This window comes from Glycine max, chromosome 20 (genome assembly GCF_000004515.6).
Source record: "Glycine max cultivar Williams 82 chromosome 20, Glycine_max_v4.0, whole genome shotgun sequence".
Classification (NCBI taxonomy): Eukaryota; Viridiplantae; Streptophyta; class Magnoliopsida; order Fabales; family Fabaceae; genus Glycine; species Glycine max.
The window spans coordinates 8626094-8698182 of NC_038256.2; the positions used below are offsets into that span (position 1 = coordinate 8626094).

The 72089-nt window shown below is 34.2% G+C and overlaps 2 protein-coding genes across 3 annotated transcripts; one reads left to right on the top strand and one right to left on the bottom strand.

The window, feature by feature from the left end:
* The first annotated feature begins 21547 nt into the window (after positions 1 to 21547).
* Positions 21548 to 26941, top strand: LOC100802602 (uncharacterized). Of its 2 annotated transcripts, XM_041013152.1 has the most exons (3): positions 21556 to 21721; positions 22940 to 23023; positions 24870 to 26941. In XM_041013152.1, the coding sequence occupies exon 3, from the start codon at positions 24892 to 24894 to the stop codon at positions 26839 to 26841; it is 1950 nt and encodes a 649-aa protein (XP_040869086.1). In that variant the 5' UTR covers positions 21556 to 21721; positions 22940 to 23023; positions 24870 to 24891; the 3' UTR covers positions 26842 to 26941. The 2 variants fall into 2 exon arrangements, with proteins under 2 accessions (XP_003556803.1, XP_040869086.1); XM_003556755.5 differs by lacking the exon at positions 22940 to 23023 and having other exon boundaries at positions 21548 to 21721.
* A 1589-nt stretch (positions 26942 to 28530) lies between these two features.
* Positions 28531 to 34812, bottom strand: LOC100812541 (4-diphosphocytidyl-2-C-methyl-D-erythritol kinase, chloroplastic-like). Its single transcript, NM_001255958.3, has 11 exons — positions 34497 to 34812; positions 34128 to 34223; positions 33970 to 34038; positions 33756 to 33860; positions 33602 to 33658; positions 33266 to 33466; positions 32687 to 32779; positions 32499 to 32598; positions 32054 to 32153; positions 29425 to 29510; positions 28531 to 28770 (listed from the first exon to the last, which is right to left on the bottom strand). The coding sequence occupies exons 1-11, from the start codon at positions 34683 to 34685 to the stop codon at positions 28679 to 28681; spliced, it is 1188 nt and encodes a 395-aa protein (NP_001242887.2). The 5' UTR covers positions 34686 to 34812; the 3' UTR covers positions 28531 to 28678.
* Between the last annotated feature and the right edge of the window lie 37277 nt (positions 34813 to 72089).

The window sequence follows — 72089 nt, forward strand, 5'->3', positions numbered from 1 at the left end:
TTCCAAAGATAAGTGTTTCTCATGTTTGATCCAAGTCAAGAATCCAGAAATTCAAGATAATTGATGAACTTAGTTCCTAGAATCTAAGGAAGAGTTTCTTTATTGATGATGCACAGGTTTGGCTAAAGGATATTTTTCAAAAGTTTTTCTGAGATTTCATAAATATGATATTTACTCTCTGGTAATCGATTACCAGAGGTTATAATCGATCACCAGTGGCCAAAATAATTTCTGAAATGCTCTTACGAAATTTAAATTTAAATTTTAAGTTTGTAATCAATTACACAAGGCTTATAATCAATTACCAGAAGTTTTAAACGTTTTATAACAGCCTTTAGAAATTTGAATTTAAATTTTGATGTCTGTAATCGATTACAAACAATCGATTACAACTTGTTTGTAATCGATTACCAAACATTAAAATTCAAATTTCAAATCTAAAGAGTCACAACTCTTTATAAACTAACTGTGTAATCGATTACAATAGTTATGTAATCAATTACCAGTAAGGAATTTTTAAAAATAACTCCCAAGAGTCACAACTGTTCAAGAAGTTTTTGAATGACCATCAAAGGTCTATATATAGGTGACTTGGAACACGAAATTCTTTAGAGAGTTTGCTTGAACAAATTGTCTTATCCTCTCAACACCAAATTGTCTTACAACTCTCAAAAAGAATTCCTTGGCCAAAACACTTGCAAATTCAATAAGGAATCTTGAGTGATCTTCAATTGTAATATCTTTCTCTTTAAGAGAGAATTCTTCTTCTTCTTCTTATTCAAAGAGATTGATTAAGGGATCGATGATCTCTTAAGTTGTAAGGTTATTTGAACAAAAGGGAAGGGTTGTCCCTGTGTGGTTCAGAGTTTTGTAAAAGGATTTTACAAGATAGTGAAAATCTTGAGCGAGTTGCTTGGGGACTGAACGTCGGCACAGGGCGTGGCCGAACCAGTATAAAAATTAAGTTTGCATTCTCTCTTCCCTTAAACTTCTTTTACTTTATTGTAGTTTATATTTCGCTTTAAAGAAATTTATTTTGAATTGTTCTTGAAATATTTCATAATTAGGGTTTCATTATTAATTAAAAAGAGAGTTAAATTTTAATTAGGGATAGTTAGGTATCTTAATTCAACCCCCTTCTTAATATACTGAGGTCACTTGTCAAACAAACTATAGAGTGAGGTAGTATAATAAAAATATCCAAAGGATGGTGTCTGCTAGGGTTTACGGAGATGATGTTAGTGAAGGGGCAACTTATGCCCAAGAAGAGGATTTGTTGGATAAAATTAAGAAAAAAATTAAAGAGAGTGAAACACTATTGAGTGAGGGTGTCGTGGGTGTGAATGAAGGTGTTGTGGGTGCAAATGAGGGTGATTCCCCGTATAGAGAGAAGCTTTTGACAGAGATTGGAGGAGATGAGATTGATTTTGTGGAGAACCATGATGAAAACGATTGTGATATGATGGAAATTCATTCGTTGGGAGTTGAGAAAAAGAAGGAGTTTGTGCATGTCAAGGATGGTGTGGAAATTCCTGTGTCTGATGAAGAGTTGGTTGCCTAGTCTAAGCCATAGGATTTTACTCTAGTGGTCAACGTACTAGCAAAAATGGTAAATTTTAAAATCATTGAGGCCAAACTAACGAAAAACTGGACTAAGAATGGTACAATCTAGATTATTGATATGCATGCGGGATTTTATCAAGTGGTTTTTACTGATAAGGAGGACTACAATTTTGTGTTATATGAGGGCCCTTGGATGGTAGTATATCACTATCGTATCACACAACATTGGAGACCCTTCTTAATGCATAAAGAAGTAACAAAAAAAGTTGTCGTGTGGATTCACATTCAAAGATTGCCTATCGAGCTTTACAACGATATTTTTCTTAAAAGGGTGGGCATGGTATTGGGAAACTTCCTTAAGATTGATAGATTAAATCATATGCATTCAAGAGGCAAATTTATGCATATTTTCATAGAACTTGATCTAGGGAAGCCCTTGCTTACACACATAGTTGTTAAGGGATTTCTATTAAATTTGGAGTATGAGGGACTACATTTGATTTGTTTCAATTGTAGTCATTTAGGCCATAAGAAGGATGGTTGCAGTGAACCTATCATGGGTATGAAGAAGGTGACTAGAAAGGTAGCTAACGTCACTAAAGACATGAAAGAGGTCAACGTTCAATAGGGGCATGTTGGCTGACATTAACGTCAGCCCTAAGGTGACAAATGAAGGTGTTAATGAGGCACAAGGAGGTGATGGGAATGTTGTGATGGAGGCTAGGTTTGGGCTTTGGATGATGGTCACCCAAGTCAATAAGAGGTTGAAACCTATATCAAATCATGCCAAAGATTTGGATAGGAAAAAAAAAAGGTAATTTGAACATGGGAGGGAATTACTCCAAAGTCAAATCAGGTATGGATTAGACAACTCCAATGATATCATGTTCGAGATATGCTCCGTTGACAAGTAATAATAGGGAATTGAAGGGGGAATCAAATCCCAATAATCACATGATCATTATTGATTGAAAGAGAGATGTTAAAAATAATGATAACGGGAACTTCAGTGCTGGTGAAGAAGACTTGTCGATGTAGTTAAACAATGCAGGAGACAAATGCAAAAATTGAGATGATTCTGAGGCAAGTGAGAATGGGGCACGTGTGATTACAATAAACTCAACTATTCATAAATCTTTCTCTTCCATGTGGAACACATTTAGTGGACCTTTTAAGGGTGAAGTCAATGGGGTAAAATTTGTTCCCCGAGAGGTGGTCAATAAGATTCATAACACATACGAAGGGAAGAATTCGCAAAGACAGGAATAAAAAAAACATGGTAACATCAAACCTCATGTTGCGAAGGCCATGAAACTGAATGCGAAGGAAAAAAAAGAAAGGAGTTGCTTCGATTAAAAAGGTTTCCCCATTGTTGAACCATATGAGAGTACACTAGGACCTTACCCTTACTAAAATGGGCTTACCTATTATTGAAGCATATACGGATATGGAAGCTGTTGAGTTTGTCCAGAAACTCAAGACAACCAAGGAGATAAACAATGGTGGGGCTAAAAAAAAGGAATCTAAGGATATAAAAAGGAAAGGGCTGAAGTAGATGCTTGAAGGAGGACTGAGGTAGTTGTCAGGTGCAACATGAGATGGTGTCAGGGCCCTCGGAGGCCATTCAACATAATTTTGTCTAATGAATGTCATGTGCTTGAATTGTAGAGGAATAAGGGGTAACAGATTTTCTAAGCTTATGAATGATCTTGTTCAGGAGTATCATCTTTCTTTATGCTTCCTTTTAGAGATGCATGCTTCTTTTGTTAAGGCGGAGGCCATTGTTAGGAGGTTTGGCTTTGACTCTCACCATATTGAAGGGTCAAATGGCCAATTAGGAGGCTTGTGGTGTCTTTGGAAGTCAAGGTTCTAAAAGATTAAGATTTTGCAGGTTAATGCATAGTTTGTTCATATGGAAGTTAGGTAGAGTGAAGGGGATGAACAGTTTTTTACGACAGTTTATGGTAGCTCGATTCCTACCAAAAGTTTGTCCTTATGGCACTTCATAAAGGAGTGTAGTGATACTATGATGGCTTCTTAGGTTATTATGAGAGGGTCGCAACCTACCCTTCGACGGGAGGGCGAGGCGAAAAGCCAAAGGTGCGTCTTCCCATGAAGAAAACGCGTGGAGTCGCCACCAACGTTTATTCGGGGAAAATGCTAGAAAAACCAAAAAGATGAAAGTCTGCAGATTTTGAAAATAAGGGTTCGAGAGTTGTTTTCACATAGGAAAGGTATTAGCACCCCACACATCCATCACAAGGGACGACAACCTTTAATCAAGTGTGAAAAACATGACTTCAAAATTGTGTATTTTTCCTTTTTATATTTTTTATTTTTTTGGAGTCGACAAGGGTGTTGCCCTTGCTCCTACGTATCCTCAGGTGCGATGAGGAATTCAGACCTACATAGTTCTTTAAGTCTAAATGTTTGTGTGTTATATTGATTTTATATTTTTTGAAAGATTGATTTTAATTACGAACAAAAGTCATTTAAAGTGTTGGACCTTCAAACGATGTTTTAAACTTTGAAAAGCGAAGAGAATTGTTAAGATGTTGGACCTTCAAACGATCTTTTAAATTTGAAAAGAGGAGAGAGTCGTTAAGGCTTTGTACCTTGAAATGATCTCAAGCAATATTTGATGAAATGAAGAAGTTTATGAGTTGGTTTTATTTTAGTTTTGCTTATTAACCTTCAATCTTTTTTAAAGATAACTTGCGGCACTAAGGGTCGGTTAAAACTTACTTTACAAGAAAAAAAATGAGATTACAGATGATAGAAGAAGGAGATGAAGATGCACAAAACAAGAAAGAGGACCCCTAAGGGTGTATAGATCACATTCAAATCCTTAAAACAAAAACTAATCGGATGACGAAAGAACGAAAGAAGAACGATGTAGAAGTCGATTATGGTCGCAATTCGGTAGCGCCTCGACCTCGTTTTTCTCTGATTTCTCTCAATTTCTCTAAATGTTGGACCTTCAAACCCTTTACTCAGCCTCCATCACGCCTATTTATAGCAAAAGATGGCATTAGGGGTCATGGCAGCTCGCCCAGGCAAGCTAATGCTTTATCCTAAAGTAAGCTGGCTCGTCCAGGCGAGCTGATTCCTTCACCCCTAAGCAATCTAGGGGCCCAGGCGAGCCAGAGGCTAGCCTGGGTGAGCCAAGGTCCATAAAACCTCCTAAAATGACCTTTTTGCCCCTCCCTTTTGGTATCTTTTACATTCTTGATCAAAACATTGAATAATCATCTTTTTCGCACTGTAACTGGAGTTCAACACCGTAAGTCGACTAGCAAGGATCAAAAGATCAACAAACAATAGTCCTCGGAAGAAATTAGGGTATGACAAGGAGACTTCAACTCAATTATGTATGAATCTAATCGGACAAGAGGGTCCTCTAAGCCTTGCACCACGGGTGTGAGGGCCTTCAGGGAGACAATAGAGTTTTATGACTTAATAGATGCGGGGTTTGAAGGGCCAAAGTATAACTGGAAGAGAGGTGATCTTCGTGTAAGACTAGATAAGGTGGTTATAAATCTATCTTAGATACTGAGGTTCCTTTAAAGCGAAGGTAACTCATCTCTTTTACTATAAGTTTAATCATCGGCCTCTACACATCAACCTAGATGTGTGAATTCCTATAAATCGCAGAAGGGGGCCCTTTCAATTTCAAGAAGCTTGGCATGCGCATAAAGGTTTCTAGTCTTTGGTGCATGAAAATTGGAGACCTCATGAGGAGTAGAACAACCATTTGGGGAGGTTTACTAAGACCCTAAATGAGTGGAACACTAAGATTCTTTGGAAGAAGAAGAAGATTCATAGGAGACTACATGGTATTGGTAGATCTCTTAGCAGATGGCATAGTAATTTCCTCTATAATCTTCAGCAGGAGTTAGGAAGAAGTTGGCAGAGATACTTTTCCAAGAGGAATTACTATGGTTCCAAAAATTGAGATGCAAATGGTTGAAGTTTAGGGATAGCAACTCTCGCTACTTCCACTGGAATACCATTGTTCATCGTCAAAAAAAAATGTTGTGGGCAGGCTGTTGGATGACATAAGTGAGTGGGTGACAGACTCTAAGCACTTGGAAGAAATAGTTAACTCCTTTTATAAAAACTTGTTTTATGGAGAAGGAGCCATTTTTAATATAGGGAGTTTTAAGGAACGTGGTTAGGATGGTTTTCAGGCTCTATTCTATCAAAGCCAATAAGGAGTGGTGGGACCTTTACTTTGTGATATAATTAATGGTTTATTTAAGAGCCCTTTAGTTGTGAAGAATGTGAATAAGACGTTGGTGTTCTTAATACCTAAGGTTGATGAAGCTTAGGCCTATAATCTTATGTAATGTGTGTGACACCCTCTACCCTCACAAATATAAATAAATAATAAAAGGAAATAAAATCATACAAAATTTATTAATAATATAAGCTTTTAAACCATATTAATAAAAGGAAAGAAAACCATGCGGAATTAGTTAATTTATTTAAAACACATTTAATTTAAATCAATTCAAAAGGGTAAAAGGTTCACATCCACTTAGTAAAATCATAGTAGAAATTGTTTGAATAAAAGATAAAGTTATCCCAGCTCCAAACAAGACCACCCATTCTTAATAAATATATATAAAAAAAACTAAAATAGATAACATAACACAATTATATCATTCACGAAATTATAACATATGAAGTAAAATCTTATGTCCCGATGTCACACTTATCATAGCATATCCCTATCACAGACTAAGTCTTTCCATCTCCAGCGTGGAACTCATTATATGTTGGCTCACCTGAAACAAAATGACAATCAGCCCAAACACAAACACACACTAGGAGTGAGTAATCACATTTATAAATAAAATACGAATAAATAAAAGCATAAGCAAAAATACATTATACAACTATTTATAACATAACTAAACTTAATTCAATCCACGTCATTTCAACACTTTATCATTTAAATTTCATATTTCAATCACCCATCACATGATCCATGAATCACACACTCAATCAAGGCATAACAACACTCATTAATTTCATAATAAACAATTCACAAGCGTTATGCAACAATTATACTAAGACTCAAGCCTATATGCAATGTGGTACCATGTCAGTGAAAAATCACATTAGGGCGCTTAGGAGTACATAATAAGACACACCACACAATAGGTATGTCAGGTCACTCTCACTAAGTAAAATCATAAGGTGACCAGTCAGGGTTACTCTGTTTTGCGAGAATGCTCCAACCACATGAGATTAACATAAGCTTCAAGGAGCACTCAAATCGAGTGTCTTTACCCCTAAGGCTTAGACTCTAAAGAATCCGTTTGGGTCTCACCTTATTGATTCAGGTTCAACTCCTAAAACAATTTTTGCACACAGACACTATTAATGAATTATATAATACTCACGATCTCACACTTATATTTCAAACACATTTAACAAGTTGCACTACAATTTAACCTTTCAGGATACTAACAGGAATCCTACACTTTTCCTTCAACACCGTGCATAAAAACTTTTTTCAAGGTAAACATTGGTCGGATTGTTGTATAACCCATAGCTCACAAGATAAGTAATATTACTTTAAGTATTAATCACACACTCATTCGCAATCATATCTCTGTCTACAATTAGATAAAAAATGTATAATAATAATAACATAACACATCTAACTTCAAGACTTATAAACAAATATATATAACATATCACTCTACAATTACATATAATACTAAATATAAATATATATATATATATATATATATATATATATAATTTAATAATAACAATAATCATAAACATATCATTAAAAAATATTATATATATAAGTACATAAAAAGAATTAAACACATTAAATATATATGTCAGTAATTAAATGTATTATAAACATTTATATATATATATATATATATATATATATATATATATACACGTAAACCTTAGAAACATTAATTTATATTAAAACATTATATATATATATATATATATATATATATATATATATTAAAGCCTTAACGTAAACATTTAAAAACATTAATATAAATATATTAAAACATTAACTATATTAAACCATTAATATAATTACATTAAAAAAATTAAACATATATATAAATATATCAAGGTAAGTATATTAATTCAATACATATTAGCGTAAACCTACGTTAACGTAAATATATTAAAATATTAATTTAAACTTATTAATAATTATATATATATATATATATAAATTTAAACGTTGAATATATATATATATATATATATATATATATATATATATATATATATATATATATATATATAATTATAAGAATAAGAACATGTTAAATATATTTATATTAAAAAAATAATAATAAATATAAATATATCCTTAGATAAAAATATATATGTATAATATATATAAATAACAACCAAAAGCTTATATAGATTTATACGTATATCCTAAATGCATTTCAACGAAGTCATGAAAATTCAACAATGAGAAACAACATCTTGATTCTGAGTACTGCACCATCACCATAGAAAATTAATCACAATTTTCTTTTTAGAATTATTTCAGGAGTAAAGTACAATCTCATAGAATTTATCATTGGCAAAAAGGATAAAAGGTGATAAGCATCTAAAGAAAATCATACAGTAGAGGAACGAAAAGAACATACATCTCTTATGGTAAATCTTCCTTGCTTAATCATCAACTAGAAAAATATCCAATTTTTTCTAAGGATTTCTACTCAACACAGAAACACGTAAATTTCATAAAATACAATCAATCCATCAAACACTATCAATCTGTGATTTAAAATATAAAAAGAGAATTACATTTCATAAAACAATTCAAAATGACCCAAAAATTAATTCTCTAAAGATTCCTACACATGTTCATTCTAATTCCTACACATATTCATATTAATTGAGATTTTTCTCTATCAATTAGGTGAATTTTTTCTATCCACATCTATTAGAATACTTGCTCCTGATGTCTCACGATGACAAACTTATCTTACCTATCTATTTCTCAAATGTCTTTGCAAAGATTTAATAGATAAAATGCACGAAGTTCTAATTTTAGATGTTTGCTTTGATGCATGGGCATAATGCAATCACTCTATGTCTTGCAATGATTTTATTAAGATATATCTTCCTTTTAGTTCTATTAAAAATTATTCTTTGTGGATCGACTAATTCCTAAAATTGATGCATGCAAAACCTTCCTTATATTTTTATTAAGGATTACCTTCTGTCGAGCACCTAACCCTCAAAGATGATGCAAGGATGAATGATACATGAAACTAAAAGTAAGAAAGGATAATAGGAAAAAAAACACTTGTTTACATTGATAGATATGAAGTATACAATACATCTTTTAACTTTTTAGGTCTGCTAGACCCTAACTATATAAGGGTTTAGCCTCTCATAGCCATAAGAGATCTTACACTTGAAAATAGGTTTAGAAACTGATGGAAGAGAAGGAATGGAAAAAGAAAATAGAAAATGATTGGAGTGAAGAAAGAATTCTCTAAGGGAGAGTTATGAGGCTTTAGGCGTGTATTAAAGTGCTTTAAGACTCAGTATATTTTTTCTCCTTGATTTGACTCTTTTTTTATAGTTGCAAAAGTGGACTTGGACATGCGTACTCGCACTAAGCTTGCATTGCTCGCTTAGTACGAGTGCTTGTATTCGCACATCCTCTCGCTTAGCATCAATGCATGTGTTCGCGCTTAATGTGCCTCTTCACGCTCAACGAACGAAGGTACCGGTATTCGCATTGAGCTCGTCTTGTGCTATACTTTTTTTAAATTTTTACTATTTTCTTCTTCATTTAGGCTTTTAATCTCTCCTTCTCATATCTACAAGTCATGAATAAGAAAAATATCAATTCTTAATAATTAAGTATGAATAAGAAAAATATCAATTCTTAACAATTAAGTGTGAATAACGGTTAAATAATCATTTTAAGGATATTTTCATTATATTTTTAATATAAAAAATAACTCATATTTAATTGTTATCAATGCAATGAAAAGGTGAGCAATGAAAAGACAAGGATTTTCTTTTCCAAGTATGTAGGAGGGAACATTAGGGAGGAGATTTCTCAAGCTATTGGGTTCCAACGTACAGCGGACTTAGGCAAATACTTGGGAATTAATCTCCACCACAGACGGATATCAAGGAATTCGCATCAAGGAATTAAGCTAAAAAAAGGTTGTCTTCTTGGAAGAAAGCTAGAACCTTGTCCTTTGCAGGACGATTAACGCTCACTAAACCGGTGTTGAGTGCTCTTCCAACTTATAACATGCAGTCTGAATTCTTGCCGAGGGAGGTATGTGACAAGCTGGATAAAACGTGTTGAAACTTTCTTTGGGGTGATGCAGATTCAGAGAAGAGGGTGCATTGGGTGGCTTGGCAAGCGCTTTGTAAGCCTAAAGATAGAGGTGGTCTTGGTTTGAGGTTAGCAAGACTGTTAATGTTGCTCTTATGATGAAAATAACATAGGAGTTATGGAAGAAGCCAGTGTATTCGTGGGTGAGTATGGTTCAAGGGAAGTATAGGTGTGGTGAACACGAGTTTCCCATTATAAATAAGAAGAGAGTTGGATCTAACTTATGGTCAGATATCAAGGTAGTGTGGGAGAAGGTTGTGGCAAATTGTGACTTGATTGATGGCGCTAGAAGGTGGAACTTATCATCGGATGGCAGGTTTTCCACTAAGAGTACGTGCTTACTTGTTTGTTGCTAACCTAAACAATGTTCCAAACATTCCTTTGTTTAGTTTGGTGTGGAGGTGGGATATGGAACAGAGAGATGTAGATCCTTTCTAAAGAGAGTGTTTGAAGGGGTGTTGGCTACTAACCAAGCCAAATGGGAGAGAAGGTTCGCTAATTCATGGGATTGTCCTATGTGTTGTATGGAGAAGGAGTCGCCTTTGCACTATTAGAGGGATTGTCAGTTTGCTCGAATGGTGTGGCGAGAGGCGCAACCTTTTTATACTAACAAATTTTTTGTTGCGGGTGACATCCATGTCTAGATGATTCTGAATCTGAAAAGAGGACCAAGCTTCCCAGATAATTGGAAGGTTAATTTTGGACTTATTATGGACCTCTTGTGGCAGCAAAGAACCAAAAGTCTTCAACTGAAAGGTGTGGAGCATTCAAGAGGTGTTTTCCAAATTGCGGAAGATGGAGTTGGCATGGTCCGCAACCTCTACTTTTTTTATGTCGGTCCTTGTTTCTCTATAAACAAGGAGTTACGCAATTCTATGTTCTGGAAGCTGACACTGGGAAATAGAGTAATCGTGAACTGCGATAGAGCTAGATTGAGGCATTTGTTGGATATGACTTCACGTGTCGGGTTAATAAAGAATGGAGCTGGCGTGTTCTTGGGAGGGTATTCCTGTAAGTACTTAGGGCACATCAGTGTCTTAGATGTCGAACTTTAGGCCATTCTTCATGGTGTCCAGCTTGCTCGTGAAAGAAGATTCTTCAATGTTGAAATCCAATCGGATTCTCAAGAGGCTATCCTTTTTTATCTTGGATGGGTGTGAGAGGAAGCACGAATGTGTTTACACACTGTCTATGCTATCAAGGAGTGTTGTAGTCCTCCCATGCAAGTTCTGTTTAATCATGTTCTCTGGGAGTGTAATGGGGCTATTGATATTTTGGCCAAAGGGGTATCCATGCAACAAGGTTTAGTTTTTCATATTGACCCCCCTTGGCAGTCATGCCTTTCGTAAAGGTTGACTCTTCAACTGATCTTGTGTTGCTTTTGTTTAATCTGTTTTTGTTCTTGGGCTTTAGCCCTCCTTTTTCAAAAAAATAATTAAATAAATCATTGTTTAACTATTTCATGTGTTTTTATATTTTTTTTTCATTTTCTGTTATATTATATATAATGTACATTTTTATCTTTTCTCATTTAGAGCAACAAAATATCAGTATTTGGACTTTTATTTTCTATCTTCAATTCACAATATTATTTTACTTAACTGGACAAAAGAAACCTTATTATAGATGATATTCAAAGCAATATGTTGTCTATTCACATTTTATTAATATAGAATTTTATTACATTAATTACTAATAGAATATTAATATTAAATATTGATATATAATTGTGGTAGCTCTTGATGCTATTTGGCACAGTTTGCTAATTTGTTCATTAGCAACGTCACCACAATAAGTTATTAATGGTGCCTAGCTGGGAACTCTGATATTCGATGGATCCCTCCTTAGATAAATTGATGGCAATTCTTCATGGCGTTCGTATTATGAAGAATAAGAGTATTTTGGATAGAGGCATTATTGAATCTGATTACGTTCTGACATTAATTTAAAATTAATGACTTAAGAAAGTTGAATTTGTGACTTTGAAGTTATTAGAATGACACTCTAATTATCAATTGAGATAATAGGTTAATTATATTATAAATAAATAATGTTATTATATATAACAATAAAATTTTTAATAAATATTTAATGTGGATGTAAATTTAAATAATAAATTTTTTGATAATTAATTTTGATATAATTTATATGAATTATATAATCTTTATATTTTTTTATAAATAAAAAATATTTATTATTTAAAAAAATTAATTTATTAATAAATTAAAAAAAAACATACGGATTAATTAATCGTATAAGTTATATCAAATTAATTATTACAAAATTTATTATTTAAATTTATATGCGTATTAATTATATATTAGAAATTTTGTTGTTATATATAGTAATATTATTTAATTATAACATAATTAATCTATTAATTTAGTTGAATGTTAGGTTAATAATATGAAAGTACTCTTATTTAAGTTATTAATTTTAAATTAATTTATAAAACATATTTTTAAAATTAATTTTTTTTTTTATGAATATGAGTTATACGGATTACCTGTCCGTATAAAGAATATTTTGGAGAATTGGTAGTACACCTAGCAACATATTTTGGGTTGTGTGTAGCTTGGGCTAGAAGCCCAATATAATTACAAAAAACTATTGATACATAATAAAATATATAGAGAATCCATAATTTTTAATAAAAAGTTACCATAATTATAATACATTAAATAAATTGAACATTATATAATATAAATTTTTCAGAATAAATTTAAAATGTAATGAATCAAAAATAAAAATCAATTCAGTATTGAATTATTTTTAATTAATATTTTTTAATATCATAAACCATTTAAATTATAATTATTTTCATATAAAAGAAATATCTCACTTAATAGCATCATGATCAATTAATACAATATGAATCATTAAAATGAATTGATTGAATTAATAATTTTGAAGAGAATAAATATATGATTGGTACTGAAATCATCTCATATAATTTAATCTTCTTTTATATATATATATATATATATATATATATATATAATTTCACATTATCTTTCAAACTCGGATAAGAAGCTTTTATATCTTATTACAATTATACTTCTGTATTTTTTAACTTAATGAAAAATTATTTTTTAAATCAAACTCATAGAATGAACATTTTTTATTAAGTCAAGCAGGATAATTTAAACTTAACTCACGGGGAAAGAATAATTTACCTAAAATTACATTAACAATTAAATTATTCAGTGTAATTATTATTTTTAATTATTTGTTATTATACTTTGAATATAAATAGAAATTTTATTGGTTACTAACATGAGACATAAGTAATTTATTGAATATATTATTTTATCTAAATGAGATCAATATTTTCTTATGATATGAAACAAAAAAAATTATAAAAGCATAGACTTAATGTATAATTTATTGTAAAATTTTAAATTATCATACAAATTGGGGCAATAAGCTTTTTAATTAAGATATTAAACTGTCTTTGCTTTTAAAAAGAATTTTTATTAAATTTATAATTTTATATTTTTTAACTTAATGAAAAACTGAATTTTTTAGTCAAACTCTTGTTATGAACTTTTTTTTTTTATTAAATCATGTTGGGGGGAATTTACACTTAACTCAGGGGAAAGAAACAATTTACTTAAAACTACACTAACAATTAAGTTGTGAGGGCAAAATTATTTTTATTTTATTTTGTTTGAATATAAATAGATTTTTTTTGCTAACTAACAGAAGACTTTTGTAAACATAAAAGAAGTCATTTTAAAATAAGCGTTTTTAAAAAATATTTTTAAGAAACATTTATGGTTTATTTCTTAAAATAAGTAGAAAATTAATTACTTAATTTAAGTCGAAATAGTTTAGAGAAACACTTAAAAAAAGAAAACTACTTATTTTATTTATTTTTTAAAAAAAGTTTAAACAAACTCAATCTTTATCTAACATAAGATTAATATTTTCTTATGAGATTAAACATGAAAATATATAAAAGCATAGACTTGATGTATGATTTATTGTAAAATTTTATATTATCTTACAAATTTGGGCAGCAAAAATTTTAATTAATTATTTAAATTATTTTGCATTTAAAAAATATTTATTATTTATTATTGCAATTACAATTTTATAAATTTATAAAAGTTTAGGCTTGCTGTATGATTTATTATAATTTTAAGATAAAATAATTACTAAATGGAAATATTATTTAAAAATTATAATTTTTTATTTTTGCATATATATAATTGAAAAAGGATAAATATTTTTCTTCTATATTTTATTAGAAAAAAATTTGGAGACATCACAAATTAAGCAATCAAGGACATGATTTGTTAAACATTATAATACTAGAGGATAAAGATTTATGTTTTATGTTTGATTTGAAAAAGAAAAAAAAGTCAGAAGACATAAAAAATTAAACCAAGGAAGACCTAACAAAATATGTAATTTTTGTTACTCAAAACATGAGATAACTTTTGTTCATGTACAAAGTCTTAAAAAATCACATATTTATCTATTTTTATCTCTTTAATAAAAAAAATTAATCTAAGGTAATCATTTTTAAAAAAAAAATTGTCCATTATTCATGAAATGATATGCAAAGTTATTGTTCTGATCTTATTTAGTATTATACTAGTCTGCAACCCTTGCACATGCACGGGTTGTTTTTCATGGACACCAAAATGATAAGGTTGATTAATAGGGACTTGGTTAGTAAAATTGCAATCACAGTAGTATAATTGAAGATTAGATAGATATGTATTTATAATATTGGTAAAAAAGAGATTGTTCAAACAAAATAAACAAAATAGAATTACATATAAAATGAAAATTATTGCCACTTCCTTTCTCTTCTAATGACTATTTCCCAAATTCTTTCATGTGGCCGGTAGTAGAATGATACCTCGTCCCCATGGTGGAAATCGTTTTCCCTGAGAAACTTATACCATGGTCGGACGATACTTTTATCTTTAATGTCGCGGTCGAGCGTAACGACGTCCCATTGCAGAGGAGGTGCATTCTTCCTTATAATTGTCAAGTGGTTGTCACATTCTTTCAGATACTTCCTTGCATGTGATGGGATTTCCTGCATATCATTTATACAGATTAATAATCTGATTGAAATTCTCATAATAATGCAAGTTAATCTGATTGCATGTTACCAGCGGTTGGGGAGCACCCAGTATACATTGAGTTATTTCTGTTGTCCAGATATGTTGGCGGGAATGAAGTATTGGTCTGCCACATGTCTATTGATTCATGGGAGGTGTAAAATGTAGATAAAAAATGGTGTTATCATCGCAAACAAAGAAGTTGATGATGATAGACTCGTAGATTTTTAAATTTGCCCTGACGTTTGCGAGTCCATCTGCAAAAAAATATCTGCCTCGGTGTTGTTGGACTCGTATTGGGTAGGTTGCTCCATTGTATTTGAACCGAACCTCTTGTGGGTAATTCGGTGCCCATTGTTCATGGTAGAATAGGGGTATTTCTATGAATGTCTGGATACAAAAAGGAAGAAATTGTATGAAAAGAAATAATATGTCAAAAGAGAAAATGGAAAAAGTTAAAGAAACTAAACCAAAATGATATAAAGTTCCATGCGAAAACTACAGTCAAAGGATAACTAAAGTATTTGAAAATCAGTAATATATGAAATGACAAGAATGAAATGCAAAATAGGGCAGAAATACTATAACTGAAGCATAACTGAAGTATGATGAATATACAACAGAAAAGCAAAGTCAAAATGCTATATATTTAAAGTAATAATGTGGTAAATCGAAAAGCATGCAAATGCAATGGAAGCATGGAAGCCAGCAAAAAGAGACAAAAACAAAACAGGGAAGGCAGGAAACAAGGGAAAAAAAATGAAAGAATTGTAACTCTAAACAAATAATATGATCAATCAAAAACCATGCAAATGGAATGTAAGGAATAACAAACAAATGCAAGGGAACGAAAAAAAGCTTTTTCTATTTTAAACTATAACCTGGTCATTGTGCAAAGTCGCTCTGAATTGGATGATTGCAGGTGGTCTTACAATTGGATATCTCATCTGCATGAACACAGGATTTAGTAATGTAAAAAATTTAAAGTGAAAAAATAATCCGTTGGAAGATATCAACTTTTTAAGAGACACTCCTTACTCTGGTTGAAGCGGTGGAAGATGCGATACTCATTTTGGGTTTGTCTGAAGTTGTGAAAGTATGGTGATAGACTGTTGAAATGAAGTTTCCAGAGGAACCTGTAATATGGCTTAATAGTTGAGTGGACTTGATTAGTTGATTTATCTTCTCGATGCCATAAGTGGCGGTAGGTTTTTGTTGGAAACGGTGCAACTCAATAGTTGCTTCTTGAATGGGAAAGCTAGTGGTGATGTGAAGAGTCTGAACGTGAATAGTTGTGGAAGTAATCGAACGGTTTTTTTGTGAATGGTTTCAGAACTGATTGGACTTTAGTGCTGTTTGTGGTGTGCATGTAATAGTTGGGCCTTAAATGGGTTAATTTTTTCTATGAGGTTTTCGCCTTAATGGATTAATTAATAGATTAATAATGTAAAGTTTACCCAATGACTAAACTATTTTACATGTTCCTGTGGTGGTAATTAAATTTCTCGATAATTATTATTTTGTTATTAATAAAAGGACGTGTATATATATACGTATTTTTCTGACTGTGTCTGTGTCAAAGCGGTTATGTTTCATTAAGGAGGCATTTTTAAAAAAAATATAGATTGCTTGTTGTTATTGTTGGTGGATTCTTAGTATTTAAAATCAATGGAATTGTCTGCAAGAAGTGATCACAAAAGAGTAGCACTGTTTCAGAAAGCATGACAAAAGAATTGAAACTGATAGTCAATTCTCAATATTTAATATCAATCGAATTGTATTGAAGATTGTAATAAGTTAAATTATATAATGCAGTCATAATGCAATGTGGAAGAATTGATTATTAAAGAATAAAACTGTTTGAAAAAGCAAGACAATAGAATTGAACCTGATATTAAACAACTGAAATTTATCTTTTAATGTTTCTGAACACTTCTTTGAATACTACATTGGTAGTGGAATTCATGCTTTTCTGCTCATCATCATGAATCAGGATTTTTAATCCTTTTGTTGAGTTGACCCTTAACAATGCAACATATAATTGGCCATGAGTGAATACAGGTTTTGGCAAATAAAGTCCAACCATGGATAGCAATAGTCCCTGTGACTTGTTAATTGCCATTGCATAAGATAGCATAATCGGAAATTGTCTTTTCAATAGTTTAAACGGCCAGGGTGATTGTGAAGGCGACATTGACATTCTTGGAATATAAACGGCGAGGTCAATGTTTTTACCAGAGATAATTTCAGCTGCAATTACATGTTTTGTCATCTTTGTTACCACTAATCTAATACCATTACATAGACCTTGATTTTGGTCGAGGTTCCTTAACAGCATTATAGGACTTCCAATTTTAAGTTTGATAGAATGAGTTGGCAAACCGGATGTGTTCAATGAATTAAGGAATTTAGTAGTAATTGATTGGAAATACGAATCTTCATTGGTTTCTGATTTATCAACGGAATCAGAGCTTAGATATTCCCTGCAAGAAGTGATCACAAAAGAGTAGCACTGTTTCAGAAAGCATGACAAAAGAATTGAAACTGATAGTCAATTCTCAATATTTAATATCAATCGAATTGTATTGAAGATTGTAATAAGTTAAATTATATAATGCAGTCATAATGCAATGTGGAAGAATTGATTATTAAAGAATAGGACTGTTTGAAAAAGCAAGACAATAGAATTGAACCTGATATTAAACAACTGAAATTTATCTTTTAATGTTTCTGAACACTTCTTTGAATACTACATTGGTAGTGGAATTCATGCTTTTCTGCTCATCATCATGAATCAGGATTTTTAATCCTTTTGTTGAGTTGACCCTTAACAATGCAACATATAATTGGCCATGAGTGAATACAGGTTTTGGCAAATAAAGTCCAACCATGGATAGCAATAGTCCCTGTGACTTGTTAATTGCCATTGCATAAGATAGCATAATCGGAAATTGTCTTTTCATAGTTTAAACGGCCAGGGTGATTGTGAAGGCGACATTGACATTCTTGGAATATAAACGGCGAGGTCAATGTTTTTACCAGAGATAATTTCAGCTGCAATTACATGTTTTGTCATCTTTGTTACCACTAATCTAATACCATTACATAGACCTTGATTTTGGTCGAGGTTCCTTAACAGCATTATAGGACTTCCAATTTTAAGTTTGATAGAATGAGTTGGCAAACCGGATGTGTTCAATGAATTAAGGAATTTAGTAGTAATTGATTGGAAATACGAATCTTCATTGGTTTCTGATTTATCAACGGAATCAGAGCTTAGATATTCCCTGCAAGAAGTGATCACAAAAGAGTAGCACTGTTTCAGAAAGCATGACAAAAGAATTGAAACTGATAGTCATTCTCAAATATTTAATATCAATCAAATTGTATTGAAGATTGTAATAAGTTAAATTATATAATGCAGTCATAATGCAATGTGGAAGAATTGATTATTAAAGAATAAAACTGTTTGAAAAAGCAAGACAATAGAATTGAACCTGATATTAAACAACTGAAATTTATCTTTTAATGTTTCTGAACACTTCTTTGAATACTACATTGGTAGTGGAATTCATGCTTTTCTGCTCATCATCATGAATCAGGATTTTTAATCCTTTTGTTGAGTTGACCCTTAACAATGCAACATATAATTGGCCATGAGTGAATACAGGTTTTGGCAAATAAAGTCCAACCATGGATAGCAATAGTCCCTGTGACTTGTTAATTGCCATTGCATAAGATAGCATAATCGGAAATTGTCTTTTCAATAGTTTAAACGGCCAGGGTGATTGTGAAGGCGACATTGACATTCTTGGAATATAAACGGCGAGGTCAATGTTTTTACCAGAGATAATTTCAGCTGCAATTACATGTTTTGTCATCTTTGTTACCACTAATCTAATACCATTACATAGACCTTGATTTTGGTCGAGGTTCCTTAACAGCATTATAGGACTTCCAATTTTAAGTTTGATAGAATGAGTTGGCAAACCGGATGTGTTCAATGAATTAAGGAATTTAGTAGTAATTGATTGGAAATACGAATCTTCATTGGTTTCTGATTTATCAACGGAATCAGAGCTTAGATATTCCCTGCAAGAAGTGATCACAAAAGAGTAGCACTGTTTCAGAAAGCATGACAAAAGAATTGAAACTGATAGTCAATTCTCAATATTTAATATCAATCAAATTGTATTGAAGATTGTAATAAGTTAAATTATATAATGCAGTCATAATGCAATGTGGAAGAATTGATTATTAAAGAATAAAACTGTTTGAAAAAGCAAGACAATAGAATTGAACCTGATATTAAACAACTGAAATTTATCTTTTAATGTTTCTGAACACTTCTTTGAATACTACATTGGTAGTGGAATTCATGCTTTTCTGCTCATCATCATGAATCAGGATTTTTAATCCTTTTGTTGAGTTGACCCTTAACAATGCAACATATAATTGGCCATGAGTGAATACAGGTTTTGGCAAATAAAGTCCAACCATGGATAGCAATAGTCCCTGTGACTTGTTAATTGCCATTGCATAAGATAGCATAATCGGAAATTGTCTTTTCAATAGTTTAAACGGCCAGGGTGATTGTGAAGGCGACATTGACATTCTTGGAATATAAACGGCGAGGTCAATGTTTTTACCAGAGATAATTTCAGCTGCAATTACATGTTTTGTCATCTTTGTTACCACTAATCTAATACCATTACATAGACCTTGATTTTGGTCGAGGTTCCTTAACAGCATTATAGGACTTCCAATTTTAAGTTTGATAGAATGAGTTGGCAAACCGGATGTGTTCAATGAATTAAGGAATTTAGTAGTAATTGATTGGAAATACGAATCTTCATTGGTTTCTGATTTATCAACGGAATCAGAGCTTAGATATTCCCTGCAAGAAGTGATCATTTGGAAAATTGCAATTTCAGTGATTATATTTTTCACTGAGCAAGTGTCAATTAAATAAGTAATGAGATAATTATCTGGAATGAAGGATAGTACGTAATGATTGATTTGTTCTATTGTTTCATTTGTTGAAACTAGTATTGCCTTGGATTTAAAGAATTCAGGATTATTGTGGTGTTGATCTAAGTCTGGGAATGTTGATTTGACTATACCACTGATTGAATCATCATATTGAGTAATGAGTAGATGAGCAGGAACTTGAATTGTAGCATAATCATCATTTTCATCACCTATAATTCCATCTCCAATGTCTAGAATCCATTTAGCAAATGTGGCAGTTTCTTGTTAATCAACTGATTCTAGATTGCTGTGTAAGTGCATGTTTTTTTGTCAAGGTCAATATTTCACACGAATCTCATAGATAGGATGAATTGATTGCTGCATTTACAATGTCTGAGCGGGTTCCTCTTGAGATGACTGGTAGTATTTGGCGAAAATTTCCACCGAATACTATAATTTTGCCTCCAAATATTTGATTTGAACTTGATTTATTTGTGATAATGTCTCTTAAACTTTGATCAAGTGCTTGAAAACAAAATTTGTGGGCCATTGGTACTTCATCCCAAATTTTTTGTTCCACCCGAAGAAGAAAACAAAAGGACAACAAAATCATAACAAACTCAGCAAAAGCCAAATAGAGGAAAAGCAAACCACAAAAGAAACTTGTCAACCAAAGAAAAACTGTAAAATCACGGCCATGCACAATATAAAAGTTAGTAAACAAAGCACCAAAGAAAAAAAACAACGAAAAAGACTAACACAGATACAAACTGAAACCAAACCGAACACAAAGACATTAAACAAAAAAACAGAACAACCCCAACAACAGAACAAAACCAAACTGGAAAACAAAAACGAAAATCACAGACATGCAGATAAAAGTTCGAAAAGAAACGACCAACACAGAGTCTCACACCTTCAAATCCAGTTTTGCTTTCAAACTTAAAAAAGAAACAAACGAAAATGTCACAACAAAAAAACAGAACAACCCCAACAACAGAACAAAACCAAACTACAAAACTAAAACGAAAATCACAGCCATGCACATAAAAGTTAGTAAAGAAACAACCAAGGCCGAGCCTCACACCTTCAAATCCAATTTTGCTTTCAAACTTGAAAAAGAAACAAACCAAAATGACACAACAACAACAACCAACGGGATTGCACAAAACCCCCAAACCACGTGCCCAATCAAAGAGTGGAAGCTCATCAGACACATGGCACAAAAATTCCTTGCTGATCAAAACAATTAACACGTAAACCACTTGCTTAACACGTAAACCACTTGCAGATAAAAAAAGAACAACACGTAAACCACTTATGTGTAGAAGCTGAGGACAAACCAAAAACACATCAAAATAACAATAAACCTAACAAAAGGGACAGGTGCCAATTTTTTAAGAAGGGTCATACTAGTAATTTTCCTGGAGTTCTCTTTTATAATAGTAGATTAGATTTTTAACAAACCAAAGGATTCATAATATTTTTATATGTAAAAAGAAAAAGAAAATTAAGAAAGGAAAGCAACAACTGAGACGTCACTATAAATGTTTCGTTTTTAAGATTTGGACATTTTTTCGTTTCGCTTTTCGCAAATTTTCGGATCTCTTCTGTTTCTTCGAATCAAAACCCTAATTCCCTCAATTTCATTTTTCAACCTCGAAAAACCTATCTCTCTCTCCGCTCTAAGTTCCCAACGGTTATCACCATTCAACTGCTCGATCCACAGGTTCTTTCTCCTTCTCTTCTTCTTCTTTTTCTTCTTCTTCTTCTTCTTCTTCTTCTTCTTCTTCCTCCTCCTCCTCTGTTTCTCAATTCTCTCTAAGTGTTTTTTTTGCTTTTAATATGAACCATAACTATGAAATTCTGCGAATCAAAACTCTATTATGTGGTTTCAGCTGTTTAGGTTTTATTTTTCCTTTGTTTTCGCAATTCGCGATTTGCATTCCGCATTCGGTGGTTCTTCGGATTTTCGTAATCGGAATTTCGTGGACGTGTTTGGATTTGGATTGGGTTTGTTCGTTGATGGATCCTTGAGGAGGATTTGCGGTGGCTTTTGGGTTGTTGTAGATTTTGTTGATTGTTTTGTATTGGGCGCACGTTGGCAACCTGCTTAGAAGACCGAAGAACAATTAATTTCACTGATTAGTAGCACTGGATATGTTGCAGTGATAATCTCAAAAAACTTTTTTTTATAATATTTTTCATGACTATGCAGTTGTGCTTGTTCTAATTGTAGTTGTCTGTACTTTTATTAGTATAATAATATAATAATTAGTATAATAATATTGTCACTACTGTTTTGATTAATTGCAAGTCATTCAAAGGTAGTTGAAAGGTTGCACATGACTGTTATGATCTTTGCATAAGTTGGATTTTTGTTTTCTTCCTTGAATATTTCTGGATGTACTTTACGGCTAGGAGTGTGTAGTGATTTTTTGCACCTAATGCCATGTTTTATCCTCTCAGTAAAAAGGATTGGAAGGTAAACAATAATAATAAATAATAAAAATGGAAGGTGAGTATGTATTTGATTTTTAACTTTAGGCTATTCACATTCGCATGGGGGGTATGCTTGAAAAGAATATTGATCAAACAATGATAATTCTGATTTTTGTTTTTGTTGAGCTTAATGTTCCTTCAAAAGATCAATATGCAGTGTGGAAGTCCACTAAAGTCATATAGTCCTATTCTGATTGTTTAGTTCCCTTGTTTCTATCATAAGGTTATTTACAGAAGAATGGGGAGATTAGTTAATAGATTAATAATGTTGGATGACGATAGGACTGGCTGAAACGGGGCCGAGTTTTCTGGCATGTTGATCATAAACCTTTAGTGTGTGTGGGTGGGGGGTTGCCATAGATTCTTCTTCTAACGCTTAGCTGCAATGAATGCTGTTATATATTGGACTTGACATGTTATAATTGTACCTTTGTTTGGAGGTCAGTATTGTACGCCTTTTATGGTGGTTGGAAATCTTTTGATTGGGAAAGGTTCTGTTGGGTATCTGCAAACAGTTAAAAGTTATCAGGTGATGAGCCTTAAATTTCTGCTTGAGATTAATATTGTTATCTAGAAAGATTGATTATAAAATGTACTGTGGTTGTGTGCTTTGAAATAGTACAGTAGTATGGCTTGATCTCTTTAAGATGTATGCTTTCATCTCTTGATGATTTTTGTATTAAGTTCTGTGTTGGCATTCTTAAAGCTTTATTTGTTGCCTAATTGTCCAGTAACCTTGGATCATCTTGATTTTTATTGTTCACTTTATTAGAATACAATTAAATCAAATAATCTCCTACAACATATTATTTGGTTTCATAGTGGTAAAATTCAAACTGGATTTAGGGGTTTGACTGTTTTGGTCATGGTGTCTTAGGGGTTTAAGATGACCATTGTTTTAAGTGACGACATTTAGCTGTTTACTTAAAAGACTTGTTCTCCTTTTGCCTCACCCTCTACCCTAAATATGACCTTATAATCCTTAGTTGAAGAAAAATATTTGTTGATGGTTCTTCAGGTGGCAGAGGGTGTAGGAAACTTGATTCATTGCATTTTGGTATGAAAATAATAAGGGGGCAAATGTTTGAGTGGATCTTTGTTATGGATTCTTTATGTTCTGTTTTTAAATTTCAATATAATTGTACCTGTACCTGATTGAAGTCCTGTAATTTTATCTGTGTGAGAAGTTATATTGCATTATGTTTGGAAATCTCCTATAGTGAGGGTGTGCACAAGGAAGAAATGTAGGGAATCTTGATCTTAAGTGGGCAAGGGAATTGGCATGACTGGGAATAACCTATTGCCAGCCTGGCCGGCCATAGGGGAAATTGGAGGGAAATTCTGTTGTAAGCTTTTGGAGAAATAGAGAAATATTAAACAAGGGAAGGAAGTTGTCACTAAGGAATGGATATGATAAATCATGGCCTCTCAAATGTCCTTTGTTACTGTATTTTTTTTTGTTCAGTTGAATCTCAATCCATTCTGAATTATTGATATCCTTTTATTTCTCTATATGAACTGATCCAGTAAGTTTTTATCTGATTATTTTATTCCTAACTATCTGTTTCCATCCTTTCAATACTTGATTAATCAAATTATCTACTTCTGTTGTATTGGTTCATAATATTATTAGTTTTTAAATTTTTGATGCAGTTGTAAATGTACCTGATTGAAGCATTGTAGTTGCATCTGTATGAAAACTTAAATTGCACTGTGATTTGTGCACTAAGCACTATTAGATTCCATTCTTTCAATGCACAGATAAAACAAACTAACTACTTTTTCTGTATTGTTGTCTTTTAAGTGGCAACAACTCAATTTTCATGCTCTGCCCTGTGCTTCTGTAGAGGACTTATTGTTTTTTGTCAAATAGATTATGTATTGCATGAATCCTTCTTATTAAAATTTCCAGAGATCACCATGCACATAAATGAAATTAGTAGTCACTTTAGAAGAAAGGTCCCGTGTTATTAAATTCTCTTTAATCAATTATAGTGCTGGAAAAATATTGGATTGGATGTGAAATTCATAAACCTGATTTATTTCTCTCGCTCCTTGCTAGAAATTTCTTTCTTTTTTAACAAAGAATTTATTGAGATAGAGGAGAAAGTTACAAATGCAATTGCAAGAGGGTAAGAAATCTTCAGTTTATGCCCCCTCCCTTGTCCTTTTCCCTCTGTAGTTTGTTATGTTGTCCTCCAATAATCGTTGAGCACTTGATTGTTTGCTAACAGATCCACACCCATGATGATGAAATTAACAGAATGTTATGTGATAAATGTGCTTTGGTTTTTTTATTTTTTTTTATATTAACTCTATTAATTTGGTAGTTCAATAGAAAAAAAATTAATCTGAATGTTTCTTTTATGTTGCAGGGGCATATTTGCTACTGAAGAGATGTCTCCTGCTTCCAAATCTAAGTCCAAAGACAAAAAGGCCGTCAAGGAAGCTCAAAAGTCTTCTGCCAAGTCTTCAGGATCTGGTAATGCTGTGGCTGGTGTACCAGCTAGTGCATACAACCCTTTATTGGGAACATTTCATACTTTGGAGACGTCACCAACATCTACTTCTCAAGTAAATTCTAATGGTCGTTTTCGGAACATAGATGAGACAGATGAACATCCTGCAGGCTCAGTGGTAGCTGGTGTGGAGTATGATTCTGTTTCTAACAATGGTAGTTGGTCTGGTGAGTCAGAGGACCATAAAGACAAAGCTGCTTCTAATCCTCCTGCTCGACTGGAAGCAGTACCAGGAGCTGATAATGATAAACGTGAGAAAATCCGCCAGAAGAATGAAAAGAAGCACCAACGACAGAAGGAAAGGCGGGCACAAGAGTTGCATGATCGTTGCACTGGATATATTATGTCAAGGAAACTTGAGGCACTTGCTCAACAGCTTGTGGCAATGGGGTTTTCTCATGAGCGTGCAACAGTAGCATTGATACTGAATGAAGGAAGGGTGGAGGAATCAGTAGCATGGCTGTTTGAAGGTGGTGAAGAAGCAGATAATCATAAAGAAACAAATATAGGTGGGGGTAATTTGAAAATCGATATATCAGAAGAACTTGCTCGAATTGCAGACCTAGAAATCAGGTACAATTGCTCAAAACAGGAGGTTGAAAGAGCAGTTGTTGCTTGTGAGGGTGATCTTGATAAGGCTGCAGAGTCTTTGAGAGAGTTGAAGCTGGATCGACCATCTGGTCCACCAAAGCCAGAGGAAATTGGTGATCTTCCTTCCCTCACCAATAAGCAGTCAGAAGCTGTGAATCAGAATGCTAGGACACAGACAAAACCCATACTTTCTCCAAATCAACCCAAAAAAGATGAAAAGGATTTTAACTATGCAAAGCAAGCAGTTATGCTAGGAGGATCTACAGAATCCAGCAACAGACTTGTGCAGCCTCTCAAGAGAATCTTACCCAAGTCTGAATGGGCAAAGCCCCAACAAGCTGCTGTACCAGCTGACAAGAGGTGGCCAGGTGCAGGATCTAATCCTTCAGTTTCTTTTTCATTGGCTTCACCGTTGCAAGTGTCATCCACACCTGCTAAAACAGAAGCTTCTTATATGGCTGTGGGAGGTGATTACAAGAACCTTCAACCTGGAGCAACTAGGGAGCCAGTAATTGTGATGCAGCGACCTCAAACTGTAAATGCAAAGCAGATTCCAGCTGCCAGCATGAGTTCATCTCCTCCCGGAGTAGCTGCCAGTTGGTATCCAACTAATAGTGTTGAAGTCATGAGGTCCAATGGCTTTATGTCTCATCCTCCTAGCACTAGAAGCCTCAGTTCAAACTATTTCAGTTCTAATCAACTGTACCACCAACTTCAATGTCAACCTCCTCAGCAGTTTGTGGCTGGCAACAGCAGTTCAGTAGATCTCCAAGCAACCAATCAAGGGAATAACTTATGGAATAGAACATCTGCATCTCCAACGCTTGCCGCTGCTTCTTCTCTTGGACTCTTTTCCGGGCTAGGATCAGCAGCTACATCAGGGGCAACTTCTCCGGTAGACTGGAGCACTGGTGGAACAATGCAATTTGATTATACCAACATAGACTGGTCCTTGGATAGAGGTTTATCTCCACCCAGGTCTAATGCATTATTGTTTGGGCTTTCTCCTTTTACAAAGAGTAGTAGTACTCTATATGGCTCAAATGCTTCTGGCACGGTTGCTCAGCAAGCAATTAGATCATTACCCTCTAATGGTAGCATGGTTCCCTTGCCTGGATTGCAAGAAGGTGGAGTATCTTCTGCTGAACCATCAGGATCTCGGGATTGGAGTTCTCCATTTGAAGGAAAAGACCTTTTTAGTTTACCAAGACAGTTTGTTTCTTCTCCTTCTCTGTAGAGTTGAGGGGAGAAATCAAATGAATAAAAAAAAGACCAAAAAATGTGTGGATTTGATGTTTGTTCTTATGATGCTATAGTTGATATGATGTTGGTGGTAAGCTTTCTGTGGAATTTCACATGCATGCACAGTAAACTACCCCGTAACTTGCTGTCATATGCACAATTCACTTCCATACACTAAGTACACACTATATAAACTAACTGGGTAGAGCGGTGGAATGTTTGATAGCACTTCAAATATTCTACGGTTCTGCTCAGTTCTCGTGACAGTTTTGTGGCAGTGTTACATTTTGGTAAGTACAGGGACTATATTTTTATTACATGTGTTTGAATGTTGATCAAGTCACGTGATGCATTTAATAAAGGAGTACCAGCAATATACTTTTTTTTTTTTAAATACTACTACCGATTAAAATTAGTGGAAGTTCATCAAATAAGGAGTGATATTTCTTTGTACAACTTGGTGATTTTTAATAAATTTAAACCAAAAAATATGGACTAGGTATCCAATTTAAGAAGCCAATTGAGATTAGTCACATTCAATCCTGCTGCTGCATTCAACTTCAGTGCAATTGAAGAGTTTTATTTCAATTGGATGCCACTGGTTATACTTTTTCGAGTTAGGGTAGCTAATAGCTATCGGTTTACTATTACTTCAAGAGCTAAGATGGACATCCTTTTTCGTAAGTTGTTTTAAACATGAATGGAGTCAAATCTTTCCTATTCACCTCAACTATAGGGTGTTGTGTTGGAAATGAATTGTAATAGTGTGAACTTTATCTGCAACTTATGAGTTTTAATCATGAAGTTGTTATTATAGGAAGAAACTTTATCTAACCAGTCCACTATTAATCATACAACTATATCTACGAAATTACCTAGTCAATATAATATAAAAAACACTTGACATTCTTGTTCCCATAATAGACTTTCATCTGATATCATTAGTTAGGAAAGAAAAACACTTTCAATTGTCGATTCAATTAGGGTGACAAAATAGTGACAGACCGTTGATTTAGTTTTTACTTTGAATCTAGTTTATGTCAAGATGCCAACTTTGCTCCTTTCTTTCAAAATCTCTGATAGAGGGTTGTATTTTTTAATTAAGTGGTCCAAAATATAAATATTGGGTGATCTTTAGATATGAAATAAATCATTGGAAGAAAAATACCTTATCCTGTAAACATTTGAGGTCTTCAATGTAGATTAGTCATTATTTTTGGCGGAAATTATTTCATAGAAATACCATAGTCAGACAAAAAAACAAAAAACCTAAGACTCTGGCCCAAAATTTCAAATTTCTCTTAAAAAGGAACAGCTACAAATACTGGCTAGGTTCAAAATATCTACACTTTTCTCATGTGAGGCCACGGTTGATGGACACCTGAAATCTAGTCAAATGTAAAAAAAAAATGTGGTATCAGGGAGACCAAGTACTTCTTTGTTTTGTATCAAGAATCAATTTTTCACACTGTACACTAATTCTAATGTAAAATTTATTAGACTTTAATTGGAATACACATTCTAATTACAATGGTTTAAAATCAAATTTATCCAACTTTGAAACAGAACTAAGATAACCTTAAACTTACAACATTATTATTGGGTTGATCACAGTTCCCAGAGGCATGCTATAAGATCAATTATTAGCTCATTGGTACAACTCAGAGGCAGTGCCTAATATTTATTCATTCATTTTTCTTTCTTTAATTTTATTGATTCCCAGCAGTTAAAGCAGCAAAACTTATTTTTTTTTACATCATTAAATGATGCAGGAAAAAAGACTAGATAATGCAATTTTACATTACTATCTTCTTATCTTATAAGACCGTAGGTTAAACAGACTCCGAAACAACAGGAGAGGCAGAAGGACTTGAAGCAGGTTCTTGGTACCACTGATTTGCCTCTCGAGTGAGAAAATAGGCATCTGCAATTAGAAAGAATGAACGAGAAAAGTCCACATTAAAACCAAATCCATCATAAGTTTTTCTCTATCATTCTAAAACAACCTCATAATTAAAAAATTAGATGTATTCAACATCATAATAATTTTGCTCCATCATTCTAAAACAACCTCATAATATTTTTAACTATAAAACACATCATTACGCACCAGCGCCGACACACCACACTATATAAAATGTTTAATGAGATAACACTAGCATCCTTTCAGTTAATGCTGCTAGTGACAAACTTTTCAGCAGATTCCATCACAAAATGCCATCTTGCTTACCAGAATTCACTTGCCCCACCAGAATTTCAATAAAAGGGGCCCTTTGAGTTGAACTTTGTATATTTTTCAAATTAAAATAGCTATTGTAAGGGATTTACATTTTTAACAGCTCATATTTGCAGATCAAATGATGTAAAACCTCTTCATAATCTTGTGCTATAAAAATAAAATTAACCCATGTCAACCACTAATTGATTTCCCACTTCCAACAACATTGTTGCAGCATAAGAAACACAGATTTAATCATTTTAGCTTCTGAATAAGTGGATATGCGCATATGGAACTAGAGTTTCAGTATATCAGAGACATGGATGTAGTTTTCAACATTTTAAGGTTATTGAAGCTTACCTGACAAGAAGACATCTTTGTATTCATCATCATCATAAACAAATTGTGGGGGATCAGGAGAACCAATTCCAACAATGGTGCTTCCACTGCAGGATGTGTATTAAGACAGCATATAAGATGATTGCAACTTTTAAAATCAAGACTTTATATCACAGAAAAAGGAAAGAAGAGCAAAATAAACATTGGACTACTTCAGAATAAATAGTATCATTCAGAACAGGGAAGTGTAAACCTCAGTTTACTTTTGCTTATTAAGTTATTATATAACCCTTGATAGAACTAGAATTATAAAGGAATAAATTCAAACTACAAGGGTATTTCTGGAAAATTCATTACTGAGAAGATTGACCATCCTTCTTCCAAGCTTCTTTCTGCTTCTTCTCGGCGTAACGAAAGAACTAGATGAGGAGAGGCCTCCGGTTTCAAATCCCTACCCTACGCCTTACGAGGGTGCCCTAGCCAGATTCACTCCCAAGGGTCAATCAATCCTTTGAAACTAGTTCAAATAGTCGTCACAGTCTTCGTTCCTGCTTTCAACAAGACTTTCTTAGCTGCATCAGCCTGTAAAACTCTCTCTCCTTCACCAGGAAAGGGAGAGCGGACAAAGTACCAGATGATTTGGGTTGGGTAAGAAGAGCGTACGGTAACAGTAAGCAGACGATGTCGATAGAAGATGATTCGTGGGATCTTCCTCAAAGTCAAAGAAAGACAGTAAAAGAGAGATGCTTGCTATGAACCAACAAACCAGAATTGAAGAACAGAATGAAAGATAGAAAGAACAAAGAATGAATCTGTTCTTGGAAAATGAAACCTTAACAGAAAAAGAAAGAAAGCTCTTTCTTAGGGTTTCCCTTCCACAGAAGACAGTTTCAACCTATGAAGAATAGACTCAAACAACAGACATGGATAACTGATGGCTTGTATTATTCAGAAGGCTATCTGTCTGAAATTTGATGGTTGAGTTTGATTTAAAAGGTTCTCAAGACAGAAAGAAAGGATTATAATAAATTTAGTGCTATTTTCTAAATTGTTCAATCACCATAGTTCAAGATCACAGAAAACTCATGACCAATTTTACAAACCAGATGTGCAGTCCACATTAAAGGCAATCATTTGTGTAACCATCAATGAGATGCTACAATTAAAATTATTGTATTTTTCTAGGGAAAAAAAGAAGTACAATAAGAAGAAAGATACAATTTTATAGCAATTTTACAAATCGTTTGAAATAATAAGATATCTTGTCATTTGAATCAAGCTAAAGACAGACTTGGTTACTCTGTTCAGTAGATATAAATATCAAAGGCTAAACAATTGCAGAACAGACTCAATTTTCACTAATAAATTATAAGTTAATAACTGTTTTAGTATCGTACTATCTTCAATGTGTTACCAGTGCTTAGTTACTTGCTACCTTGAGATTAATTGTCACTAATGTTGTTTATTGTTTTGGCTTTTATTTTTATTTTTCTCTGATTTAATTCTATTTTTCAATTCCGGGTCATTCCAGACTCCAATCCTTATTTGTTGAGCAACATCAACATAATGTGTTTTCTACTAGCCTAAACTTCTAGAGGGATTTTCCTAACACAACCAGGAAGTAGTTACGTATCAATCCCCATTGAGGTTTTAATAATCTCTTTCCAAAAGGCTACTCGAGTAACTTGCTTTGGATCTGAGTTCTCTTGTAGTTTATACAGTTTTATGGACAAAGAGGAAGTACATGTTTTAAGAGTCTTGGCAAATAAACTTTGATAAGCAGGTGGGGTGACTCATGGTTTTAGGTGGTCAACAATATCCAAACATCATGCCGCAACTTGGTTAGATTATTGGACAATCACTTAACAAGTGCTAATTTCTATAAAGTTATTATCTGAGTTTCTCTTTGGGGCCCTCTTCCCCTATAGCATTAGCATTTAATGTTTCTGCATGCCTCTATAGCATTATATGTTTCTTAAGTAGTTTTGTTGGGTAGATGGTTGTGTTAACCTGATCTATGTGACATAAACAAAAGATGAAAAGAATTAATAGCAGGACACACTATATCATTAAAGATGGTCGTTGAAATTGGTGATTATACAAAAATTCTGATTACTGATATCCCTCAATATTTGACAGCTCACTTTATCTATTTTAACAATCTATAATCAAATGGATTAGATTTCCTGGATGACCTAACCACTCATGTACTAAGTTTACATTGCAAGTGCTTAAGGATATAATCATATTAAGTTTTAAATAATTGTCTTCATACAGGGTAAGTTAATTAAAGAATATTAGCATTATATATCAGATTAGTAGCACTGAAATTTGGGTTATGTTTAGTCCTGCATTGCTAAGCATGAGCAGAATGCATACTGAGAAAGAAAACAGAGACACACTACGAAAATGGATATTAACATGTATAAATATATACCCACAAGGGGTTGGGCACAGTGGTAAGTGAACTGTGTTCCAGGAGACACTACTTGTAGCAGAAGGGATTAATCTCACACCCAAAGGGAGTCGGGAAACTATAGGAAACCAACACATAGTATGTTTGTGCCCAGGAGCTCTAGCAAGTATATATGAGTTGCACAGAAATGCCAGTCTAGATATTAAAGAATAATAGGTTTTCCAGTGTTATCACCTTCCTGACATAAAAACAGCATCATATTCTCCACGACCAGCTGCACTAATTCGCTGCTTCAGTCTTTTGAGAGAAGGGAGAACTTCAAATGCTGGAGGTTCTGCAGACAAAAAAAAGGGAAAACATGAAAAGAAAATTAAAAGTCAAATGCATCTGAACAGTACCAAGTTCAATTAGTATTCTGATGCTTGTACATGTGCATCAGGATCAAATATAAGTATATAACAATGTCAATGATAGGAAGGATTGATTTGCAAGACATTTACACGGTCAATATTTCAGTAAGTTATAAATACAATTATATAATGAGAATAGAATAGTAAATCTCAGTTCTGCTAGATTACCTTCATGCTAAACACCTCATAGAATTATGTGCAATTTGCATTCAAGAAGATCAAATCAAAACGAAAGTGAAAAAAAGAATGATACACAGCTAGAAGCTTACCTAAATCATTAATACAAACATCTTGTGAGATACCAATCTTTGAGATCTTCTCCAGCAATGTTAAAGGATCGACATTACTAGTCTGATCCAAACGTAGACACTGAACCATTGGAAGTTGTTAAATTTGTGACTATAAAAAGAGGGAGGGGGGAAGTATGGTTTCATTACTACCCCTAAAAGTCAAATACCTTGTAGACTTCAGCAGTTGAACATGCTTCTGGGGGCTTTATGAGAACCATTGGAACATCCAGAGATACTGGTGGAGGAATATTCTGAACAACCTGCATAAGTGAAAGAAAAATCTTGGATAAAATATATTGATTGGGAAATCATATGGAATATAAGTTTAGCTGGCTGCAAAAGGTTAAAAGGGATATTTAGGAACAAACAAATCCCTTCCCATCCATGACAAAATGATCTGATGTCTGTAATAAATAATTAAAGGTTTCAGGAATAAAGATCAATCTACATTATCTTAACTAACAATTGTAAAGGTTGGATCCACTTGGTGTGTGTTGGTGGTTGATATTTAATCGGTAGTGAATGACTATCAAACATTTGTACCACGATTCTTTAAGTTGTATTGCAGGACAGTGGCATAGCTCTTCACAATTATAGCAATTAATCAGAATTGTAAGATATTATCAATTGATGCCACACATTGTGAATCCACACAGCAAGATATAGCAATATATAAGACGTAAACATCTTGTGGTTTTTCTCAAATCTGACTTCAAGAAAGGAAGGTACCTAATGTTTGGACTAACCTCTCCTCGACCAGTGCAATAGGCTGCTCCCTGAGAGAAAAAGAAGGGAATGTCTGATCCAATCTCACTTGACCATTCTTGGAGTTCTTTCTCAGAGGCAGGACAGCCACTAAATTGATTTGCTGCCCATAGTGCAGTTGCAGCATTGCTACTTCCACCGCCAAGCCCTGCCCCAGTAGGCACCCGTTTATCAAGATGAATCTGAAAACAACATCAATATACACAACACACATTAAATCATGCGGTGAGTTGAATTCCAAGAAAAACAAAGAAGCATGAAATTTTTAATTCAAAATCATAAAAATTAGGAAGAAAATAAACATCGTTACTTCATACCCAAAAGTACTTGTCGCTGCCAGTCTTCTTCCTATAAAGATTAAGCGCCTTAATAATCTGTTAAAAGAGAATTTCCACATAACATTCTCTGAAGTCTGAACAAATAAATGACCAGAAGAAGAAGCAAAAGGCTGAGAAGGGAAAACAGTAGTACCAAATTTCTATCATCAAGGGGCACGCCAGACACATTGGTTGACAGGCTATCCTTGGTTTTTGAAGGTGACAAAGAGAACTTAATTATGTCACCTAGACTTATCACCTGAAGACTCAAAAGATGCAAGACACTCTCAAGAATACATATACCATATTAAAAGGTAGATGCAATAGAAGAGCATCAAAGCATTTACCAAATTGCAATCACAACTTACATGAAAAAGGGATGCCAAATCATGATACCCATCTTCCCTCTTGTTGGTTATTCTCAAAAAAACATTTATCTGCAGCAGAAGAAGGGTAGGCTATTTCAACACAAAGCAAACAAATTTGGGTAAGCTTCTAAGCAAAAGCATGGTGGAAGGTAGATTACCTTGCAAGGAGAGAACAAAGTAAGCCTTGAAAGAGAAGCTTCCCTGTCTACTTCATCAGCCAACTTGTTTATCCTTCCTTCAGGGTCATACACAATCTAATTTTCACCAACAAAAAAATTACAACATTTAGAAAACATATATTAAAAAACAAAATTCAATCCAAAGCATAACATAAAAAATTCAAACTTTACCCCTAAAAAAATGTCATTCCACACAAACAACCACACTGAAACTTCAATCCAAAGCATAATACACTAAAAAAAATTCAAACTTTCTGCCTAAACAGATGCCATTCTACAGAAACAACCACACTGAAACTTCAATCAATCCAATGCATATAAAAAAAAAACGGGACCAAAATATGTAACCTCTATTTGTCTCCTGGAAGTGTTGGAATCAGAAACCATGGCTCTAACCAAGTGGGGTCTCTGAAACCGAAGCTTTGAGTGAAAATTGGATGTCCCATTTGGTCTGAATTGAGCTAAATGGATGCTTCTGAAGGGGTTTTGGGAGGTGGGGGAGACGTAGTTACTGCAAAGAAAGAGTGAGGAAGCCATGGATAGGTTAAAGATTGAAACTTGAATTCAGGTGCATGCAGAATTGCATATACCTAAGATGGGTACATGGAAAAAATGTCAACTCATGTAATGTGCTTTTTGTTCTTTCTTCCTACCAAATCTGGTCAAATTCAATTTTGCCGGTAAGAGAAAGTTTTAAATATGTTTATAATAACAAATGTTTTAAAATCAAACCTGACTGATAATTCAAACGGTGGTGAAAGAACTTTTTAAGGTTTATTTGTTTAATAATCTTAAAAGAAGTGATTACAAAAAAAAAAGTGATTTTAAGAAAAAGGTAATATTTTTTTTAAAAAAATAGACAATTTATTTAAAAAAATAATTTAAACAAACACATCAAAGATAAAAAAAATTATTTGTTTACTAAAAAATATAGAAATTATTTTAAGAAAAAAGAAACTTATACAAACAGGCATTACTCTAGCAACAGAAGAATGAATAGTAATTAAATTTATACTTTTGTAGTATACAACATTTTAAATAATAAAGTTACAAGAAATTAATATAATAGATGAGTAAATATATGTTTAATAAAAAAATTCACAAAAAATGTGTTTTATATGATAAGTATTGAATAATAATTGGCAAAATTAATAATTAAGTGTAATTTTTAAAATAAATGTTTTTATTTATTTTAAAATGTTTTGATTAAATTAAAAAATATATACATATTTATACCAATTTTCTACACTGGTACGTTTGTTGGATGACATAAAAAAATTAAACATTTATTAAACTTGTAATAGACGCAGTTAATATCTTTAAAATATAAATTTTAAATACTTCTCTTATTTCTGTTAAGAAAAGGTTAAAAAATATAAATAGGAAAAATTAGAATTTAATTCCATTAATGTATGCAAGTAGTGTTAGCAAATTTGGAGATAACCCACGTGATTCATTCAATTCAAGGTCTCCTTGATTTTGCTTCTCGCCATTTTGGATAAGATATTTTGTTGAGTGCTGCTAGGTGCATCCAGCATTTTTGTAGGTGGACCCAGCACTTGAGGTGAAAAGTCTGTAATATCCTTGGGTTAATTTTTTTTTAAAAATGCATGGCTCTCTCTCCCGCTACTCTGTCTCTTCGTTTCGAATTTCTTCTTCCTCACACACACAGTTACCTTCTTCTTCTTCCTCAGAGCGTTTCATTCTTCTTCTTCCTCACCTCAGCCATTTTTGTATTTTGTTGGTGACCTCTCGGACCTCTCTCTCTCCCGCTAACTCTAGTTCACCATTTTCGAATTCAGCCACGAATCATTGTTGTCGTGAAGAGGAGCTTGCTGTGAAGAGGTTGCGAGGTGCATTGAGGAGGTTTCCGTGAAGAGCTACGCCATCGTCCACCGTCGAGGGAGCGTCGTCAGCGTCCACCGTTGAGGTAAGCGCCATCGTCCTCTGTTTCCGCCATTGTTGTCGGAGTAGGGAAGCTTCGAGTAGGTTATGGATCAAGTGATCCGTAAGCATCTTTCGGATCAAGTTGATCTGGAACATGCTTATTGATCACTTGATCCATAAACTACTCAAACATAGTTTACGGATCAAGTGATCCGTAAGCATGTTCCGGATCAACTTGATCCGAAAGACGCTTACGGATCACTTGATCCGTAAACTACTCAGACATAGTTTACGGATCAAGTGATCTGTAAGCATGTTCTGGATCAACTTGATCCGGAAAATGCTTACGAATCACTTGATCTCTAATAGTCACAACTTCATTTTAAAAATTGCCAAATATTTGATACATTGTGAGTTCTTTTTGAAATTGGGAATTTTGGTTATTAGGATGACCTCTGAATGTATGGTAAATATTTGATAAATAGTGTCACTTTGGAGAATATCAATTGTTTTAATTTGATTTAATGCAAATATGTAATTGCCTTTTATGTATTACTTTGGTAGAAGAGTAAATATTGCCTATAATTTGGATCATTCTTATTAGATTGTTGTCACAATTTGTTTTGACTTTAGTCACAATTTGGTTGTAAATAATGAGATGTTGACATATAGATAAATAGTATAGATTGATTAGCATGAATTATGATTATATATAGATGTATCCTCTTTCAGGGAATTATCCTAATAGTATATATTGATTAGCATGAATTATGATTATATTGAGATGTTGGCAATTTTCTTCATTTAAAAAATTTCAAAAGACACCTAGTGCTTGTCCGAAATTATCCAAATATTCCAAACCATATATTGCTACTAAAACTAGTCTTATTATTACAAAGATAAAAATCACAACTAGAGAGAGCTGAAGTCAAGTAGGGCAACTTCTTAACAGATGTTATAGCAAACTCAAGCCTTGTTTGATTCTGCATTGTTTGCAGCAAGACATGGCAAACTTCAATTCGTGAGAAAGTTACGGAGTGTGAGAAGCAGCCCAAAAATTCATACCAACAGAAGGCTTGGTAAAATTTCAATGTTTTAGCATGACCAAATATCAGAGAAACATGACCAAAATATTCACAAATGGCAGTGGCATTATTCAACTCAACCATCTATCTGCTTAGCTAGTAGTTTCAATAGTAAATCAACTTTCTGACCCTGACTTGATATATACTAGTCTATGTGACTGTGTCAGTATGACGAATTATATCACAAGTGTGTGTGCTTGCGTGCATGTTGTTCTTCAAGAGTTACTGAGGTAAATTCCCTTGAATTTCAATGTCAACATAAACTTGTACAGGGCTATAATGTTGCCAATACGATAATGACTCGGTAGTCAACATCAAAATGTGGTCAATCTGAATATGCTGAACTAGCATATGAGAAAGTTTCTAAAATCCTAAAGTGACTTAACCATCCTTTCAATGATTTTAATCACTCATTTAACCATGCTTTCAATGATTTTAATCATTCTCATTTGTCATCTGGCTTTGGTGGGTTTGTGAGACTCACATGAAATTTGAGAGAATGAAATCAGTGATGGAATTTGCGGTACTCATTTGCAGATCATAGTTAGGACCAGAGGATTAGGTTGTGCCTTAGGTCACGTTATTGGCAGAGGTGTGGGCCGAGGAGATCGTGATGATTCTGATGATGCTCCACAGCGTCGAAGGCCTACCGCATCCGCACGGAGGCAGCGAGTCCCTATGACTGCGACGCACGATGAGCCAGTGGTCCCTGCGTCAGATGTAGAGGCTGACGTATTTCCGGATGACCCGATGGCACCAGATGATGTAGAGGACACTGGGGCAGACATTCCTACAGACACAGGCACGCAGGCTGCTGAGGATGAGCATGAGGGATTTTCGGGTCGTCCGAGCGACCCATCCGTTCTGACCTAGTATGCGGATCACGTTGCTTGTAGCGTATGGACGAGAGAGGTATTTATAATATTTATTTTTAGTTACTTGTTAATTATACTTTATGATTGAAATTAGTTTTCCTTTAAATGATGATTTTCACAAATTTTGCGTTCCTTTATACTTCAATTCAGGAGCGTCCTGAGTTGAAGTTATCCTCTCACAGGAGGAAGGTCCATAGTTTAGGCAGGCCTGTCCCTGCGATTAAGGGACTAGTTGCTGGGACAAGACTAAGTCCTCTGATCGCGTGTTCAGTAGACACTGGCGATCGGGGACTATTGTCCTCGTTTGTCGAGCAGTGGCACCGGGAGACGTCTAGTTTCCATCTCCCTATGGGAGAGCTCACGAGCACGCTGGACGACGTCTCCTCGATTCTACATCTGCCCGTGGTTGGTGACTTGCACGTCTTTCAGCCCTTGCACGTGGATGATGCGGTTCAGATGCTGGTGGACTTATTGATGGTCTCTGCAGAGACTGCCAGGGCTAAGACAGGGCAGTGTCATGGACCGTACGTATGCCTGTAATGGGTACGTGATATATATGAGCGTCGATGCCAGGCAGGTCATTGGACAGCTGCGGCTCGCGCATATCTCCTTCATCTTCTGGGTTGCACTCTGTTTGCTAACAAGAGTGCAACAAATGTGCATGTTATGTATTTGGAGGTCCTTCGTGACCTCAGTCAGACCGGGAGGTATGCTTGGGGAGTGACTACTTTGGTGCATATGTACGACCAGCTGAACGATGCCTCTATCAGCAGCAGTCGACAACTTGACGGTTACATCACACTGCTGCAGGTAACAAACATGTTTTTCATTCGTTGAGGTTCAACAATGTTCAACTTTAAATTTTGTTAGACTTTCATTATTAATGTTTATCATTTTGATGTTACCTCTGTAGTGCTGGATTTACGAGCACTCTCCCTCAGTCGCGGAGTCCACTGCTGATCAGGACTACGACGAGGATTCCCCGCGTGCATGTAGGTATTGCAACGAAGAAGACCGTGAAGAGCATACGTATAGTGTCGTACAGGGAGCGCCTGGATCGACTCCGGATTCCGGATGTCTGTTGGATCCTATATGGGGAGCACTGACCGGTCCGGGACTTGCATTTGATTTCATGCTATTCTGGTCTCCTGCCCTGGGGTCCTGTTGTTGTTTATTACCGACCAGAGAGGGTCGTGCGGTAGTTTGGATACACACAGACCATTCCTGCTCCGCCTGTCGATTCATGGGTGTCATATGATGATATACACGACAGGTGGATGCACTACTCGGATCATATCGTTCCAGCAGGTGAGGTGTGCGCTGTGCCAGGTCAGTGTGCTAGTGACTACATGGACTGGTTCTTCTGCATCTCGCATCCTTTCATGACACCAGGCCAAGCATAAGATCCTCTGCAGCCCCGAGTCGTCCCTCAGCCCCCACAGACAAATATCCCTCATGTGCCGGAGCCAGGAGCACCGTCGACATCTGCGAGGCCCGCTGTGGAGGAGCCTAGACATGCAGTGGTAAGTAATACTAATAATTTATGTCATTTACATTAATATTTTTATAATAATTTGTGTAATCTGTTTGTTTTGTATTTAACAGGAAGTTTGCCATTGGATTGCTGAGAGGTTGGAGCGCCATCTGAGCCTAGGGGTGGTCACGCCAGGCTCATCGACACATGAGGTGATCGAAGAATGCCTCAGGATGGCCAGGAGTGTGACACAGGACCAACTAGCATATATTAGGTTTCGACGCAGGCGGCACACGGATTAGGTGTAGTTTATTTACATATTTTATATTCATATTCGATGTATGTACAAATATTGTACATGAACCCATTTCATTAGTAATGTTGGTTTTATTTATTTCTAGTAGTAATGTTAGTTTTATTTATTTCCATTGATTGTGTATTCCCTTTGTCTAAAAACCTAGAATCGTATCTCATATTTTACATTTGTGTCTATATACACGCGTGTTATTAAAATGGTTTAGTTAACTTAGTTATAGTATATGTAAATTATTATAAATGGTGTAGTTAACTTAGTTTACCAACTAATAATCCCAAGCATTTTTTTTGCGCAATTAGTTATTTACATTTGGCCTTCACATTCTTGTTTATGTGAAAGCTGCACAACAAATTTGTGCATTCAGGGAATACATCTTTCACTGCATTCATCAATGCTTGATCTCTGTCAGTGACAATAACTCCAGGGAGGACATCACGCTTTAAAAAAAGGCCTCAAAACCATTGTAAAGCCCAGACCAAATTATTAACGCGTTCACCCTTCACATATGCAAAACCGGTAGAGAATGACATCCCAGTCGGTGTCACCCCAACAAAATCGAGCAGTGGGAGTCTGTACCGGTTTGTTTTGTAGGTGCTGTCTATCAAAAATAACAAATTACATGCGTTGACTAACTTCACTGAATTAGGGTGACACCAAAAGATATCATGAACCACGTCTTCATCCTTTATTCTGTGCCAATGAATATATTGATCACGGTCAAGAAGGTTCATCAGATGTTGCATTTCAAGATCGCTTCCTCTTATGGAAGAACGGAATGCACTTCTTGCATTGTATACCTGTTTAATGGTCGTAAAGTTATTGGCATTGTGTTCCTTCAGAGTTAGCAGAATGTTTCTTGGCTTCACCATGGACTTCTTCATATCAGCAATAAGTGTTTTTTCAGCTTTAGTCAATCGCCCCGCATATGGATGTCCAACTAATGACTTGGCCAATTCATGATTATGCACTCCACAAATCAACTTCACCATCCAGCCTTCTCCTCCAACCATTGGCTTGCAACGAAGCTTGAAGGGACACCCACATTTCCTAGTCCCAGTGTCTCTTCTGATAAATTCTTTTTTCCTACACCTATACTTGCCACTCCTTTCACAGCCAATTAACACAAACGTAGTCCTTCCTCTACTACCTGTGTTTGTGTCCGACCTTAAAATCATCACCACAAATCCATTTTCATGAGCCACAGATCAAGCCCACCGCAAAACATCCTCTCGACACTCAAACACCTACAAATAAATCCACATAATTTAAGTTTTCTACCAGTATTCATTTTATTAAATCTGTGACAGACATTAACATTATAACCTGAGAAGTGTTGAATGCATCCGAACAATCAACATGTGGTTCATTCGCACCACATGCTTCTGCATTTTCATAATCCATATCCACTCGTCCAAACATTATTTCATACATCCACTCATCTTTGTCCATCTAACCAAATCAAACAAAAAATGGCCATACAAAAAAATTAGTAATTTAAAAGAAAAAAGGGAAACTAAATTCAAAAAATAGCAAATGCCAAAAATAAGTCTCTTACGGATCAACTTGATCCGTAAGTTGATCCGTAAGAGACTTACGGATTAGGTTGATCCGTAAGTGATCCGTACGTCCGCGACAAATGAACCAGTGTCTGCGTACCTCGTTTGTCGCCGTCGACCATCGCAACGCACCTTCACCTTCACCGCACCTAACTGTTCACAACGAACCAACGAACCCGAGACAATTCAGCACAAAAACCAAAAAAACAGAGGAAAAAAGTGAACAAAAATGGGGGCTGTGTGCATTTCTGAAAAAAAAAAAACTTTTATAAGGAAAAAATAAGTCAGGGGCATTTTTGCCATTTCTAAATTTTGCTGGGTGCACCAGCAAAAATGTTGGGTGCACCTAGCAACACTCTATTTTGTTTTTGGTCGTGACTTTTTGGATCGGACTGATTTTTTGGGTTTTGTTGCTAAGCCAGGTAATTGTTACACACACCTCTCTTGTTTAATAATCTACCTCCTTTTGGTTTTAATTTTTTCAAAAAGACCCTTTTAATATTGCTCTTGCCTGCATTTAGATTCTAAACCAACACCCAATGGCAGAGCTTGAAATAAAAATATGGGGGCCCTAAATAAAATTTAATATTATATTATATATCTAGAAATTAAGTTGTAACATAAATAATGTTTTAATGGCGACAACACACACTCATCAAAACCCTAGCCCCTCATCAACCACACACAAAAACCCTCTCAACCAACCCTACACCAAACACCAACCTGAAACCAAACAATGACCACCCAACACTCAAACCCACCTACCTTACTACTACAACAACCCCTTACCTAAACGTTAACCACCCTACAAACCCTAACCTTGATCGACCCACCCACTCAAACATAAGCCTCCTTGAACCTCATGCTCCCACCGACTCTACCATAACTACTTCTCCCAACCTCAACTCTGATAAATGTTTTTCAATGGTGGGGCCTAGCAGAGGAGCCTATCAAGGATCATTGTTGGATAGGTGATCTCAATAGCTTATGAGGGGGGAGGGGTGAATTAAGTTTTAAAATTTTCACTAACAAACTTTTAACCACCTTCTAAATGATAGGTTCAGAATGTAAAAGAAGAAGCAACAATCAATTTAATAATGTTCTTTAAATATCCAAGACAAAATTGATTGCAATAACATAAATGAGATAAGGGAAGAGATAAATGCAAACTCGATTTATACTGGTTCGGCCACTTCCTGTGCTTACGTCCAGTCCTCAAGCAACCCACTTGAGATTTTCCACTATCTCTGTAAATCCTTTACAGACTTTGAACACACCTTCGGATCCCTCACCCTTGTATTCAAAGATTCTCCAATAGACAACCTGTCTCTTGATTACAATTCTCACAATCCAAGAGACAATCAGTCTCTTGATTACAACTGACTTTCTGAGATGAACAGAAAGATTTCTCTCATTTAGAGTGGATGATACAAATTGAAGTTCCTAGAGGAATTTCTCTCTTTTAGAGATGATACAATTTGAAGTTCCTAGATGAATTCTCAATAGATTTGCAAGTGTTTGCCCAAGAGTTGTTGAGAGAGCATTTAGCAATGAAGTTCTCTTGGAATATCTTACTTTTTGAAGTCAGACACACATATATATAGGTCTTTCGTGCCTTTTCAAAATGGTTTGAAGAGATGTGTCTTTTCAAAAAGTTTTTTCTGAAATTCTTCACTGGTAATCTAATACAACTTTCTGGTAATTGATTACATAGTTATATTTTGAAGGGTCATGACTTTTCAAAGTGTTTTCTGAAGTGTCGTTGCTGGTAATCGATTACAAACATCTGGTAATCGATTACATGATTCAAAATTCAAATTCAAAACCCCTTTTAAAAGTTTATTTTCAAAATTGTCTTATGGTAATCGATTACACTGCTTGGTAATCGATTACCAGAGCCTTGGATGTTGGAAACAATGTGTTTTGAGGCAAAAGCTTGATCAACCAATGAGATTGTTGGAGCCTTATCTTTTTCTTGATCTTGAAGCAATGCTTAACCTTTGAATGTTTGTTGAATTAATCTTGAAAGCAACCTTGTTTCATTATTCTTTGGCATCATCAAAACCATGTATTCATACATTCACATTCTTCCCCTTTATGATGATGACAATCATTATCAAGTAAATTCTCTCTAGCATCATCAAAACTTGAAACATGCATGATTCACATTCTCTCCCTTTTTTATGATGACAATCATTATCAAGAAAAATCTTTTTGACATCATCAAAACCTACATGATTCACATTCTCCCCCTTTGTTGATCATGACAACCATCTGTATGTTAGGAATAAAAACAAAAGAATATCTATCTGTATAGTTTACTCTCCCTTGATTTTGTAATGATTGCTTATATGAAACAGTTGAAGATTGCATAGATTTCATATATAAAAAGTTGTCTCATAAACCCTTACTATCTTATCTTTTATCTATCTCTCCCCATTTGTCAACATCAAAAACAAATCATGAGTAGAGAAGAGAAAAACATTAAGCAATTTATAATGAATTAAAAGAGTAGAGCATGCCATACCGTTCAAAGTATCATTTCTTGGCCTAAAAGAAAATGTTACCGCTTGTTGGAATATATGAGAATCAAATGATACCAAAAGGCCTTTATCACATAATTGATAAATACTTAATAAACTATGCTTAAGGTCATCAATAATTTTCTATGGAGGTAGAGAGATTCATACCTATTTTTCCAACTCCAACAATTTTACCTTTGTTGTTGTCTCCATAAATCACATGTTCACTATTTTTAGGAGAAACATGAATAAACTTTGATGCATCTCAAGCCATGTGTTTGGAGCAACCGCTATCAATGCACCAACTTTGCTTTAAGGAGTCCATCATTTATATAATCATATTTTGATTTTGGTACCCAAATTTTCTTGGGTCCTTTAAAGTTTGTTTTGACTAAAGATCCTTTTGGAACCCATACCATTTTTCCAATGTTGTGAATGTATGAATACATGATTTTGATGATGCCAAAGAAGAATCAAACAAGGTTGCTTCAAAGGAGAAGCATTGCTGCAAGATTAATACAAGGTTGTTTCAACAAACAAAGCCTTGCTTCAAGATTAACTAAAGATGAAGCCTTTCCTTAAAACAAAGTGTTTCCAAGACATCCAAGGCTCAGGTAATCGATTACCAGAAGACAATTTTGAAAAATAGTTTTTAAAAAGAGTTTTGGATTTGAATTTTGAACCTGTAATTGATTACCAGATGTTTGTAATCGATTACCAGCAACAGAACTCTTGAAATTTAAATTCAAAAGTCATGACCCTTCAAAATATAACTATGTAGTCGATTATCAGAAACCTGTAATCGATTACCAGTGAAAAATTTCAGAAAAAGCCTTTTTGAAAAGACACATCTCTTCAAACCATTATGAAAAGGCACGAAGGGCCTATATATGTGTGTCTGACTTCAAAAAGTAAGAGAAAGATATTCCTGTGGAAGCAATGACTTCCAAGATTATTTTAATGATGCCAAAGAATCAAGAGTTAAGCAAGTTCCAAAGAATCAGGCTTCAAGAATCAAGTCTCAAAGAATCAAGATTCAAGAACAATTAAGTTTCAAGATTCAAGATTCAAGAGCAATCAAGATCAAGATTCAAGAGAAGTTGATTTCAAGATTCAAGAGAAGAAATCGAGAAGCAACAGTCAAGACTTTACAAGGGAAGTATTTTTTCAAACAATCCAAACATAGCACAATTTTGTTTTACAAAAGAGTTTTCTCAAAAAATTTCTAAGTTACTAGAGTATTTACTCCCTGGTAATCGATTACCAGTGACCAAATTTGATTTCAAAATGTTTTTAACTGATTTGCAACGTTCCAAAATATTTTTCAAATAGTGTAATCGATTACACTATATTGGTAATCGATTACCAGTGTATCTAAATGTTGGAATTCAAATCCAATTGTGAAGAGTCACAACTTTTCATAAAATGCATTGTGTAATCGATTACATGATTATGGTAATCGATTACCAGTGATAACTTTTGAATAAAAGGTCAAAAGTTGTAACTCTTGACATGATTTTCTCAAGGTTATAACTCTTCCAATGGTTTTCTTGACCAAACATGAAGAGTCTATAAAAATAAGACCTTGACTTGCATTCAAAAAGAACTTTTTACAACTCTTTAACAATTTTTGAGAACTTCTAAGAATTCCTTTCTACGAAACCTCTCTTCTTGTTCTTCCTTTGCCAAAAAGCTTTCTAAGTTTTGTTTTTCCAAACCTTGTTTTTCTGCAAGTGAAAATTCTGCAGAAAACAAAAGTGTGTTATCTTTTCTTCTATTCTCTCTTTGCCAAAAGAATAGAAGGACTAACCGCCTAAATTATTTTGTTTCTCTCTTCTCCCGTTGCCAAAAGAATAGAAGGACTAACTGCCTGAATTCTTTTAGAAGGACTAACCGCCTGAATTCTTTTGTGTCTCTCTTCTCCCTTTGCCAAAAGAATAGAAGGACTAATTGCCTGAATTCTTTTGTGTCTCCCTTCTCTCTTTCCAAGAGAATTCAAAGGACTAACCGCTTAAGAATTCTTTTGATTCTTCCCTTCCCCTTAAACAAAAGATTTCAAAGGACTAACCGCCTGAGATATCTTTTGTTTCCCCTTACAAAGATTCAAAGGACTAACCGCCTGAGAATCCTTTGTCCTAACACATTGGAGGGTACATCCTTTGTGGCACAAGTAGAGGGTACATCTACTTGGGTTGTTATACTGAGAACAAGAGAGGGTATATCTCTTGTGGATCAGTTCAAGTGGAGGGTACATCCACTTGATTGTTCAAAGAGAACAAGGGAGGGTACATTCCTTGTGGATCTTTGGCTTGTAAAGGATTTTACAAGGTTGAAAGAAATCTCAAGAACCCTTAGTTGCTTGGGGACTGGATGTAGGCACGGATTGTGGCCGAACTAGTATAAATCTTGTGTTTGTCTTTTTCTTCCCTACACTCTTTAATTTCCGCTGTGTACTTTTAATTTCTGCTTTTACTTTTGGTTAAGTTTATGTTTCTGTTCTTTACTTTCTTAACTTTGTAGTAAAAGCCTAGTTGAATCTAGTAACATTAAGAAGGATAATTTTTTAATTAGTCAAGACACATTAATAATTAATTCAACCCCATCTTCTTAATTATTCCGAGGCCACTTGATCCAATAATTACAAGAGAACTTCATTGTCAAATGCTCTCTCAACAACTCTAGGGCAAACACTTGCAAATCTATTGAGAGTTCATCTAGAAACTTCAAATTGTATTATCCACTCTAAAGGAGAGAATTCTTTCTGTTCTTCTCAGAAAGTCAATTGTAATCAAGAGACTGGTTGTCTCTTGAATTGTGAGTTTCCTGAATACAAGGAAAAGGGATTCCTTGGGTGTTCAGAAGTTGTAAAAAGGATTTTTACAAATATAGTAGAAAATCTCAAGTGGGTTGCTTGAGGACTGGACATAGGCACAGGGTGTGACCTAACCAGTATAAATCAAGTTTGCATTTCTCTCTTCCCTTATCTCATTTATGTTATTGCAATCATTTTTCCTTGCACGTTTAAAAGAAAATTGTTAAATTGATTGCTTCTTGTTCTTTTTCTACATTCTAAGCCTATCATTTAAAAAGGGGGAGGGGTTAAAAGTTTGTTAGTGGGAATTTTGAAACTTAATTCACCCCTCCCCTCTTAAGTTATTGAGGTCACTTGTCCAATAAATGCTACTACCATTCTTTATAATATAACATGTTGATGCACTATGATCTTTCTTACCACAGTAAAAGCATGTTAACAAGGTAGAACTTGTCTTTTGAGTGGAGGCAAAGAATTTTTCATACATCTTTTGCCAAATATAATATCTAAATTATTTTTAACAAGAGTAAATTTGGCAATAACAATTTTTCTTCAATTTCTTCTTTGAATTTATCACAACATTCACATGAATGATATGCTTTATTGTTTTCTTGTATTAAGCATTTTGTAGAAGATTGATTTTTATCTACAGATTTTAGAATTTTAACTTCAGATTTAAGATTTTCTAACTCTATATTTAATTTTAAAATTTCCTTTTCTAAACTTGAAATATTTTTCTTAGAATATGAGACTAATTTGGCAAGTTTGACAGATTCTTCATGCAAATCATTGAATGCATCTTGGAGTTCATCAAAAGAAGACACATCAAGAAGCAAATGACTCCATTGATGAAGAAGATCCAAGACCTACAAGCTCTTATTTCATGATGTAGCTCCATGTAGAGCTTGTAGGCCTTGGGTCTTCTTCATCAATGGAGTCCTTTGCTTCTTGAAGTTCAATGAAAGTGGAATGGAGAAGGAAGAAAGGTGATTAGAGACGTCACTTCAAGGAGAAGATGAGTCAAGAAGAAGCTCACCACCATAGGAAACCATGGATAAGAGCTTGAAGGAAGGAGAAGATGAGTGGAGGGAGAGGGAGAGAAGGAGCACGAAATTTTGTGCCTCAAATGAGGTATGAACTTTGAAGTTTAATTCTCAAATAATCAAAGTTGAAAAAAATGCACACACATGGCCTCTATTTATAGCCTAAGTATCACACAAAATTAGGGGAAAATTTGAATTTCTATTCAAATTTCACTTGAATTTGAAATTGAATTTGTGGAGCCAAATTTTGGAGCCAAAATTTCACAAATTATGATTAGTGAATTTTTAACTATGGTACAGCCCACTAATCTAAGATCAAGTCCAAGATTCTCCACTAAGTGTGCTTAGGTGTCATGAAGCATGTAAAGCATGAAGGACATGCACAAAGTGTGACTATATGATGTAGCAATAGGGTGTAGCAAGCAAATGCTCACCTCCCCCTCTAAAATTTAATTGGATTGGGCTTCTCCCAATTCAATTAAATTTATTTCCCAACACAAACATCAAATATTCACTTAATGCATGTGAAATTACAAAACTACCCCTAATACAAAAACTAGTCTAGGTGCCCTAAAATACAAGGACTGAAAAATCCTACATTTCTTGGGTACCCTACCTACATTATGGAGCCCTAAATACAAGGCCCAAAAATAATGAAACCTTAATCTAATATATACAAAGATAAGTGGGCTCATACTTAGCCCATGTGCCCGAAATTTACCCTAAGGCTCATGAGAACCCTAGGGCCTTCTCTTGCATCTCTGGCCCAATCTTCTTGAAGTCTTCTATCCAATGCCCTTGAGGGGTAGGATTGCATCATTACTTCCCCCTTGGAAAGGATTTGAACTCAAATCCAGAGGTTCTTGAAACTTTGGGCTTCTTCCCTCAACACCTGTAAAAAGAATAAAAACATATATATTAGTGGTGTTTGGTTTGTTGGAGTAAGGTAAGGTCTGAAAACCCATTTCCTGGGTATCTTCCCATGAGGGAACATGGTTTCTCACCAACTCAATGAGTGGTGCTACATGTATAGAAAAATATGGGACAAACCTTTTCTAAAAGTTTGTTAAGTCATGGAAGCCCTAAATATTCTCTTAACGTTTGTGGGAACCCCTTGATCACCATTTAAAAAATTAAGGAAAGTAATGCAATAAAACATTTCTTTTTTATATTCTTATGTTGATTACTCCTACCAAAAAGTATGAAAAACCTAAGGTGTCCCATATGAGCACCTAGGTTTGTATTGAAACAAAAAATAAGAACAAACCTACCTAATGAGTCCCTATGTACACAAATCATGAAGATGTTGAGTGCATGAGTGATCTTACAAAAGAGGGTTCCACCATTCAGCACATTCATCATGCCACCTATTTTAGGGATTTGGTGCCTAATAATACCTATTTTGGGCACCAACAAAGCAAAAGGATTTAAGCTCTTACAAACCAAATGATGTGTCATCATTTTCTCCTATTTCTTAACCCTCTTTGTCACCATTTTCTCCTATTCCTTAAATGTTTATTACTTCTTGCTGCACATTCATGTTGGGAGATGATTTAGGCATTTTATTCTTATAAGCCTCTAGCCAAATGAGCCTACCCCGAATTAATTCCTTTGATAGCCCCTTTGAGCCTATGTTCCCCTTTCTTTGTTTTGAAGCTCATTACAAGCCTTAAGTGAAAAACCATGATTTCACCCTACCCTTAAGGAATTTTGGAGCTTTGGAATTGTTTTGGGAATAAGTGTAAGGGGTGGGGGGGTATGTTTCATTGGATGATATGTTTCTATTGGCCATGCTTGATGATGTATACATATATTGCCTAATTGTTGCTTTATTTTTCAATTGCTTTCAATTGCTACTGTTCACGTTCAAAATACAAAAAAATAAAAATAAAAAACAGAAAAAGAATGAAGTTGAATAAAGGAGGTCTTGGTTTGAAGACTTGAATTGGTTTGAGGACTTGGTTGATTTTGTTTTGGGTTACTTTTTAAAGCTTAATTTGTAATTTTGGTTTTGGGGTTTATTACTTTTTCTTACTTCCCACTTATTCCCCATTGCTCCTCTATTCCTTTGGGTTTTAGCTACCATCCCATACTTTCATCTACCTTGTCCTTGGCCCCATTACAACCTTAAAAGATCTTTTGATCCTCATGTGCATGTGCTTGTGATGTGGTTGTCAATTTTAGAGTCTTGCCAAGTCTATGTGGTGTTTGTTTTCATAGGTGCTCTGAGAGTAAACAGTAGCCTAGACACTTGAGAGATAGAGTGCTTATCTTGTGAGGCTTTATCACTTTTCATTCTTGGGCTGATTGACTATCTTGCCATGTTTGAGATGCTTGGATGATTTTCATGACGACCTTGATTCTTTAACTCTTTACGTGTTGGATGTTACCCATTCTTTTCATTCCTTGAGATTCATCGAGAAATATGTAGTTGTTTTTGTGTCTGTTTGTTTCTCTTTAATGTCTCTGGATTTGTTCCTTGCTTTGCTTTTTGATTTTGCCCAGGAGTGCAAAAGGCTAAGTGTGAGGGGATTTGATGTGTCATCATTTTCTCCTATTTCTTAACCCTCTTTGTCACCATTTTAATTACTGATTAGCCTTAATTGTCAAATTAATTATGCAGTTTTATCATTTGGGCCTACTGGATTAATTTTGTGTTTTTAATTTAATTTCAGGAGAATTATAAGCAATTGGGCTTGAATCCATAATTGGGCTTGGACTTGAAGAGAATAGACTATTTTATTCTACCAAATCTTATCTTATCTAGATTTTATCTTATCTAGATATTATTTCATCTAGATTTTATCTTATCATATCTAGATTTTATCTCATATATCTTATCTTATCTAGATTTTATTTCATCTAGATATTATTTCATCTAGATCTTATCTTATCTTATCTAAATTTTATTTTATTTATGGGCTTAGACTTAAAACTGATTTGTAAGCTTTGGGGCTGAGAACCTATATAACAACACCAAGGTTCTAGTTTAAGTCTTCTCCTTCTCTCTTTTGTTTTAGGCCTCTCTTTTCGTTTTAGTCACTTTTCGTTTTAAGGAGAAAGAATAATTTTAGGTTTTGCAATTCCAGTTTTTACTATTCACATAGCAATAAAATTTCGTTTCTGCTTCAATCTGCAATTTCGTTTTCTACTGATTAATGGAAGGCTAAGTCTCCAGCGTTGTTTTCTCTTGAGGATCAAGCACAACTCTCTTTGAGGTTCTATTATTACTATTAAATTCTGATCAGTTTTTCCTCTTCACTAAGTACTCTGCATTTGTTGCTATTAATGCATGCATGCTTAGTGCTTGATTAATTGTCCCTGCACTTAATTTACGTCCATGCTTAATGATCGTTCATGATTAATTGGTGTATGTGTTGCTTAATCACATAATGAATGCCTTATGTTAAATTTCGCTTAGTAATTTAATTTAGGATTGGATTAAGTGGTTGAACTGATAAAGGATAAATTCTCGTAACCTAGGATAAAAGACTTGCTTGTGAATCAAGGGGAACCAACGCGTTTTAATTCTGATATTTTCTAATTCAATTTTACTCGCTGTTTAATTTACAAAAATAAACAACCCCCCCACCCCCAAATTCGTTACTGTTTTATTACTATCTGTTATGAACGTTGGGTTGACCATTGCTCGTTGGGAGACGACCTAGGATCACTTCCTAGATACTGTATTTTTAATGTTTATTTGATTCAGGTATGACTTCAATCACCAAACCATCATCCAAAAACTCCTTTACTTGAGGACTAACCTTAAGCCCAAGAGGTGTGACAGTGCTAACAAGTGTCTTTTGACAAAAGAGAAAATATGGAGGTTGTCTAAGAGGGGAAGTTTCTTTAATGTTTATCTTTATTGCAAAATGAATTTCCTTCTTAGCTAACATCTTGGAGGAGACATTTACCTCCATACACTCTTCCTTAACCATTAATGGTTATCCTTCTTCTTGGGGGTAGATTTCTTCACTAGATTCTTCCCCTTTTGCTTGTTCACTTTCTCTAGAGGAAGGTGAAGTAGTAGCCTCATCTTGACTACTATAAATGTCTTGGCCCCTCATAATCATGGTTTTCTTGGTGGGGCATTGAGAAGTAATGTGTCATCTTCCAAGACATTTAAAGCACTTTATAGAGCTAGTCTTCTCTTGCATACTAGCCTTAGGGGGTTGCATTTCTATTGTCATCCCCTTATCATCTTTGGGCTTAGAAGGTGCTGCCCCTAAGATGCCTAGACCTTGGTCTTTCTTTGAATAAGAGTGAGATCCATAAGATTTTGAAGTAGAATTTCTTTTAAGTTGTTGCTCTACCCTTATTTCTCAATCTAAGTAAGTCTCTACATTGTCCTTCCCATGAGAGTATGGGAGGTTAATGTTAGCCTCTTAAGGCTTTCTTTCCTTTTCTCTCCTATGGGAGTAAGGTCTAAGATGTGACCTATGCCTTCCTTTATAATAGTCACGAAGTTCTTCACTTAAGCTCTTACTAGAGTCATGACTATTATAGGTGGCACTTTCCTTAACTCTTTTAGTATTTTCCTTCTTTCTTCTTTCCTTATTTGTTCCCTCTTATCTGATTTATTTCTACCCTCTCTTTTCCTTTTTCTTTTCTTTCTAGTTTTTCTTTCCATAACTTGAGAGAACTCAACTCATCTAAGATTCTAGATAGAGGGTCCTTATGACTAGCACCTCACCATTAACACTAGATGAATGATGACTCATGTTGGTTCCTAAGTTGTGGTTCTTTCTTGTTGGGGGTTTGCAAAAGGTAAAAGCTAGGGTTCAAAAGAAGTCAAGATAAGCAAGAATAAAGTATCATGCAATAACAAGATAAACTAGGTGTGATTAGTAAAGAAACTAAGCTATGAAAGTAAGCAAGAAATGTAAAGTAGGCAAATCCTAAGAGTGTTTGGATGGCCACATTTAAGGTGTGACAATGATTTTCCTACCAACTTGTGTGATTTTTAGTATTTTTTAATTTTATCCAAATCACTTGGTTACTTTTTATAATTTTGGTCCAGATGTCTAGAAAATTCAGTAAAAATTTCATCTCAAAATTCGCAGTGACCAATTCCCAGTAATTTTTATAAGTTCATATGTTCAAGGTGCCAACACCAGCGATTTCAACCTAGAAATCAAGAGTAGTGTTTATGTTGCTTAAGACTTGAATAATTATAATTTGTGTTTGCTTATGCTCAATTGTCTTGAATAACAAATTTATAGAGAGCTTAAGACTTATTTTGATTCACAAATCCAGCCACAACTCAGCACCACAACTCAATTTCTTCATATGCATCATATAGGAAACTTAGAAAACAAAACAAAGTTCAACAACAAGACTACTTCTAGGAATTGATTTAGAACATGTTATGAAATAAATAACATGCATGAATTAGACTCAAAATTCAAAAGATAGGCTAAGAATGATAAAAATACATGAACAAATGTATCTAGAATTCAATCAAAATTCAACACAAACTTAGAACAAAATGTGACAATTATTATGACTAAACATGACTCTAAGACAACATGGATTAAGTGATTTACACTTAGATTTTTGTGTTTTTTTTTCTAATCAATATTTTGGAAGAAAATTTAGATCTAAAGTTTCAACACAAGAAGATTATGACTAAAAAATTATAGAACCTAAAATCAACACAAAAACATGATTCAAGAGTAGATCTATAAAATTTAAACCATAGAAATGCAAGAACAAGTATATATCTAAGATTTAACCGGTTTATTTTTTTGAATCTACTCTAAACAACACCAAACCACAATACAATGAAGGATATACATGGAGAATAAGATGAAGAACATGGAATTAAAGTGAATTCACCAAACAAAAAGATAGAGGAAGCAAAAGAACATCACCTAGACGAAGATGCTCTTGATACCACATGACGTAGCTCCATGTGGAGCTTGTAGGCCTTGGATCTTCTTCATCAATGAAGTCCTTTGCTTCTTAAAGTTCAATGACAACAGAATGGAGAAAGAATAAAGATGATTGGAGATGTCACTTCACAGAGAATATGAGTTAAGAAGAAGCTCACCACCATAGGAAGTCATGAATAAGAGTTTGAAGGAAGGAGAGGGAGAGAAGGAGCACAAAATTTTGTGTCTCAACTGAGGTCTGAACTTTGAAGTGTAATTCTCAAATTATCAAAGTTGAAAAAAATAAGGTCTAAACTTTGAATGTGAATCCTAGGCATGAATTTATATTTATGTATGTGGAATGTGATTGCTTGTGATGTTGATGATGATGTTGATGTTGATAATGATACTGGGATGAGATGATGTTGATGTTGATGATGTTATTGTGATGATGTATGTTGTGTATGTACATGAGGGATGTGGTGACTATGTTGGATATCCCTAGAGGAGGAAATAGAGTGTTTTAAGGAGTTTTAAGCATCCCTGGAGAAAGAAGGGGATGACTTAGTGTAGAAGCAAAGCTTCATGATGAATCAAGAGTGATTCAAAGATGTTTTGATGATAACAAAAAATGATGACAAAGGTGATGACAAAAAGCTCAAAGGTCAATCAAAGAATGAGTTCAAGATATTCAACATAGAATCAAGAACACTTCAAGATTCAAGAGGGAAGTTGATTTCAAGAATCAAGAATCAAGATTCAAGAGATCAAGATTTCAAGAATCAAGATTCAAGAGATCAAGATTCAAGACTCAAGATTCAAGAATCAAGAGAAGGCTTAATCAAGATAAGTATGAAAAGGTTTTCTCAAAAATTGAGTAGCACATGGATTTTTCTCAAAACATGTTTACCAAAGAGTTTTTACTCTCTGGTAATCGATTACCAGATTGTTGTAATCAATTACCAGTAGCAAAATGGATTTGAAAAAGTTTTCAAATGAATTTACAATGTTCCAATTGATTTCAAAAAGCTGTAATCGATTACAATGTTTTGGTAATCGATTACCAGTGCCTTTGAACGTTGAAATTCAAATTCAAATGTGAAGAGTCACATCCTTTCACATAAAAGCTTTGTGTAATCGATTACACTGATTTGGTAATCGATTACCAGTGATTGTTTCTGAATAAATCAAAAGATGTAACTCTTCAAATGGTTTTTTTACTTTTTCAAATTGGTTTTAAGTTTTTCTAAAATTTATAACTCTTCAAAATGGTCCTCTTGGCTAGACATGAAGAGTCTATAAAAGCAAGACTTTGATTTGCTTTTCAATACACTTTTCCAATCAATCTTATTCAATCCTTTACAAGCCTTGAATCTCTTTGAACTTCTTCTTCTTCTTTGTGCCAAAAGCTTTCCAAAGTTTTCTGGTTTGTAAACCTTGAAAACTCGTGCTATTCATTCTTTTCATCTCTTCTCCCTTTGCCAAAAAGAATTCGCCAAGGACTAACTGCCTGAATTCTTTTTGTGTCTCTCTTCTCCCTTTTCCAAAAGAACGAAGGACTAACCGCCTAAATTCTTTTGTGTCTCCCTTCTTCCTTGTCAAAGAATTCAAAATGACACAGTCTGAGAATTCTTTTGATTCTTCCCTTTCCCTTATACAAAAGTGTTCAAAGGACTAATCGCCTGAGAATTCTTTTGTATCCCCATTCACAAAGTGTCAAAGGTTTAACCGCCTGAGATCTTTGTCTTAACACATTGGAGGGTACATCCTTTGTGGTACAAGTAGAGGGTACATCTACTTGGGTTGTTGACTGATAACAAGAGAGGGTACATCTCTTGTGGATCAGTTCTAGTGGAGGGTACATCCACTAGGTTCCAAGAGAACAAGGGAGGGTACATCCCTTGTGGATCTTTGCTTGTAAAAGGATTTTTACAAGGTTGAAAGAAATATCAAGGACCGCAGGTCGCTTGAGGACTGGATGTAGGCACGGGTTGTTGCCGAACCAGTATAAAAACTCTTGCGTGTTTGTTTCCTTCTTCCCTACTCTTTTACTTTCCGCTGTGCATTTTAATTTCCGCTTTTACTTTTGGTTATGTTTCTCTTCTACTCCTTATTCACTTAACAACATAGTAAAAACCTTAGAAGAGTAAATTTTTAATTAGTAAAGGTTTAGGAATAATTAATTCAACCCCCCCTTCTTAATTATTCTGAGGCCACTTGATCCAACACTTAGAATCTTTAACTATCCATGGTCAGTGCATTGATGATGCTCATGTTTCATACCTTCATATTGCATGGAAATAGTACAAACTTTGTCAGTAAGTTCTCGTAGTTTTCATGAGGAAAAATACTTGTGCTTGGGGGAATGTCACTCAGTTTGGAACTTCCTTGAGACTTAGGTTGATCACCATGGGGGGAGGGGGAGTTGTTTGTGCACGAAAGGGTGACCTCATCATTTGTTGTCTTGTTTTCCTAAGTGAGAGTGTCATGTGGACACACTTTGGCTATTTCCTAATAAATGGTACCACATTACATTTTAGAGTTGAGTCAGGTACATTCATCATTATGAGCATAATTGATTTGAATTATGAAAAAGTTGATGACTAGTTTGTTAAGTATACGTTGAACCAGTGGGTTATTGAAAATGATTATGATTATTGTTATTGTATTCTTGTTGATCATTGTCTTTTGGTGTTTTTTGATCTTTTATAACAAACTCACCCTAGCAATTTTTGTACCGTGTGATTGGCGCCAGTGATGATCTTGAACTTTTATTCGTGGGAGCAGATGAGCAGCAGTAGGTGACTTGGAGGGAAGTCTTTTGTTGGAAACGCCAAGCCGATGTGATAACATTGGAGTTTATTTTGGAGGAGAGTTGTGTTTTGTTATGAACTCTTCCTTAGTTGGTTCATTGACTCTTTTTGATTGGGCATGTAAGTCCCAAGTTTAGATATATGTAAAAACTAAATTATGTTTTGACATTTGAACAATGTGTAGTGGTGTAATATATATATATATATATATATATATATATATATATATATATATATATATATATATATATATATATGTATGTATGTATGTATTTGTTCACGTGTTTGAGTATTGTTTGATGAATGTACATTGTATACCAGCATTTTCATAATCAAATTAATGGAGTTTTCACTTAAAAATTAAAATGTCACATTTTATAGTAAGTGATATCATAGCAACGAGGTGGGTTGTTACACAATCTACGAATGAACCCTAATTTTAAGTAATTGAAATTGTCTTTATTAAGTCAATTATGTTGTTTTATTGTGCTTAATTTCTCATTAGAATTTATCAATCTATATTTTAGTTATTTGTGTGTTTGTGATCTACTTCGTATGAATAATGGAATTATAGAACAACTGAATCCTTTAAAATGACAATTGGCCAAACACATTTTAGGGATTTATGATTATCATTATTTGTGCACTTATGCTTTCTCATAGTTTATTTCCTAATTGACCAAATTAGAACTAAATTGAGAGAAATAATGGTGGAAGCATTTGGCCAAAACCTTTTAACAACCTTAAGACAAGCCAAGTAATTGATAAACATTGAAAATTCAATTAACATAGAAATTGTTGAGTTTGGCTGTGTCCAAGTCACATTGGATTGTACCAAACAATTTTGTCCCTAAGGTTTTGATGTTAACATAGTATAAATTTTATGTAGTAACATTTCATGCTTAAGTTACAAATTATGTTATCTCTATGAGATACAAGCAGAAAAGCATGAACAGAAAAGTTATGGATGATAGGGAAATTATTAGTCAATGGACGATGTTAGTTTTGTGTCCAGCCATAAGAAGACAATTGCTTTTGCATTGGGCTCAGGATGAAAAAGTAATGGAATAGTTACTTGATCCTCAAGAACTAAAAACAATCACGAGAAAGCAACGTCCATAGGCTCAGTAAGGAACTTATGCTATAACGCACAAAAAGGAAGATTTAAAATGTGTTGTCTTAACATTCTTAATTTCTTTTGTCGTATGTTATTAACATTTCTTTCAATTTGTATGCTGAAAGTTAGCTCTAAGCACTAGGCTACACTGAAAAATTATACTTCTATGAAGATATGCTACAGAAAATGATTGTGGTCCTCACTCTCTCTTTCTGCATATTAGCGACCTTGTGTCAAGCGCCAATGCTATTGGACAATGACTAGCTAGGATCTCTCAACGGATCAAAGCTCTGAAGTCTATATAAAGCTTGGAGATTTTTGCGTTAAGGTTGTTGAAAAATAAGAAAATATTCCAAGACAAAATGCACAAGTGTTGTAATGTTGTCAGTCCACCGGATGAAGGAAACTTGAGCAAATTGAGGGAGTCTTAGCTTTGCTAAGTTAGCGAGTTCCATTGTATTCAAGCTTATTGTGCAAACACTCATTGAGTGATTAAAATACATTTTATATCAAACATATACTGTTTGTGAAAGCTATGAGTGACTTAGTGATAAAGAATACTTGGATCATAATCTCAGGGTGAGATTAAGTGTAGTGCCAGGAGTGACCTAGGGAGTACTCTTTGTAGCCAAAAGTGGCATAGAAAATACTTGGTTGTAATCATAGATTTGATTAGTGGAACCCTTCAAGGTTTGAATGAGAACTGGACATAGCCCAAGAGTTAGGGTGAACCGGTATAAAACTTTTATGTTTTTATTACTGCTTCTATATAACTAGTTCCTTTCTTTAAGTCATTTCTACATTTTTATATCCAAGTTTTGCGAATTGGTTTTCTAAGCATAAAGTTATTTCAAACCTGTTGGATGAAACCCTTCATCCATTGGTATTTGTTTTGAGAAAAACTTTTTATAGTTTTCGAAAGACTAAGTTTTATCCATCACATTGTTCAACCCGCCTTCTAGTGTGTTTTAGGTACTTCAGTTAAAATTTTGTCGGGATGTGTCATCAATTGTCCCATGGCAAAGGCCCTGGTAGGTCAAGTCATAGTCAACTTGTGGTGCTTGGGTTGTTACGCTCTTAAGTAGAAAGAGTTGTACCCTGACTATTAGCTATAGCTTTTGGTTTAGTGGTAAGCGCTCGATCCAACAAAAGTAAGGGAATTCAACTGCAAGATTTTAGCATGACCCTAAGCCATAGTTGTGTGTGTGTGTAATGTTATAATAGTGTTGTTTAATTTGATTAACATGTATATATTAATGTTATAAAGATGTATAAATGAACATGAGGTGCCATGGTAATGTGTTGTGATGACAAGTATGTAGCTCGAGTCTATGTGGGACAGGGACCATCATATTAAGATAATGTGAAAAATCCTCAGGATGTTTTGTATGCCTCATGCATCATATCATGTTGTGTTATTTCAAGGGATATTGTTGAGTTAATTGGGGAGGACATGAATGAGTTGAAGTATAGCTATGTCCTTGAGGATGTTATTCAATTTGAAATTTTTGTGACTCATGTTGATCCCATGAATTGGAGTATCCTTGCTAGATTGGGCAACCTTGATGTGACTCCAACAATCTCATCTCAGTGAGAGTATGTTGTTGGGTTTCCCATTGTGTGGAAATCTAGCAATTGCATGTCCTCCTTGGCTTCTTTCAAAATGTTTTTAACTAGTACCACATGCATATAGAGTCATAAGTTAAATTCACATCATAATACATTAGTGTCTTTGAGAACTATATTGTTATGTGAAAATTGTACAAATGTTTGTCAAGTGTGATAATACAATGTTTTTAATTATTTTTAATGTATACACTGTTACTTATGGTGAGATGCATCTCACTCTACATTTGTTTGTCTTATTTATGTTTTGGCCGAATGTCAGCCTTGTAGGTGAGACTCTACAAGGTCATCATGATGATGTTGGAGGAGAGGCTTAGCCCTCCACTTTATCATTTCTAGTTTTATGGTTTTATGCTTGATAACTACAGTACATAGATATATTTTATGATTAAATCATACAAAAAAATAGATTTCCTCCCTTTTATTGCTTAATTTTATGTGAATAATGAGAAATTTAACATAATTCAAATTCTTGACCAGTAGGTGTTTAAATTGGTGAATTTATAATGCTTTGGTGTTATATTTGTTGCAGAAACAAAAAATAAAGTTTGTAAGAGAAGTTGAAGATCTGAATACTCTCGCTCAGCGCACAATACTCGCTCTGTGCACAAAATTCACATGGAGAAACCATATATCACGAGAAGGCGTGTTTAAGGCGAGTCGCGCGCTAAGCGCATGACCACTAACTCACTCGCTAAGCCCGGTGGTCATGCTTAGTGCAAGGTTGCATAAATTTTAAGTTGAATTTACTTATAAAAAGAGGAGGAAGCAAAGGAAAAATAGACAACTACACACAGAATATTCAAGAGAACACAATTCCTTACAAAAAGGCAAAGGGTAGAAGCAGAAGAAGCAATCATTAGGAGTCATTCCTTCCTTTCATTCCCTTTCTTACTTACCCCCTTCACCACTCATTACCATCTTGCAATTGTAAAGCCTCTCATGATAATGAGAGGCTAAAATCCTTTTTTTAGAAGCTTAGTAACAAACTGCTCTTAATGTAATTACTCTTCTTATCTATTTAATATTCTTACTTTTTCATTATCCTTTTTTATGCTTAATTTCATTATTTATGGTCTGATCACCCATATGCATGATAAGTTTTAGGGGTAGCATTGGGAAGTGTTAATCTCTAAAAGAACTAAAAAAAAGATATCTAAATAATTCATCTTTAGGAATATAATGATCTTATTTAGCCTATTACACATCTTTATTCTTAATGCAATTTAACTGGTTTACCTCTTAAAGGAATTTGGGAAGAAAAAATAGATAAATTAGACTTTTTCACTTGAGGGGTCATGGTTAGAGTATATGAGTAGATGCATGTGATAATTTGAATAATCTTGAATAGAGAAAAATCATTCACATTACATCAATAGTAGCTCTGGTAGGCTAAGCCCCCAATATTTTCATCTCTTGAGTCAACTTTTCTTCCAATATTGGCTTCTATCATCTTGTCTGTTTTAATTAATTAGTTTACTTTTATGTTTTTTTTTCTCTCTTGTTTATTTTAATTTAATTTTATGCGCAATTATTTTACTTTTCTTTTCACAACCTTTTAAACAAATTTAATTATTGCTTGAGAACTTTATATTCATCTACCTAAGTACAAACAAAGTTCACATGGACTCGACACTCGGACTTCCATTTTAACTTTACTACTTATACACATTGGTGCACTTGCCAATCGATCAACAATGCTTTGAGACTATGGTTGAGTTTCTTTCAATTTCTTTATATTTATTTGGAGTGCCAAGATTTATTTAATTACGGATTATGTTATTTATTGAGTTATTTTCATTAATTTTATGAAAATGATATGTAATGTTCTTTTATTGCGAAAGATGTTTTTGAAGAGTTAGTAAATACATCTTCTATTTGAATTTCATAACGAATGTATTTCAAGTTTATTATAAGTGTATGTGTCTTGAAGTAGAAGGGTCTTAAATGATACTCTCCAAGTTCTCTCCTACCCAATGAAGCTCTCTCAGAGTCATTCACCCCACTCAGGAAGTCTATTTTCAAACAAAATAAAAGACGACCTAACTCTCACTTCCAAATTTATATTTATAATACAAAAAAAGTAATTTTTATGTGGAAGAGTCAACACGTCTGTGTTGTTGGGAGCATGATCTTTCTCTTTAGGTGATCCAATTCAAATTTCAAATTCCTCAAGAGGCAACACAATTGTGCCTTAGGCAACACAATCGATCTTGGAAATTGGTGACATTGGCATCCATCTTATGCAAATCAGAACACAACCATTCTCAGATAACATTGATGCTAATTCCAAATTTGTGAAAACATAAGCATGATTGTTCTAATCCAGCATGGTTATTCTCCTCCTTTGAGTTCAACACAACCATGCTATATAGAGCATCGTCGTGCTCTTCAATGGTGCTTTTTTTCAGTGTTTTTTTAAATTGTTTTGACATTTTTTCACTTTCATACCTAGCAATTGCACATTTAGCAAAAGTTACGAGTTTTACCTATAAAGTTAGTTAAAAACAAGGTAAAGCAAGGCAAAACTCACACTTTATCACATACAAATTTCAGTTTATCACACGTGTTTGAAAGTTGAATTTTCAATTTAGTCTTTGAACTTAATCACTATCATTTTGGTCCCTCACGTTGCATGTAAAATAGTCATCACCATATCTCCTAACTTTCATTCCTTACCCCTCATAATTTTCACCTTCCTCTTCCAGACTTTGTAGTCCATCTTGACTTTCACCTTCACCTTCACCATATGCATGCCAAGTTTCCCCTTTGTTCAACTTAAATATCAATTTTAATAAACAAAAATAACACAAAAAACACCTAAAAGAGACTCACAATTATTTTATTCCTTAATAATAAACTTTGTCTAGCTACTTTAAGAAGTTACATTTTATTCAATTAATAAATTTCAAAAAACTTTTTCAACACTCTCAAATAACCACTACATTCAAAATCCTTTCATGTCTATATACATAGTAGCAATTTGTGAAAACAATAACTTTTGTTGTTTACATTTTATACTCTGCTTGATCCTTTGATCATCGATCTTGTGCCTAATGATCAGATGGATCTTGTGCCACCACTGCCACTTATACTTCCCTCATCCTGAAAAAATTTCACGTCCTACACTCCAAATGCGATCAAAATAATCGAAAGTGACACATACTTCATATGCCACCAAAGGGTCACTGGTCCTTACTGAAAAAAGATGATGGTACTCAACAAATCAAGAGGGTATTGAATTGGTTTTCAAAATAAAACTAACTTTTAAAACCAGAGTTACAAAAACTTCTTTTGTATGGGTCGTATCACAAAACTTTCCTTAAATTGAACTCAATCAATACTTAATCAATCCACCTTTTGTACAAGATTATTCGTTAAAGTTCTTTCTTTCATAAAGATAAATCTTGAACCTTTTTGAAAACTGGTTAATACTTGAATGAAAAATAAAATTCAGATCAAGAGAAAAGATACACAACCTTTTTATATTGGTTCACTCTCTATCACTAGAGAAGTTAATCCAATTATCTAATCCAAAACCAAAATTAGATTTCCACTATGCATAAAGAATCCTTACAAGCAATAACAACCAATCTACAATTCCCACCACGGAAAAAGAGACCTAGGCATCCAACACTAGGGTCTTTTGTGAATAAGAGCCTAATAGAATCTTACTCTTAGCCCAAACTAGAAACACCTATTCTAGCATGCCCTAAGTGATTCATGCACAAACAAAAAAATATGTAAAACCATACACAAAAACCAAGAGTAAAGATGGACACAACCTGATCAATCCTTTCCACAAAACCTTGCTTAACTGAAGAGGTGTTCTTCTTTAACTCAAGAAAGTGGCATAACTCACTTATCACAAAAGATCTTCACAATCAAAAGATTTAAAGGTGTGAGTTACTTCTTCCAAGCACTTTTGTTCTCTTATTTCTTTTACTAATAACAGCACATGAACTTTGCTCATTCAGAAGCTACTTGTGTTATTTTCGAGACTGGTATAATATGATATGATATAATGATGTATTGAAGAGAACACAAGTTGGTTATTTATAGAGAAAATAGTTATAACCATCTATAATCGATTAAGTCTATAAAGTAATCAATTCATTCAATGAATTAATCAATTAGATTATCTTTTTAATCAATTAAAGTGTTCTTCCAAGCACCTGAAAACAACTCAAGAACAATGTAATCTATTAGATACTCAAAGTAATCGATTAAAGTGTTCTTGTTCACTTTTGAAATACTTATAGAAAGAGAAGTAATCGATTATATTACATGGTAATTGATTAAAGCAGAGACTCATAAATAAACTAGTCATTGTCTAAAATAAATTGTGTAATTTATTACGAGAAGGTTGTAATTGATTAAACTGATACGAAACATAATTCTTCAAGCTTTCGATAACTTGTGTAATTGATTATGATAAGGTTGTAATCGATTAAAACAAAGAGTTTTGCCTTCTGAAAAAACTTTTCTAACTTAGAAACTTTTCTTCTCACTTACTCATGATGATGCATGATGCATAAAAGATATGATATGAACTAAGATAGAACATTCAATATAACAACCAATACAAATGTCACTCAAGTGAGTTAAGCATGTAAAAGACAAAGCATCTTCAAGCTTTTCTCCAAACTTCAAGCTTTAGTCTTCATGTTGTTCATGTTGCTCCCCCAATCTCTAACAATTACATTGTCCACTCAAGTCCTCTAATACCAAACCCTTGAATAACAATGTGAAAACTACAAAGGTTGATAAAAACTGGGACAAGATGTACTACACTTGCCCCTTCAAATGTATGTAAGAAAATGGTTCTAATACTTTCACTTTTCTTTCTTTAATGATTCTTAAGTTTGTTTGTTTTTAACTGTTGTTTCATGATTAATGTTAATCCACAAAATTGATTATTTAAATAATTAATCTAACATTCTACACATTAGTAGCATACAAGTTAATAGTTTGGTTTGGGTAGAAGATATGATTTTTAACATTATAGAATCTTGTTAGTGATGTCTTGGACTTAGCCACTAACTATTATTATGTAACCACTCATATTAGTTTCATGTCAGAGTTGGCAAGAGGAAAGTGAAAAATATAAGAGATAAAGAATGTAGGTGAAGGGATATGATGATGTCTATACTAATAATTTATATGAAACTTAATTAAAAATTCAAAAGTAATTTTAGGGACCAAAATGACAATAAATGATTAAGTCCAAACATCAAAATGTCACTAAGTCATTAAGTTCAGGATCAAAAGTAACAATAATTAAGTTAAGAAACTAAATTGAAAAGTCAAATTTTAACCATATAACAATCACATTGATGACACATGGAAATTGTTTAGTTGCCACATGTCATTCATATATATCTAAAATGTGCCACGTAATTAAGCAAGGAGCAAGTACATTAAAAGTAACAAACTTAATTTAACAGCAATATTAAATTAACGTACTTTTTACACTTTCACTTATTTTATAATTTTCATTCTTTCATATGCATGTCAGTACCTCACAATTTGAGAAACTAAAGTAGTTATTTACCCTTTAAAATATATTGCACATTAAAACTGATACAAGTTAGTTCAAGTAATTTGGAGCACATGTAGGAGAAAATTGATATTTAAATTAAGGGTAAATAGTCATTCTCATCCCCAAAATTGTGTGGCACTGACAAATTTGTCCCTTAAAGATGAAAAAATAAAATTTAGTTCCCGAAAGAGTAAAAAGTGAGACAAATTTATGCCATTGTTAACTTTTGCCGTTAACGTTAGGAAACTCGCCTATGTGGCACGCAAAGACAAAAATGTCACAAAATTAATGTTCACATGGACATATGAGCTAAAGTTACTACCAAATGTGTCCTTAATTTAATAACTTATTGACATTTTCATTCTTCAATTATAAAATTTACTAACAAATAGATCCATGGAATATATAAACCTAATTAGTTGACATCAGTAACAAGATACATGCACCAACAACACATTAGAAATATAAGTTTCTAATTTTGTTATTGCAAATATTTATTATAATGTATTATAATTATAATTATATTTATAATGTCAATTTATCACAAATGAATCAAAACTCAAGAGGAGGTAAGACAGGGGTATGTTCTCAAATAAAAAATCAATTTGTTAAATCTTAAATGGATCATCCACAAGTAGAAAAAAACAAGCATGAGAGGTCTAACAACCAAAACTATGATGTTTTATAGTTTCCTTGCTCAGTTAGTGACCATTTATATAATTATAATAGACGTTAAAGAAAAAAGTGACAAATTATACTTCCAGGGACAAATTAGTCTCACTTTTTTCTTTGACATTTATGATAAATATATAGGTGATCACAAAGCTATAAAAATATTATAGTTCTGGTTGCTAGACCTCTCATGTTTATTTTTTCTACTTGTGGATGATCCATTTAAGATAATGACAAACTGGTTTTTTATTTGAGAACCTACCCCTGCCTTGCCTCTTCTTCTTGAGTCTTGATTTTTGTGTGATAAGTTGACATTATAAATATAATTATAACTATAATAACATTTTAATAAATATTTGCAATAACAAAATCAGAAAGTTCTAAATCTAATGTGTTGTTGGTGCATGTATCTTGTTACTTATGTCAACTAATTAGGTTTATATATTTTATGGATATATTTGTTAATAAGTTATATAATTGAAGGACGAATTTATCAATAAATTGTTAAATTAGGGATGTATTTGTTAGTAACTTTAGTCCCTATGTCCACGTGAGCATCAATTCCATGACATTTTGATCCCTGTGTGCCACATAAGCGAGCTCCCTAATGTCAATGGACGAAATTTAACGATGGGAGATATTTGTCTCGTTTTTTACACCTTTAGAGACTAAATTTTGTTTTTTCATCTTTCAGAGACGAATTTGTCAAAGCCACACACTTTTAGGGATGAAAACGACTATTTACCCTTGAATTTTAGTACAACTATTATTTCTTAGGTGTTTTGGTACACCTTAGCAAATAAAATAAAATGCACCTATAACTATGAGTGAATTACAATAACCACTTCAGTGGCTTGCTTTTGTTACACTCATTACCTTTCTCTTTTTCGGCATTACTTTTAATCTTATTTCTCAACTTTGTAAAACTTTCGTTAGTAAATTTAATTAAAAAAAAAAAGATATTCATTTATGAAAGAAGAAATAAAGGCAAAAAAAAATTATGTTTAAATAGTGGCATGAATCAAGGGGGTATAAGTTAGTTGGTTGAATATGGTGTGTGAATCTTGTAAATCCTCTATATCGTGTTCAATTCCTGGATTAAAAAAATAGTGGCATGAAGAATTTTGTCAAGAGCCATTTTAATACTCAATTACATACAATTTTTTAGGTTTACTTAATTGAACTTTAAATGTAAACTATTTTACACTCATGCACTTTGCTACAACTATTTTAACATGGAGCAATTGCAAAGTTAAAATGAATGAATAAAGACAATTTAGGCAAAGAAAAATCATTAAAAATCATGTGTTTCTCCGGTGTCAGTCTCAACTTAATGTTTTTCAATTTTCTAGGTTTACTTAATTGAACTTTAAATGTAAAATATTTTACACTCATGCACTTTGCAACAACTATTTTAACGGGGAGCAATTACAAAGTTAAAATGAACGAATAAAGACTGTTGTAACAAAGTTTATGGTAAACCGAAAAAATTACTGACTGAGTCACGGACAATGTCGCTTTCTTTAAGACGTTTCGTGGCACTGCCAAAAATTGTGCAAGCAGACTATCAATCACGACGTCCCCAAGATAAAATAGCCCAGATCACTGTATAAGATTCCCACTGTACTGAGGGAACCTTTTCTAGAATTACACCCTCTTGTATGACTTGAAAAGTCACTCTAAAGCCACCCGAAAATATGACTTGAAAAGTCACTCTAATAGCCAACCGAAAAATGTGACTTAAAAAGTCACTCTTAAAGCCAACCGAAAAATATGACTTACAAAGTCACTCTTAAAGGCAACCGAAAAATATGACTTACAAAGTCACTTTTAAAGGCAACCAAAATTTTAGAGCGACAGAAAGAAAGAGGGAGAAGTTTGTCGGAAATGCATCAGCAGAAATATGGGAGGGAGAAAGAAAAGTTGAGGAAATGCTTCTCAACTGGGGCAAGGAAAAAAAGAAGAAATGAGCTCTCTATATATGTGAAACATTATTCAAGTGTTTATCCTGACTGATGTGGGACTTGAAGCTTTTTTTTTCTTTGTTTTTCCTTTCTTTTTTTTTTCAAACTTTCATCCTTTGTTCTAACAAAGACAATTTAGGCAAAGAAAAATCATTAAAAATCATGTGTTTTCCTGTGTCAATCTCAACTTAACGTTTTTCATGTCTAAAACATCAAATGGTAATTAGTGAAACAGAAAACCAATAATTATAATATTTTTGTTGGATTAAAAAAGCAGGAATTCCCCATAAAAACAAACCACCGAAGATGTTCATTGTAATTTATTTTAACTATATTAAAGGCAATAGAAAATTTTTCTTTACCTATTTTATTGAACTAAATTACTCTTAAAGTGCACACTTTTTAGTGGGACTGGGAATGCCGTTCATCAGGGAAATTCTCGGTCAACTCGGCATATAAGGTTCTTCACGCACAAGAAGTAGGCTCCCAGGAAGTGGTTTTGATAAAAGCCAAGGTTTCAAATATCTCGGAAAGTGATTTGAACCGCAACATCAAAGTTTTTAAGTGTTTGTGATTGTAACGGATCCTAATTAAGATTGTATCAATTGTATTTGTCTGTAATCACTACTAGAAAATACACTTTCAACATCGGTTATTTAGAACATTCTACATCGGTTCTAAAACCGATGTTGAAAGTGACGATGTTGAATGTATGAATGTTAACATCGGTTTTGGAGAACCGATGTTAACATACATATGACAACATCGGTTCTCTAAATACCCGATGTTAAACACAATGAACAACAACAAAAAAAGTGTATGCATGATGAACGTTGACATCGGTTTTCCAGTAAAACCGATGTAAATATGTTAGTTTAATATCAATTTTCTAGAAAAACCGATGTTAATATATGCCCTTAACATCGGTTTTGCTAAAAAACCAATGTCAACGTTGATGATGCATACACTTATTTGGTGTAGTTCTTTGTGTATAACATCGGTTAATTATAAATAACCGATGCTAATATTCAAATATTTACATCGGTTATTGATAATTAACCGATGTTAATGTACACTAGTTAACATCGGTTTTCTACAGATAACCGATGTTAAATTACAAACGCTGACATCGGTTATACACAAAAAATCGATGTTAATATACAAACGTTAACATCGGTTTTCTATTATAACCGATGTTGGTTATGATATTAACATCGGTTTTTGTTAATAACCGATGTTGTTTTCAAATATTTTTTCATATAAACTTTCTGTTTTTACAGTAAACCCAAAATTGTACTTGTCAAATGCAATTTCAGAAGGCCCAATTCACAGTAAATAAACATTTTATTCTGCTTTCAAGCAGTTTTAATGATAATAAACATCAAATAATTGATTTATATATTATAAAGAACTATCAACAAATGAATTGAATGTTCATGTTACATAGAAAATGTAAAAAATGTTAAAAAAATGTCCCTAAATCCTAGGCCTGATCTCTAATTCGGAGATAAAACTGTGCCCACTGGATCCGCAATGCTTTTAATCTCTCAGGCTCCAATGGTTTAGGGTCGTTAAAATACTGCATGATTAAATAAATCATATTAAGTTAATAATGTAATACAAATTATAAATAAATCGATTTTCTTTGAAATAAACTTACCGCTTCCCAATTATTTGTAAAAGTTCCTAAAATGATGGTGGACATCCAGTGCATGACATAGTAGCCGCACTCAGTAGTTCCTTTTTGTCTATTACACTAAATACATAATGAAATTTGGATATTAATTAAACAACTAGTGTACAGACACATAAAGAAATATATATAAGTAGAAGTTTTATGTAAATGACGTACCTTGACGACAATCCACCTAGCAGGAGCCTTTGATTTAGGCTGTGGAGCATCATCAAGACCCTTGATAGCACTGTTCCATATGAGTAACAATTAAAAACTGGTGTTGTACGTTGAGGTATTACAATGCAAATGTATTGAAAACAACACTAACCTATTAATAATCCCCTTAAGGTAGTTGTCTGGCCTGTTATGCAATGAACAAAACCAGACAACTAAGTGTTCCTTGGGCAGGATGACCACCATCTGCCAGTGTCCGCTGCAGTGGAACCTAAAATGGGTTAGTACATTAGTAAACATTAATTAAATTTTGTTATTTTGTGACTTACCCATTTAGGTAGGCTCCAAGATACACATCGCGTTGTGAACTCTGCATCCAACTCTTTATGTAACTTTCATATTCAAACTGCGATTGCCCAGACCTCTGAATGGACTGAGGCTCGAGGAATCCATAGATATCAGAATTCACCGCTCGCATACATGTTTCAGTGAGATACCTGTTTATGTTAAGTCAAAGTTAAATATTTACGAATTGAAAGCCATAATTTAGGTAAATAAAAACCTTTTATATAAAGACTTACAGAATCCACAACTGTAACACTGATATGCTGAGACATTGACCACCGTGTGCGATTTCGGAGAGGTCTTCGTGCTTTATGTACAGGGGGAAATCTGGATTAACGACCCCGAACACGGTGGCATCCCATCTAACCTGATAAGGCCTCAAGAAAAGCTCTGGGATGGTCAATGTCATAAGATAAAGCGGATCATCGACCTCCGGATCGGGCTTCGGAGGTGGTTTTGGCGGAGACACAGCTACCTGTTCATGAAACAAAGTTAAATAGCCTAATTTGAAAAGAAGAAACATATAGTAAGGACAATAAGTACCTGCTGTGATAAAGACTTGACCAGATGTGTCGGCCAAGCAAGGAAGGTGTGAAGTGCCTGCCCCACTAAGGAAACCTCATCAGTGGGTACAGGAACTGGAGCATCTGCATCTCTAACCTCCTCCACACTCACCTTTACTTGGCCAGGCAATAAAGGAGTGTTATGAACAACAGTGGATCCCTTATAAACTCTCCCGATGGCAACCAGGCGTGCAGGATCTGCTTCTATGTACAAGCCGCACCAGTCAGAGTCACTGGTCTCAGGATCGTTTCCTGAGGGATCAACACAACTCCCCTTTGTGCTCACTCGAGGACCAGAGGGACCAGGACCAACCACAGGCTCAGGAGGCACTGCAAGTCCCTGAGATTGCATCTGCGACTGAAGGTGGCTGAAGGATGCCATGACCTGCCTCGTCACTTTCTCTGTGATGGACTCCTCTAGCTGGTCCCTGATCTGCTGGGTCAGCTGCTGTAATTCGTCAGGAGGCAGGGAGGAAGCGCTGCGGGACGTCCGTGGAGCCGATCCAAAGTATTGCTTGATGGTGACACCGGCTCCAGCAGCGCGGACACGTCCAGGGTGCTCTGAACGTCCAATAGCAGCGGCCAGAACATCCTGACGTCCATAGGGGACGAACGATCCCTGTGTGGCCTGCTCCTCAAACGAATCCTGCACAGAAAACACACAGTGGTACATGGCATTCTCAAAATATTCAAACATAATTGTAATGGTTAGTTGAACATGACTTACAATCTTCTTAGCGATTTCCTTTGCGGCCTCAGTCGTCATCTCCCCTGTCTTCTTCGTGCGGGCCATCTTCCACTTAACGTGGCGTCTGACCGGGATGGAGGGTCGATGACGCCATCAACGCTTCCTAATTGTGCAGCTTCCTGCATCTTCTTCTTGGTCTTCTCAGCCAGGAGCTTCTGCTCCAAATAATCATAACCCCCACGAGACAAAATGTGGAGGTAGTATTCTGCTTCTGGATGGCCTGTGCCTTCATGCGCACATCCTGAAAAAATTAAACAATAATGTTTGAAATGGGTAGAATGAAGTATAACAACATCATGTTTAATATGAAAAACAACTTAAATGGCAAAGGAACATACCTCCCAAGAAGGGTCTCTGCGAGTTTGGCAAAACTGGGCCCACTTTTCCTTGCTGATCCCGTATTTGTCACAGACAGTGTCCTCGACACCATCCTGATCGGCTGCAAGGGCCCATTTCCTCGTGAGGTCTGATTTAAACTGCCTCCATCTCTCCCCCACGGTCTGTAGTAACTTCCTTTTCGTCCTACTGTCAGAAGCCTCTGGGAAATCAAATTCCGCCTGACAACATGAAACAAAGTTTATTTGTTACAATAATGAAATTTTTTGGCTATTAATTACACACAATCAAATAAGAAAAGAGAAATACCTGAATATCCTCCCAAATCAGGTCCTTCTGAGTAGTAGGGACCTCCTTCCAGTTCTCGTAGGTGATGTCCACCTTATCACGTGCCACAATCCCCAAATATGTTCTTAATTTCTTCTTGTGGGGACCGTCGGCCTTCCCTGTAGCAGGATCAACATGCACCACTGGTCTCTCAACACCAGGTGGTCTAGTGGACAACGATCGTAGGCGTGAGGCTTTGCGTGTCCGCTTCACGGCAGACGTCGAAGCCGATGCGTCCGAAGTAGGAGGAGGAGGAGGAGGAGAAGAAGGAGAAGGAGGAGGAGGAGGAGGAGGAGGAGTAGTGGAGGCAGGTGGAGAACCCATGATCTTTTATACAATAACATAAAAAATTGGATTAATGAAAAGAGGATTAGTGATAAGTTTTTTTTTGGATGGCAAAAGTATAAGATTATTAAACAAAACCCCACCACATAAGGAGACAAGACAAATTAACCAAAGGACTCTGAAAGATAGGTAGTTGTGCTTTTTAATTGTGATTTCATCCATGTTTTCTTTGATATTGATTTTCTTAGGACTTCATCCATGTTTTGACAGCATTTGATTTTCTTTTTTGCAGAAAAGAAAGAGGGGAA

What these genes read in the sequence shown, in the direction of transcription:
- LOC100812541 (NM_001255958.3), bottom strand. Translation starts at nt 34,685, where the DNA reads ATGGCTTCCTCACTCTTTCTTTGCAGTAACTACGTCTCCCCCACCTCC. An exon ending in CTTCCAGGAGACAAATAGAG is followed by an intron (nt 34,224 to 34,496) that starts GTTACATATTTT and finishes GGTGAAAATTAG; the next exon opens with ATTGTGTATGACCCTGAAGG. An exon ending in CTTTGTTCTCTCCTTGCAAG is followed by an intron (nt 34,039 to 34,127) that starts GTAATCTACCTT and finishes CTTCTGCTGCAG; the next exon opens with ATAAATGTTTTTTTGAGAAT.
- LOC100802602 (XM_003556755.5), top strand. Translation starts at nt 24,892, where the DNA reads ATGTCTCCTGCTTCCAAATCTAAGTCCAAAGACAAAAAGGCCGTCAAG.